This window comes from Corvus kubaryi, unplaced genomic scaffold (genome assembly GCF_017639235.1).
Source record: "Corvus kubaryi isolate FWS band 111438036 unplaced genomic scaffold, C.kubaryi_AGA036_p1.0 37385, whole genome shotgun sequence".
Classification (NCBI taxonomy): domain Eukaryota; kingdom Metazoa; phylum Chordata; class Aves; order Passeriformes; family Corvidae; genus Corvus; species Corvus kubaryi.
Genome location: NW_024581127.1, coordinates 35,645,254 through 35,716,040, shown reverse-complemented (window position 1 = coordinate 35,716,040; position 70,787 = coordinate 35,645,254). Strand labels below are relative to the sequence as shown.

At 46.6% G+C, this 70,787-nt stretch overlaps 2 protein-coding genes across 2 annotated transcripts; both read right to left on the bottom strand.

Annotated features, from left to right (window-relative positions):
- Positions 1-9,788: 9,788 nt before the first annotated feature.
- Positions 9,789-15,932, bottom strand: LOC121668502 (ly6/PLAUR domain-containing protein 2-like). The gene is made up of 3 exons (XM_042036395.1): positions 15,766-15,932; positions 12,780-12,899; positions 9,789-11,744 (listed from the first exon to the last, which is right to left on the bottom strand). Exons 1-3 carry the CDS (start codon positions 15,815-15,817, stop codon positions 11,533-11,535), a joined length of 384 nt encoding a protein of 127 aa, XP_041892329.1. The 5' UTR covers positions 15,818-15,932; the 3' UTR covers positions 9,789-11,532.
- Positions 15,933-34,532: 18,600 nt separating this feature from the next.
- On the bottom strand, positions 34,533-38,894 carry LOC121668555 (prostate stem cell antigen-like). Its single transcript, XM_042036429.1, has 3 exons — positions 38,466-38,894; positions 36,121-36,225; positions 34,533-34,962 (listed from the first exon to the last, which is right to left on the bottom strand). The coding sequence occupies exons 1-3, from the start codon at positions 38,515-38,517 to the stop codon at positions 34,751-34,753; spliced, it is 369 nt and encodes a 122-aa protein (XP_041892363.1). The 5' UTR covers positions 38,518-38,894; the 3' UTR covers positions 34,533-34,750.
- Between the last annotated feature and the right edge of the window lie 31,893 nt (positions 38,895-70,787).

Here is a 70,787-nt window from a genome sequence, read left to right as displayed (position 1 = left end):
GGTTTGTTGCTTCAGCTCCCAGTCTGGGAGCCTTTCCCATGGGCCTGGAGCTGTCTAAACAGATTCCCTTGGGAGCAGTAGGAATCAGGCAGGACTCTGGATAAACACAACCTCCCTGTGAACAGAGCTAAGCTCCCTACAATATTTCTCTGAATATATTTTGTTTTCTCCCTGTCTCCAGAGGCAAAGACAGGTGAATTCCCTCTTGAAATCCCTCCAGGTAAAATCCAGCTTGGTGACTGCAGGATATAGCACAGGAATCTGGGAATCAGCAAACAGCCCTGCCAGAACGTTTCCCTGATGCTTCTGAAAAATAGGGATCTGTGTCGTGCTTCCAATCCTTGCAGAGTACAATCAGTCCATTGTGTTTGCTAATTCTTCCTTGGAGGAAGTGTTCCAAGAGGCCAAGGCAGTTGTGATTTCCTGCTGGGATTGGCACCGAGGTTTTCTTTTATGTCCCTGCATAAAAAAGCCCTTTGCTGATGCTGATGATGAAAATGTGAAGTCTGAATTTCACCAGCGCTTGCGTTGTTTCCTCTGGAAGTGCATCCCTCTAATTCCCTGGGGCTGGGACATCTTCCACTAGACCAAGTTGTTCCTGCCCTGTCCAACCTGGCCTTGGACACTTCCAGGGATGGAGCAGCCACAGCTTCTCTGGGAAACCTGTGCCACCCACACAGGGAAGAAATCCTTCCCAATATCCCATCTCAACCTTCCCTCTGGCAGTGGGAAGCCATTCCCTGTGTCTTGGCACTCCATCCTTTGTCCAAAATCCCTCTCCAGCTCTCTTGAAGCCTTAGGCACTGGAAGGAGCTCTAAGCTCTCCCTGGAGCCTTCTAGGTGAACACCTCCAGCTCTCCCAGCCTGTCCATGCAGTGCCACCTTACTTTCCTGGAAAAAAACCAAACCCTGGATAGTTGTACCCAGAGTGAGCATCCCAGTTTGCAAGCAGAGCTGTGCATGTGCCTAGACCAGGAAGCAGAAACGTGCACTCATAAAACCCAGGAAGTTCTTTTAGTTCTTTTCAAAACTGTTTTTAAAAACCAATCTGGATGACTTCCTTCACTCCAAGGAGAATTCCCATGGTTATATAAGGAGATTATCTTTGACTTCAAGGCTGTGTCAATGTGACAGGCCCTCAAGGGCAGGGCTGTGTCACCAGGCCGTGGTAATGGATTTACAAATCCCTGCTCCCTGTGGCAACCCCACCATCCCCTTTGCAAACAAACTGGGAAGGACTTGGACCCAGCACAGGTGTCCAAGAGAGAATGGAAACTCTGGCTCATGTTTGGAAAGATCTCTAGCTGGATGTGACAGCAACTGAGGCCTAATGAGAGGTGTTTTGGGTAAAGCAGAAATAAAAGGAGTGGCCTCCCACTATGGATCCAGATCGGGAATTACACATGAGATTGGAAGGCAGCTCTGGAGTCTGTGGTCCAACCCCGTGGGCTGGTTTGGGAGACGATTCAGCTGTTCTTCCCAATGTGTGGATGGAAGTGCTGTTCCAAAGCCCATTTTTTTGTGAATTATGGAGTTTTATGGACTTTTAATAAGATGGTTTGAGTTGGAAGGGACATGAAAGATCATCCAACTCTCAGCCATGGGCAGGGATTTTTCCACTATCCCAGGTTGCTCCAAGTCCCGTCCAACCTGGCCTTGGACACTTCCGGGGATGGGGCAGCCACAGCTTCTCTGGGCAACCTGTGCCAGGGCTTCCCCACCCTCCCAGGGAAGAATTCCTTCCCAAAATCCAATCTAAATAAATTCTTTCTTTCAAACAGAATTGTTTCTGTTTGCTGGGACATGTTTACAACCTGATTTTTCAGAGTAATTAATCATTTAAATCTCTTCACAAACCACACAGAGATTTTTATTTTATGAACTTTAGCAAAGGGCTTTGGTTCAGTGTCCCACACGACGATTCCCAGGTTTATGGCATGGCTTCCTTGACTCTAAAATGAGAGGAATATTTATCAGCCAGGTTTGATGCTGAAATTTTTGTGTCTAAATTCAGGCTCTGAGCTCCTCAGAGGAAAAGTTGCTGTAGAGCTTCAAAGCCTTGTTCCAATAATTTGTTAACTTGGCAATGAATCCTTCCCAGTGCTCCCATTTGATTGTATCCGGGAATACAGGACACTTTCCAGGTGCAAAGTTTTCCTGAGAGAAGGATCTCACAGAAAGCTTGGCTGGAAATGTTGCATTCTCCACCCCCTAAAATCAAGGTCTGGATGCCCAGTGCATCCTTGTCCCAGTTATCAGCTATTTATAAGGAAAATCTGCATCCGGATCCCAAAAATAGAGCAGGATAAAACGTCATGAAGAACTAAAAAGCCACTGGAAATAACAGTGCTGCATTTCAACAGCTCAGGTGTGTCATGAGCCTGCTTTCCTTAAAAAGCTGTTTACTCCAGTGGTGACTAATTCCATGCATCTTTCCAGGCCTTTAGGATGGCAGGATACAGCCCAGGGATTGAGCATCGAGTTTCCAGGAGAGAAGCAATACTATAAAAAGAGGAACATGAATGCTTCAGCCTCATTTCTACTCCTGTGACCAGGAAAAAGATTATCCCACTCTGGTCTGGATCTGCCAGGGCTGCAGAGAGGAACCTGCCACCACCCATCCCCATGGGATGCTCATTCCCTTGGGATTGGGTGCACCCAGGACATGGCAGGGACTTTTCCTGGGTTATTTCTACCTGAGTGCTGAGAGGAGGTGACTTTGTCACTCCTTGTCACCCAAAACAAAGCATGAGGATCTTGGAGACCATCCAGCTGCAAACATCTGGGGGTTTGTAGTCAGCTCCTACAAACCCCTAACAGCCTCATTAAGCTCAGGTGCACCTAATCCTTAATGAACCAATAATGCTAGCACATGTTGTCCCGGAGTTTGGATGATTACAGGATTCCATAAAACCCATTAACTCTTCCTTGGCCTGCAGGGCTGGCAAGAGGCTGCCAAAATAAACGAGGTTATTGAGCAACGAGGGAGAAACAAGAACACAGCTCCATCCACCCATCCACCCATCCACCCATCCATCCATCCACCCATCCATCCACCCATCCACCCACCCATCCACCCATCCATCCACCCATCCATCCACCCATCCATCCACCCATCCACCCATCCACCCACCCATCCACCCATCCACCCATCTGCCCATCCACCCATCCATCCATCCACCCATCCATCCATCCACCCATCCATCCACCCACCCATCCGTCCATCCACCCATCCGTCCATCCATCCATCCATCCATCCGTCCATCCACCCATCCGTCCATCCACCCATTCATCCACCCACCCATCCGTCCATTCACCCATCCATCCACCCACCCATCCGTCAATCCATCCACCCACCCATCCACCCATCCGTCCATCCATCCATCCATCCATCCACCCATCCGTCCATCCATCCATCCATCCACCCATCCATCCGTCCATCCATCCACCCTTCCATCCATCCACGTGCACATGCTCCTGCTGTCCTGGCCTTCCCCCCCAAAAAAAAAATCAGCCACTCCTCAGGGCTCCTAATCCAAACACTGCTGGCACCACAGTTCAGAGGTTGGGACATGAATCAGGATGGATTCCATCACTCTGGCTGAGGTCCCTGGGAATTCTCAGCTTGAACAGAGCTTCCCTGAGCAGCTCAGGGTGGGGTGGAGGATGGTTGAGCTCTAAAGCTTGGAAAAATCCATGGAATCATGGAAAGTGGAGAAATGACACTGAATAAAAGACTTGGATGGATTAAAAAAGGGGAGCTGAACACCTCATCTTAGACTAGAAATTAGGAGGGATTTCTTCACAGAAAAGGGGGATCAAACAGTGGCACAGGCTTCCCAGAGAGGTGGTTGGTGCCCCAAACTTTTCAGTCTTCTCTTCTCTTCTCTTCTCTTCTCTTCTCTTCTCTTCTCTTCTCTTCTCTTCTCTTCTCTTCTCTTCTCTTCTCTTCTCTTCTCTTCTCTTCTCTTCTCTTCTCTTCTCTTCTCTTCTCTTCTCTTCTCTTCTCTTCTCTTCTCTTCTCTTCTCTTCTCTTCTCTTCTCTTCTCTTCTCTTCTCTTCTCTTCTCTTCTCTTCTCTTCTCTTCTCTTCTCTTCTCTTCTCTTCTCTTCTCTTCTCTTCTCTTCTCTTCTCTTCTCTTCTCTCTCTCCCTCAAAGACATGTCCAGATAAAAAGGAAATTCCATGCATGAAGATCCATTTTTACTTTGCTGCCATTTTTCACGTGACACAGAATTTTCTGTAGGTTTTAGATGCACTTGTGTGACCAAATGATTGTCCCCTGAGCACAAAGTGAGTGCTTGACTCTACACACCTGATAGTTCTTTCCCAGTGATCTCATGGCTTTTCAAAGCAGCCTCCAGCCAGGAACTGCATTTTATTCCAAAAAAAAGAGGACACCAATGGGACTCTCAGCCGTGGTTTTCTGTGGAAAAAGAATTCATGAATTACCTTTTTAAAGGGGTAATATTAGAGATTATCCAAATAAAACATCTCATCTCCTTTATCCAACCCAGGAGACGGAAAACAACAGATCCTCCAAGGACCCTTTTGTGATTTTCTTCTAACTGGTGACATCTTGCACAGAACTTGGATTTCTCAAGGTGACGGTCACAAATAATGATAATTATTGTGCTTGGAGTGCTGATCTTCCAAGAGCAGATCAGAACAGGCTGGAGCCCATGGAAATATCATCCAAGAGCAGGGAGAAGAAGGGCAGGAATTTATTATCCCTGTGGTTTTTGACCATCACAGCAGTGAAGGTCTGGAATATGAGCCACAAAGATGCACAGATTTCAGATGAGTTTTCTTCTTCAAAGAAATGATAGAAGAAGTAAGGGTGGGAGTTGACTTTTAAAAGCTCAGGAGACCCTTGGCACATGGTCCTTGAGTAGAAAAGCCCCTTGAGATATCAAGACTGGCTCTCTGTGCTTGAGGAACCCCAACCAGGCTGTGACATCTTTGCACAGAGCTGGCACAGCAGAAATAAGATTTCAGAGACCCCTTTTGTGATCCAAGGGCATCAGCAGGCAAAAAACCCTTCCTAGCTGCATTCCCCAAAGTTCTCAAGCTGTCCATGCATGGTGGATGATGGCATTTTATTTAAAACCCCTCATTTTGTGGGGAAAAACCCAGGTATTTTCCTACTCCCCTCTCCCCTCCTTTCCAGGATGACTTTCCTGCTCTGCTGTGAGTGTGTCAAAGTCTGTCACCATCTCCTGGGTATTTGTTTCTCTTTCAGATTTGGGTGGCATCTCCCAGTACGGTGACAGCTGTCTTGATGCTAAAAACACCTGTTCACCTGTGGCTTCTCTCCCTGGAGATTGGCAGCAGCCAGGAAAGATTAGGAACAAAGTCTGGCTTGTTTTCAGCTCGGTTTTGTAAGGACATTGCTCATCTGATCTGGGCTTTGTGCATGAGCAGGTAACAACAGAGAGCTGCTTCTTTGGATTTGCTGCATGGCAGGAGTTTGTGAAGTCCCTGTGTATTTCACTAAAGAGATTTTTGGGTGGAAAAGGTTCTATGGAAGTTTCCAGTGGGAATGAAGACACTTTTTTAAGGATTCAGAAGGTCCGTGATGAAGAACTACATCAAAGCAAGTTGATAATCAGCTCATGGTGAGCCTGTTCCCAGGAATCCCACTTTGGATTGATGTTCCTCACTGGGAGCACTGGCACATCCCTCTGCAAGAATCTCCTGTCCCTGCTGGCTCCCAGCCACCCTCTGGAATCCTGCCACTGCCCAGGGCACAGTTTCGACTGGCAGAATTCCACCCACCCCCGGGATTTCACAGAGGCAAAGCCTTGAGCCCCAGCCCATGTTTGTGCCTCATCTGGGGAACCCAGGGAGCAGCCAAGGAATGTGTGGAGCAGCAGCGCTCAAAGAAGGGGCAGAGCTTCCCCCAAGCATCCCAAGCTCCTCACTCTGCTCGTCTGGTGGGATTTTTGGAGGTGTCCTGTGCAAGGCCAGGAGCTGGATGTGATGATCCTTGTGGGTCCCTTCCAACTCAGGATATTCTGTGATTCCATAATTTTAAATCGAAAGGTACTGCAGGAGCAAATGCACTGACACTGGAGCTCCTTGGCATCACTCAACCTGCTTTTCAAGGAAATCTTTTAAATCTCCTTCCCTGACTATTGAGTGAAAGCAATTTCTATTTCAGGGATGTGAAGGGATGGATGTCCCAGTCCCAACAAGACAGGAATAACGCTACTGCTCCTGCATGAGGAGTCCAGGGCAAGGCTTGCATCAAAACAAGATTGGAACTGTGCCTCAGTACAGGGGTGTCACTGCTGGTGTGACTGAGGACACATCAAACTGTCCTTGGAATGGGCAGGAAAGACCTGAAGACATGGAAAACATATTCACCCCTTGTATTACACAGGCCTGGATTGCCAGGACACTGGGAATGGCTTCCCACTGACAGAGGGCAGGGGTAAATGGGATACTGGGGAGAAATTCTTGGCTGGGAAGGCGGGGAGGCCCTGGCACAGGTTGCCCACAGAAGTTGTGGCTGCCCCATCCTTGGAAGTGTTCAAGGGAGCGTTGGACAGGTCTTGGAGCAAACTGGGATAGTGGGAGGTGTCCCATGGCAGAGAGGTTGGAATTTGATGATTTTTACGGACTCATCCAACCCAAACCATTCCATGATTCCACTGAGAGACCTGCTGGCCAAAGGCAGCCTGTGGTATTTCTGTTCAGATTCTGGATCAGGTTTTTGGGATTCTGATCCATGGATTTCATATATTTTGGCTTTCAGTTCCCTGTAATATGTTGGATCTCATGGATTTCAGCAATTTGCCCAACCAGGGACCGGTGAAAAATTGTTTCCCCTCAAGGCACAGCGTCCTCACCGACATTTACTAAGGATATTCAGAAATTTAAAACTCTGTCCTAAAGATGTGTGGTTGGACCATGCCTGGAGCTACCAACGTGTGACAATTCCCATCTGTCCAATGGGGGCTGAGGGGGGAAAGGGGATCAGGACCCAGACCAGAAGGATTAAAGGAGAAGGATTAAAACACAGAAGGATTAAAGCACATCCTGTGCATTTTCAAACCTGATGGGAATGTGCAGAGTACGGTCCCAGGTCTGTGCCAGAGGTGGAGCCCACCCAGACCATCTACCCCAGCCTTTTTCAACACTCTGAGCATCTCTCTCCTATCCAAGTGACCCACAATGACTTTTCTAAATTAAGATCCCAACCACTATGCTGTGCTCGACTTTCTTCCCCCTCAACACATCTGCTGCTGACAACGAAAGGCTGTTTTCACCTCATTTTTAGGCTTTGTTTTCAGGCCTGGGGCTGTACAGAATAAAGAGGGAAAGAGGCTTCTGTGTTCCTCTGGAATTAGGGATGCAAGAGTCACGCAGGAGAAAAATGAAGATATCCAAGAGAGGATGTGCTGCCGTGTCAGAGGCAGATGCTCCAAGCCCTCCAAACCCTAATATGGAAAAATAGCTCTATTTTAAGACCGGAAAAAAGTGCACATGATAGGTTTGAGATGAGAAATAATTTGGGAGTGATATTGAAAATGATATCACTGCTGCTGCACTTCAGTGCTGCCAGGCGCATTCCATAATTAATAACTCCTTCAGATGGAGTGACTTTCCTTTGAGGGTGCGGAATTAAACATTTAAATCCCTCTCTGTAAATACAAGGCTGTGGCAGAGCTCTCCAGAAGCCTCGCAGCTACACTCTAATGTATATTTATATTCTAGATAAGTATTTTTAGTAAGAACTACAAGTCCTCTCTGTATTTGATGACATCAGAGCTCTGTTTTACATGCAATGTCCGGACTGCAAAAAATATCCCCTTCTTTTTCCTGCTCTTGGAATGTTGCAATAATTTCTGCCCTTGTCTCATCTCTCCTTCTTTCACGTTTAATGTGTGTTCCAAGAGGGCTGTGTGGGGTTTTTTTTCACTCTCTCACTCCCAAAGATGATAAAATATATAAAAATTTTAAAGAATGAAGCAGCCAAACAGCTCCTGGTGTTTCCCACCTCTGCAATCAGGGCATGCTGGGATAACAACCATCACTCATGGTCTGACCAGTGTCCTGCTGTGGAAAGCAACTGGAAATGATCCCTGCTGGAAAACCCAGTCCTTTAAATGTTAATCCTGCTGTTCCTGTGATGCTTCTGTGGGAATTCTGCCCAGGGCAAACCATGACTGAACCTGGCTCCTCCTTCAGTTCAAATCCAAGGTGAGTGTTGCGTGTCTCCAACGAGGAATTATTTTTTGGAATGCCCACCCCACCTCCGAGAGTCGTGGAGCCCACAAGGAAAGTCTACTCAAGGCAGACACAAATTCCTGATGGAGGTGGGACTCAACAGGGTATCCCAGCTGGAATATCCACACAGATAAGCCTCTGTTGTTCTTTACTCTCGAATTTCTGGGTGGACAAAAGCACTTCAGGTTTGTAACTGGAAGCAGGAGGTGCAGATCAGGAAAAAATTCCTCCCTGTGAAGGTGGGGAGGCCCTGGCAGAGGTTGCCCAGAGAATTTGTGGCTGCCCCATCCCTGGAAGTGTTCAAGGCCAGGCTGGATGGGGCTTGGAGCAACCTGGGATAGTGGAAAGTGTCCCTGCCTGTGGCAGGGGGTTGGAATTCGATGATCTTGAAGGTCCTTTCCAACCCAAACCATTCCAGGATTGTGCACATCTCTAGGGCTGCCCCACATTTGCAGGAGGGCTGGAAGACGATGGAAAATGCAGGTTTTTTTGGCCAGATGAAGCATAAGGCACCAAGGAATACCCTCAAATCCAGTGATAAAATCTCTGGATGTGCTGGGAAGCAGAAACCCTCAGACAGACAAGAAAAATCCTTCAGCAGAGCAACATCAGCGCTGGATTCCGCCTACTGCGAAGCCTCACCTGGCAGGGCCAAGAGGTTGCAGGTCTTTTTCCAGCCCTTTGGAGACACATTTTCCTCTGTTCTATTTTCTCCAGCCTATATTTAAACTTCTCCCTCCCTGTGTCCACTCGACCCAGTGACGCAAAAGTCCGGCCAGGCCTTTGAATCTCCTGCATTTCCTGGGGCAGTGGCACTCGCTGGGTTTAACTCCTACGGAGCAAAGGGAGGGATAAATAACAGCAATAACCAAAGAAACAGCAAATTCGATTGTTTTAAGTGCTCCCAGTGAGGCCTGTTCAGCCTTGTGGCTGCCGCAGTGTGAACAGGTGACTTGTAACGCAAAAAAGGCCATTTTGTACCGCTGTGTGAAGGGTTTGTCACCTCTCCTAATCAAGAAATGTATTAGAGGTGTTTTGAAGATAAAAATCTGCTTTTGATTCTGTTTTAGCTCCCATAGAAACTCGTGGCCACGTTGGCAGGTAAGTCCTGGGTGACAGGAGGCCGGGAGGGGCCGGGAGCTCACAGCCAGCTCTGGTGATACAAGGGCACAGTCCCCACTTGGAGCATCTTTGCAGCACAGAATTGTCACTCCCAGCCTCCTGTTGGCCGCAATGCTGAGCTCAGGCCCTTTCTCTTTTGCTCCTTGAAATCCCCCAGTTCTCCCAGTGCATATCCCAAAAGAGCCTCCTGTCACACTGGACTGTATTTTACCCTTCTCTGCCTCCTTTTCCTGCAGGGATAGCCTTAAATATGGCTCTTTCAAGGAGGATTCTTCCACTTCTTTGCTTGTCCTTGTGTGTAGTTTTCCCCCTGTCTGGCACAGGACAGTTTGGGAGCTGAAAAACCAGACAGAAACCCCCTCCCTGCACCTTGTGCTGCCCCACACTCCTTTCCCATGGGAATATCAAGCACAAAAGAAAGATGCTGCAGGCTGAAAACCAGAGAATCCAACTTTATTTATGAAATTCTCACCCAGAAGGGAACCCTCACCCTCCCAGTCCCTCTATATCCAGACCCTGCCCCATGCACACGTGGAAAGCAGAGCCCAGGATGCTGCAGAAAACATGGAAAGGCCACTGGAGATAGAGCTGGAAGCCAGGATAAAAAAAGGAATGAGCTCTGAGGATGGCAGGGATGGAGTTTTGCTTCTGGCCTGACACATCCGACTGGTTTTTGGAGCAGGGAAAAACAGAACAGACGAGTGGGAAGCAGGGGCTGGAGCTCAGTGTCTGCAAGGGTGGGTGGAATACCGGGATTGGAGTAACTTCCAATTATTATCCTCTCCATGGCATTTTTGCCCTGTAGATCTCAGCATTGCCAGGGGGTCTCAGGGAAGTTGTCAGTGTTTTAGTGGAGTTCTGAGGGTTTCACCTCCAGGAAAAAGGGCTCATCATCCTCCTGAGCTCACAGGGACCTCTGCCAAGGAATGCAAAATTGCCAAGCATTTTCTTCTAAATGGTACTGAGACAGACCTTGAGAAACAATTCCCTCAGTGCAAGGAGGAAAAAGAGCCCCCCTGATTTTGTTTCTTAGGGAAACAGAGTGGAAAAAGGAAAAAAAAAAAAGGAGGAAAAATAGACTGCTACAGAGGAGGTTGCAGGGGTGCCATGAAGACACAAGGATGGTGCATGGGGTGTAAGCATGCTCCATTCTGCTTTTGCTTCCTGATCCTCTGGATGGTCCCTGGCAATAGGAACAGAGGGAATGGCAAATTCCCTGGATCTCTGTGAGCTGGGCGCACCTGGCTCATCCATATCTGCTTCCACTCCAGATGCTTTTACATTAGAATCATTCCTACAGCTACTCCAAGCAAATCCCAGCTGGGATCCCAGCACTTTTAACAGATTTTTTCCAGAGCTGAGGGTCTGGGATAACCATTACTTTTCCTATCCTGCAGTTTTTGCTCAGGAGGGATGGCAGAGCAACAGAAGAATTTGCTTGGAATAGTCTTTAAAATACCTGAAAAGGGAAATCTGGGAGCTCCGACTCCAACCTGAGCTCAGGCAGAGGCTGAGGGTGGGGTAGTATTTGTCTGGCCAAATTTGGATATTTGGGTTTGCAGGTCTGACCTACCCTGGCATGTCAGTCCAGGGAGTGTTCTGAGCTTTCCAGAAATCCATCCCATTCCCACAGGGAAGTTGAGCCCTTCTGAACTCATTTCTTAGCTTATCCTTGGAATCAAGTGCCAGCTATCTGCAGTTGCTACCCACACCCTGATGGGCAGGAAGTAACTGGGCCCAGATCCATCTGCTCCTCTCGCTCAGGACGTGACACAGGTTGCCCAGAGAAGCTGAAGCTGTGGCTGCCCCCCGTGGAATTGTTCCAGGCTGGGTTGGAGGGGCTTGGAGCAACCTGGGATAGTGGAAGGTGTCCCTGCCCATGGCAGGGGGTTGGAACTGGATGATCCTGAAGGTTCCTTCCAACCCAACCCATTCTCTGTGGGTCCTGAGGACCAGAAGCAGCTGAAGGTGAGGAACATCTGCTTTAACAGCTGGAAACTGGAGATTTGAGGGGTTTAAGTCCAGGTGTCCAAACTCTTTGCTTGAATCCAGCGTTGGAGATGGGGTGAAGCCACATGTCAGCGAAGAAGGACATTCCCAAAGCATCTAAGAGTCCATGAGGCAGCTTGGCAGGGAGAGTGGTGGGCTTCTGCCTGGAGCTGGGAGACTTGTGACCTCACAGGGAGCCCTGGAGGACTGCTCCGGCCACCATGGCCACCAGGCTCAGCGCTGCCGAGCTGCTCCTCAGCCCACTGCTGCTCCTGGCGTCATCCGTGCACAGGTCAGTGAAGCAGCAGGTCTTGGGCCTCGTTGCCCCTATCCCGTCGTAGGAGAGGCATTCCTCCTCACAGTCCCTGGTCACGGTAATGTTGCCAAAAAAGGGATAACCTGGGAGAGGCGGATTGGAGAGGGGAAGAAATGGCAAAAGGAAATGGGATTGAGAAACACTGACAGAGGAGGTGTTGGACATCTCTAATCCGTGGGGGCCTCTAGTCCAGCCTATTTTTTGTGGGAACAGGTCTGCCAGTTCTCACTGCTGACTCTCGCTCACCCTCCTGCTCCTTCCAAAATCATTCCAGCATGGACAAGGAACACAAGTCCCTGTAGATGTTTGCACCATCTATAAATTCAGGGTCCATAAAGGTATTGGGGTAGGAAAGACAACACAGAGGGAGTAAGTGCAGTGGGTCCTGATACTTCACTATGAGGCTCCAAATCCGTTGGATTTCTCTCCTTCCCTCTTTAAACTGGGATAATTTCACCTGGATTTTTATAGACACGCTAAAGGATAATCCAAGCTGGGACTGGGATGGGGAGAGGGAAGCGTGGCCAGGAGGTTGAGGGAGGTGATTCTCCCCCTCTACTCTGCTCAGGTGAGATCCCACTTGCAGAGCTGCCTCCAGCTCTGAGGTCCTGAGTGGAAGAAAGTCATGGACCTGTTGGAACAGGTCCAGAGAAGGCCATGGAGATGCTCCAAGGGCTAGAGCCTCTCTGCTCTGGAGCCAGGCTGGGAGAGCTGGGAATGTCCAGCCTGGAGAAGGGAAGGCTCCAAGGAGACCTCAGAGCCCCTTCCAGTGCCTAAAGGGGCTCCAGGAGAGCTGGAGAGGGACTGGGGACAAGGGATGGAGGGACAGGACACAGGGAATGGTTTTAACTGGAATAGGGTAAAGTTAGGTGGGATATTGGGGAGGAATTCTTGGCTGGGAGGGTGGGGAGGCCCTGGCAGTTTGCCCAGAGAAGCTGTGGCTGCCCCTGGATCCCTGGAAGTGTCCAAGGCCAGGCTGGATGGGGTTTGGAGCAACCTGGGATAGTGGAATGTGGGAGTTTGGAATTCAATGATCTTGAAGGTCCCTTCCAACCCAACCCATCATGGAATTCTTGGATTTCTCCCTGGGATCCCTCAGGGAGGGCGTTGGGACTCACCTGTCTCCACGGAGTGCAGCGTCGTGGTGCACACGGTGGCTTTTGGGGGACACACAGTGGCTTTCATGCACCGGGAAATGTCTGTGGGCTCCTTGCACGTGTAACATCGCAGGGACTGGGCTGCAGAGGGGACAGGAGGGCTCTGAGGTGACAAAATAGGGAAAACAGACCCAAATCTGCAGCTTCCTGACTGAAATGCAGCAGTGTCCAAAATTAGGCACATCCAGAGGCACTGGCAAAGCTTGGATATGCCAGAGGGGAAAGACCAAATCCCAGCACTGGAGGACAAGGGTGGTGTTACAGCAGCTGGGCCTGAACACGACTTTGGAGGCTCAGCAGCCCAGAAAAGAGCAGGGATTTAGAGGGATCTGTTCCTTGAGGAGTTTTGGTAGGTCTGAGCATCCTCTGTAAGAATTCAGCCTGGAGAAGAGGAGGCTGTGGGGAGACTTTTTGGGATCTACAACTTCCTTCTGAGGGGAAGTGGAGGGGCAGCACCAATCTCTCTGTGACCAGTGACGGGATCCAAGGGAATGGCCTGAAACTGTGTCAGGCCAGGTTGAGACTGGATATCAGGAAAAGGTTCTTCGCCCAGAGGGTGGTCAGGCACTGGAATGAGCTTGGCATCAAGAGTTCAGGACAATGCTCTCAGGCACAGGGTGGGATTGTTGGGATGGCCTGTGTGGGGCCAGGAGTTGGACTTTGATGATCCTTGTGGGTCCCTTCCAAATCAGGATATTCCATGATTGTAAAAACCAGCTCCTTCTGCTGACAGCAACATTCCCAAGCCATGACAGTGGCAGTTCCCCCATCCCTTCCCTCACAGCAACAGCTCCCTCCTGTTTGTTTGAGGGAAATTCTGCAGGAATCAGTAACTGAGAGCAGGATTTCAATTTCAGAGCTGTACCAGAGATCCTGAGGGCTGAGTGTGGCCTCACAACCACTCTCATGAGGGGCTACTGCTGCTTTTTAAAGAGGTGCTGTACAGACCCTCGCTGGCTCCCACCTGAGGGAGGGACATCTCTAAATATGCAAATCTTGGTCACAGCAGCTCTCAAAAATCTCAGTGTGAGCCTTGTCCATCCACAGCCAGCAGATACTGAGAGTGTGGATTTTCCAAATTCCTGCTGGTGTGGCTTGGTGACAAAATCCAGCCCGGTTTGAGATTTTCTAGCCTACCCTCCTGCCAGCTGCTGAAAAGCATCCTGAAAGCGTCCAGTGCCATCTATTGGTAAAAATTCACACCGATGCTGTGTTTTTGTTCCCGTTCTGCTGTCGCAGAGGAACCTCTGGGGCTTTGTGATAAGGATAAATATTTTTGAAGGCATTTGTTTGAACACCTGACTTCAGAAGGAATTTTTAAGGCATCTACTCCTCGTAGCAGCTCCCTTGGAAAATTCAGCTGTGGGGTAGAGCCTACAGGGCGCAAAACTTTTCTTTGTCTCTTTGCAGAAGTAAAAAGGATTTCTTCCTGGGAATATTTCAATGTTCTTGTGGCCATACTCCCTGTAAACAGGGTAGTGGAGCCATCCCTGTTTATCCCAGCTCAGGACCTCACTAGATCCCTTCCCAATGATCCACGAGAGGCTGTTTACATTTTAACAGAGGTAACACATTATCAACAATCATTTGGATGTCTGTGGGTGTGTAGGATGGGTGGATGGATGGAGCAGTTCTGGCTTAAGGCACTTGAGAAACTGCTCTGAAACCCTTGGGGTGAGGTGGTTTCCATTTCCAAACCTCAGAATTTTCATGGATGAGCAGGGAAGTGCATTGGGGGAATTAATCCCAGTTAAAAGCAGGTTTAAGGAAGGAAAACCTCAACCCCCTCATCTTCCACTGACTCTGGGTGGGGCATTTAGAGGACACGGGTTTTGTGGGAAGGTTGCATGGAAGAGGAAAGCCCAAATCTGTAAGAACCAGGACAGAAGAACCGAACAGGGACAGCTCTGTGTCCTGATCTGAGCCAATAATTCCCTGTTCCTCACTGTCCAACAGGACCTTCCATCTCTTCATATCCAACCTCGGGAGTATAAATGGTCACAGACACATCCCTCAGCTGCAAGAGGGGTGCCTAGACCAGCTGCTTCCCTCTGGATCACCCCAAAAATTTTACTTCTGCCTGATTTCAGCTATAAAGCAAAAAAATAAAATTCTTTGACACCTTGGGTGGTTTCTCAGAAATTCCATTAAATCCAAGACAAAGCTCCAGATGGAGATAAGTTTGATCCCTGCCCAGGCTGCCTTTTCTTTGAGGTCTTTCAGGGTCCCATGGAAGCAGCCTGAGGAGCTCTGGGGCCCATGGGCTGTAGGTTAAACCCCTCTGGGTTGGTGTCACCCCTGGAATGGCTGTTCCAGGCAGGGGTGTAGCTGAAGTTGGTCACATCCAGATGCAGGAAGGACACAGCAATGACCAAACCCTGCTGTCAGCTTGCCCAAGATCCAGACCCATCACAGACCCAGGGGAATTTCCCATTCCCACCTATCTCCTGAAATAAGGGAAAATCCTGGAGCTGGGGGTTTAATAAACCTTTCCAATGTCCTTGAAGTTATTTCTCATACCCTCACCCTTATCTACATTAAAGTTTCACCTTCTGGCTTTCAGCACTTCCAGTAGCCAGCTGGGAGGTTTTAGGGATGGCAGGAGCTCGGGATGAGCATATGCCATCCCATTTCTGAAGGGAGAGGGTGGCAGCTTAGGTAGAGGCTGGCGCTTCAGGCTCTTTCCCAGGCTGGTCCTGCCCTGTGGTTGTCCCCTCCACCCCTGGGTATGGGTGACAGGTATCTGAAGGATGAGCGTCGCTCCCAGCCAGGCATCACAGCTCTTCCCACCAGGAATGCATCTCCCCTTTCCCACTTCACCCTTTGACCTTCTTCAATACAAAAGGCATCATTGCCCCTACCTGGGGGTTAGCAGGTCTTTCCCCTCCCTCCCCTCCCGGGAATTTCCCAGGGGGTCCCTGGAGTGTTGGGAATGAGGAGCTCTTACCCAACTCCACGAATGCCAGGCCCAGCAGGAATCCAACCAGGAGCTTCTTCATGCTGACAGCAGATCCAGGCAGCCAGGACAGATCCAAGAAGCTGCTCCCAAGGAGCTTTATATGTTTTCCCACCCTCCACCACCTGTTGTTGATCCTGTGGGCGGATTCCCTCGGGGTGATCAGGGGAGAGCCCAGCTCCAGTCTGGATTGGGATTTGCAGAGGAACAAGTTCCCTGATGAGGTGACATCACCGCAATGAGCAGACTCCTGCCATACCTCGGCTCTTCCCCAGGTTTATGTCCCGGGGCTGGTCCCATGGAAAAGGAAAAACACGGCTGGCACTGCAAGGTGTGGCCCCGTGCCAGGGCTTGGATGGGGAATGTGACCAAGGTGTGTTTGCTCCTTCCAGCCTGGCTCCATGAGCCCAGAGCTGGCTTGTGTCACACTGGTTGCACTGGCCAACCACGGTCAAGGGGCAAGTGACAGCAGGCTGGGCTTCCACGTGCTTTGGAAAAATGATTCCATGGGCTGGCATGACTGAGGTTGCCCAAAGATGTTTGTTTTCCCAAATCCAGTTCAAAATCAAGCCTGATTTCTGGATCCCTTGGTTATTAATTGAGCTGCTGGGCGTGGGAGTCACTTGGAGGCCAGTGGGATATGGTGCTTCCAAGTCTGGAATTGGGATAAGTCATGTGGTTTCAGGTCCTGGGTCATGCTGGCAAAGCTTTCCTTTGGAAAGCTGTCAATTATTCACCAAATTCTATCCTGAAGCTGGGAAATAAACCCAACATGGAGCAATTTTCCCACTCTGGCACCTTCCTGATAGCAAATTTCACTTCATCCACATCAAGGCAACCCTTTGAAACATCATAATTTATTTTGCATCTTATCCCATATTTGGGGAGCCAGCTTCAAATGCTTGGAGCTGGGGAGAAATGATTTACTTCCCCCTTGGGACTGAGCCACTGGTATTTTATATTTCACAGGAAAAACTGACAGACTTTTTGTTGAGTTTGTTGTGATCCAAATTGGAAAACCCCAGCGTTGTGCAATTTCCCATAAAACAGCTGAATAAGCCAAAGAGGCGAAGTTTGTGAATCACTGGAGCACTTGGAGATTTTAGAGATGGAGATGAGGTGAGTTGAAGGTGTTTTGATGAGGTGAGCTGAAGGTGTTTTAATGAGGTACTTTGCCTGTCACAGACTTGTTATGACAACACACGTGAGAATTGCTGCCATTCCCAGCAGCCTCTCCTTCTTCCCAGTTGGAGGATGGTTCCCAGTAACCTGAGAAACGTTGCTAATGAAAATTTCCACAGCCACGGATGACACAAAGCTGACAGAGCTGTGGGAAAGGGAGAGAAAGACCTACACCCTAATCCTCCTCTACAAGTGTGAAAATTATCCTTTATTTTATCTTCCTGTGCTGTCAGAGACCAGGCACATAAAAAAACCTGAATCAAACATAACTTTCTGGGCACACAGGAAAAAAATCCACTCGGTGAAAGCCACCAGACCTGGTTACATCCAGATCCTTGCTCGGAACTGGGCAGCTCAAGGCACATTTGAGCAATATCCTAATTAACAGCCGTGAAACTGGAAAAGATCCAGCGCTTTCAGCATTCCGGGTGGTTGTGCCTCAATGGGAAAGCACAATGGGGTTGGCACAGTAAAACTGCTTGGTGGGTTGTGGAGTGGAAATGTGCATGGAGACATCCTCTCCTACCTGAAAATCATTCCATATGGAGGGTTTTTTTGGGATAAATCAGTGTGGTTGAAGGAATAGGGATATAAATACTTAACCTCTGTCTTAAAGGCTTGGAAAGGTTGGAGATCTTTCCATAAATCAGAACACTGGGAAAACACCAGGGCAGAGGGGTTGAGTGTGCAGCAGTGCCAGACTTCAGGGAAAGAGAATTTGGGTGTGTTCCAGTAAAACTGTGGAGGAAAGGAAAGACCTTTAAGGTCTGTTACCTTTAAGGTATTCCTTGATTAAAGATAATCAGGAGCCTATGGAGAGATGGAATCCTGGAAACAAACCCAAAACCCAACACAAACAACCATGAGTGGTGTCCAAATGTGTGTTGAGGTGGGAGGGAGGTTGATTTTGGAAGTGGCAACACCCTCCTGGCTTCCCAGGTGGAATTCCACTGCCACTGTCAAGAAAAAAATGGGATCTTGATGGAAAAAACCCAATAGACAGCAATTAATGGGGAGACTGAGACAACAGGATTCACTCCAAAAGATGGCACTGGAAAACACTGGCCCCTTTTAGATCAGCAGAGTTAAGACAAGCCTGATTTAAATGAGACTGGAAGTTGAAGTTGGATCTTAAATGCTAGAAAAATTGGGATTATTTCTGTAAGCAAATGCAGAGAAGAAACCTGACCTGCTTAAAGCCTGATAAATGTGTGAAAACTGTGGTTTGACAGAGCAGTTAGGTAAGGCTTAGACAGCTTTCATGACTCAGGAGGCCCTAAAAATTCCCTTCTGACTCTGTCAGGGGTGGAATAAGCCCTGGGAAAGGTTGTGAGCTCTGACTGACAGGAGCCAGAAGGGACTTCGGTTGAAATGTCACTTCAGGTCTGGAGAGCTGAGAATATCAACGAGGTGTGGTGTGTAGGGAGAAAGGTTTGTGTGCCAAAAGCCTTCAGAAATTCTCAGTGGGATCAATCCAAACCCTCTCCCAGCCTGTCTCTGGGAGACTGTTCTAATTTATAAGGTGATATAGGGAGATATAATCCCTCTCTGCTTATCACAAATACCAGACAAGGCAGATGACAGAAATTCGGTGTTTACAGGCAAGAAGGTGACGTGCTTCACCTGCTCTAACTTCCCTTACAGTTAATTCTTTTTTGAATGATAAAACCCCAATTTTTTATGAGGTGTTCTGCAGGGAGTGAACACCAAGCTTTGCTAAGCTGTTCCAGTTGTTGGTTATCAGCCACATGTGAAATTAGTCCTGTGTAAAATATTTCTGCTCTGATTTATGGGGTCCCTACAGCCAGTGGCTCCCCTTACACCCCTCTACTAAATTTAATTTCTCACTGTTGCAATTTTCCTCTTCTCCATAGAAATGTATTTTGTCTGGGATATCCCTTGGACAGATTTTGGTGGGCTCTTTGGCTCCTTCTCTGGAAAACTGGTTCTCCAAGGCTTTAATCCTTCTGATGGTCCTGCTCTGAACTCCCTCTGTTTCACCACCTGCTCTCCTACATTGTCCAGTTCAGAAATGGACATTTTCTTAGGCCATTCCATAGAATTGCAGAATGGTTTTGGTTGAAAGGGACCTTCAAGATCATCCAATTTCAATCCCCTGCCATGGGCAGGGACACCTTCCACTAACCCAGGTTGATCCAAGCTCCATCCAACCTGGCCTTGGACACTTCCAGGGATGGGGCACCCACAGCTTGTCTGAGCAACCCATGCCAGGGCCTCACTACCCTCCCAGGGAAGAATTTTTTCCCAATATCCCATAAAACCCCATCTCTTTCAGTTTGAAGCCATTCCCCCTTGTCCTGACACTCCATTCCCTTGTCCAAAATCCCTCTCCAGCTCTCTTGGAGCCCCACTTCAGCTACTGAGAGCTCACAATAAGGTCACCCCAGAGCCTTCTCCTCTGCAGTCCCAGGAATAAACAGAACGGATCCATCTGCTGTGATACAAAACCAACCAAGCCTATTTGACACCATGGTCATGTCGTGATAACCACGGCATCAATCTACCTGACATCAATGTCTTTCCTGGGAGCTGATTTGCAGGATGGAGTTTATTTTCCAGGTATCAGATTTCCAAGTATGCTGGTGACAACTGGTTTGCAGGAAAATACAGATACTGTTGATCATTACACTGAGTCACCTTGAATTCAGCTCCTGTGATTCCAGGGGGGTAGAACTTTTGCCAGGGGACTTTTTGGATGGCTCCACCATCTTCATGTGTGACTCAGTAGCAGGGAACCTCTCTGCCTGTGCCCGTGGCTGCAGCGATGTTTGATGATCCAATGGAAGTTCCACCTCTCATAGGTGTGTGTCGACAACAAGACTTTGGGCTTGTTGGGGTGGAGTTGGTCTCCACCCTCCTGATGAAATTCTGCCACTGAGCAGGAAGAAATCAGGTTTCGTTGGGCTGGAGAGGGGTGAAAGTGTGAGCACCCTCCTCCGAGGAGCTCTTTAGGTCTGTCTTCCAGGGGCCGTTTGATATTAAATGTTTCTCCTCCATGGGGAGTATAAAAAAAAAAAAAATCCAGATTCACAGCTCTGATTCAATCTCTAAAGAGCTCTTACCCCTTTTTTTCTGTGTCTGAGCTTCATTTTGCTGCTTTGCACCCCCTGTCTGAAGATATGAGGTGAGAAGTTGAACCTCTCCAAGCAGAGAAGGGAACTGTACTCGCATCTCCCAAATTCTGGCTCAAGCTCACTAATCCCAAGGCTAAAAGGCAGGTGCTCCTAAGGATGGGAGGAAACCTTCCAGACTTGCTGGATTTTTACAAAAAGACATGAGTTGTGTTCAGTGCTCTGAGAGAAAAGCAGGGAGTCCAGGGATGTGATTATCTGGAGGTTGGAATCATTGAATCATGGAATGGTTTGGATTGGAGGAGCCCCTAAATCTCATCTCATCCAATCTCCCAGCCATGGGCAAGGACACCTTCCACTAGACCAGGTTGCTCAGGTTCCTCCTCTTGCAGTTGCAGGATTGAGGACAATTCCTTCAGGCATCACCTATCTAGCTGTGTTTGGTCCACCCCGGGAATGTAGGTCCCTCAAACATTTTCTGAAAACATCAAGAATGTCGAAGATGTGATTCTGGGTTGGACCCCAGAGGGATGAATATCCACAATTCAGGCATTTCAGGCTTCCTTTAAGATTTATCAGTCCTACCATGGACTTGAGAGCTGCCTAGGAAGTGTAACGGGCTGTGTTATGGCCTTAACCCCCTGGATCTGTTCCAGGGAATGTCCAGGCACATGCTGAGGCATAGCAAGGACCAAGGATGTTTCCAGAAAGGTTGCTCTGGTTGGAAGGATGAGAAATTCAGGTGCAAGCTGTGACAGCTGTGATCAGGATCAGAGAATGGATCCTGCTCCCTTTTGAAGACCAGCATGGACACAACCTGGATGTGTGCTCCAATGAAAACCTCTTGTGTCCATCATTCCGGTGTGATTCCCTTTTCCATCCCAGTGATAGCTGCTGCCAGCCCTACATGAAAGCCCATGTGACCCATAAATCCACGCTCCATCATGTAGGGTACCTGTGGCCATGTGATTTTTCCATCTGAAATTTGGATGATTTAGAATAATGGGATTGTTAAAAGTTGGAAAAGACCTCTGAGATCACCAAGTCCAACCACCACTATGTTCACCATTAAACCATGTCCTCAAGTGCCAGACCCATGTGGTTTTTTGAACACTTCCAGGGATGGTGACTCCACCACTTCCCTTTTCCAATGCTTAAACACTAAAAAAGCCAAGGCTGAAGGATGCTGGGAATATTCCTGGGGGCTGCTGTTGGCTGGGAGTGTCCAGTGTCTTTCTCCACACTTTAATCGCTTATCTCTTATCAACATTTTGCAGTACAAGGACAACATGCAGAGACTGGCTGGTTACAGAGATACTTCCTTCCCTTTATCAGGAAGATTTTCCCTCTTTATCAACTTTGGTTGTGCAGAGAAAGGAAACAGAATCTTCCCTGTGAACTTGTCACTTGTCAAACCCAGGGACTGTCACCGAGTCTGTGACTGAGGAGTGCCTGGCATCACTTTGTCAACCTTCAGCATCATTAGCAGTGCCTTTGACTGACACGTTGGCAGCAAAGTCTGTCACCAGATACAGATCTGGATGAGCCAATCTAAGTAAGTAACCCCTGCTAAGTAGTAAAAATAGCCCGTGGTGGATGTTGCCATGGGGATCCAGTGCAGTAATAGGAATAGCACGACAAGGAAGCAATTCCCATCATCAGGGTCTGTACGGTCAAGGCATAAAGTTGTAGGAGCACCAATTAGCAGAAGATGCAGCAGAAATAACCTTTGAAATTTTGCAGTCACAAACAGATTGAAGCAGGACAAAAAATCCAGAGTGGGAATCATCTGACTTCAGTTCAGCCTTTCTTCTCTACCATAGGTGGCTCCTGGTAACTCACTGGAGCTGTTTCTTTTTCCAGTCAGGCAGACAGATCCAAATTTCATCAGACAAAAGCCTCATCAAAAAGTGGATGGCACTGGGGATTACCTGCTTCCCTTCACTGGCTTTAAAAGGAATCTTGCAAGGGTGGAGATGAGGTCACCTGGAGGCCTCTTCATAGTAAATGTGTGTTTTGTCATGGAATCATAGAGTGGCTTGTGTTGGAAGGAGCCTTAAAAACCATCTTGTTCCAACTCGCTGCCATGGGCAGGGACACCTTCTACTATCCCAGGTTGCTCCAAGCCCCATCCAGACTGGCCTGGAACACTTCCAAGGATGAGGCAGCCACAGCTTCTCTGGGTAGCCTGTGTGGCTGAGCATCAACCACCCTCAGAAAGAAGAGTTTCTTCCAATATCTGATCTAAACCTGCCCTCTGTCATTTTAAAGCCATTTGCCCTTGTCCTGTCCCTCCATCCCTTGTCCCAAGTCCCTCTCCAGCTCTCCTGGAGCCCCTTTAGACACTGGAAGGGGCTCTGAGCTCTCCCTGGATCCTTCCCTTCTCCAGGCTGGACATTCCCAGCTCTCTCAGCCTGGCTCCAGAGCAGAGGGGCTCCAGCCTTTGGAACATCTCTGTGGCCTCCTCTGGACTTGCTCCAGCAGCTCCACATTCTTCTGCTGTTGGACCCCAGAGCTGGATGTGGTGCTCCAAGCAGGATCTCAGCAGAGTGGAGCAGGGGGGCAGAATCTCCCCCTCACCTGCAGCTCACATCGTGGGGACACAGCTTAGGACACAGAGGGTCTGTGGGCTGCCGTTCCTTGACAGAACAACTCTCAGGCACACACTGGGGTTCTTGGAGTGTCCTGTTCAGGGCCAGGAGCTGGACTCAATGATCCTTGTGGGTCCCTTCCAACTCTGGACTTTCCTTGAATTTTGCCAATCCTTCCCAGCAGGACCAAGCTCCTTCCTCATCCATCCACGTGTCCAACTTCAATGACCACATCCAATGCTCTTTCCATTTGTTGTCCTACTTCTGGGTATCCTACATAATTCCAGAGCAGTTTGACTCTTCCAATTAATTTTGACTCCAGCTCCTTTTAGCCTCCTACACCACAGACCAATCGTGTCTTTCCGTCCTCCCCCATCTCTCCCCTCCCTGCTGAGATGGTTTTGGGGTGGTGTAGATACAAAAATGTTGCTAGCAAGGATTTTCTTGCTATTTTCTAAGCCTGTGAGAGACTTTTCTCTCTCACAGAAGAGGTAGCAGAGCTATGTAAACAACCAAACACCTGCAGCCTTGAAAAGTCTTTTTTGTAGTGCAGTAGGAAAATATTTTGACAGTGGATGTTTTAGGATTTTGGCCAACCACCCCAAGGGGTGGCTGATCCTTTGTCCAATTAGACTATGAAGAAAAAAGTCTATAAAAGAGTTTGTAAAATAATTAAATAGATCAATCTTGCTGCACAGTTCCTGCCTGCTGGATTTTCTCTCCTCCTCCCTACGGCTGTGGGACACGGTGATACACCCTAAGGTTGCAGTAATAAGGTGGCACACCCAGATTTCTGGGACCAGGAGTCTAACACACTTGGAACAGTATTGTCCCCTCATCCAGCTGAATTTTGGGATGATTCAGTTTCAGCTAAACAGATAAATGTTGATATATGGTTGATATATAGATAAATATGTTGTTATCCAGGCCTATTTGTTGATGTCCAGAAAAAGGAGGAGTGCACTGGGAGTTCAAGGACATGGATGCAAAGTATAAAGCTTGTGGTTCACTGAAATCAAGGATTCAGAAACCTCTTTGCTTTTTTTCCATAAAAAAAGAGGAAAAGTGGCAAAAAAAATTCTAGACAGAGTAACCGTGGCCTGAAATGTGTGAATAATTTCAAATTATTCCAGGAATGAGAGGGAAGTCTAAAAGAATGGTGGAAAAACGAAGCAGCAGACAAAACAATGTGAGGGAGGTTAAGAAATATATAAAGTAAAAATTTGCAATAGTCAAAATTACTTAGATCTTGAGAAAGACATTGAATGCTATTTATTCATTTATTTAAAATGAATTATTTAAAGTTATTTAAATATTATGTAAAATTATTTAGCCTTTAAGTTGAGAGGCAAAATAAAGTAGTGATAGATGAAAACTGAATATTAAATTAACCACTTGTTTATTCAATATATAAAATGCTTTTGATTTTGGGGGTAAAGACAGCATGGAAAAAGGTGTCCAGAAAAAGAAACAACCACAACTGAGGTGGAACAAAAAAATTCAGTGTATTCAAGCTGGGACAAAGCAGGACAGCATGTTTTCCATCCCAGAACTCTTGGAGAACTGAGATACAGAGCAACAGGTCCAGGTCCACTCCCAAACAGTGTTCATAAATTGGTCAAGGCAGAATCATGAGGTCAGAATTTAGCACCTAAATTAAAAAGAGGAGGGGTAACAGCCACTGTCTGACCTTGATAGACTGCCAAGATTAAAAACAGGGTTTGAAGGAATGAAAATAATAAAAAAACAGGAAAAGACTTAAAATCCAATGTTATCTGTGTTGTTTTAATGTTAGTAAAGTCAGATTTTCACAAGTTTGGCAAAGAAATAACACAGGATAATGTAGGAATATTTATTAAGATGGCACAGATGGAAATTAAGTTGGATTAAGATGAGTGAGAATTTTTTAAAGGCTTGGAGTGGAGGAGCTGGAAATATTTAAAGTGTTGGGAGTGGGATATGAGCCTGGGGAAAATCATCAGTGCCATTCCTCACTTTTGGAGTGCTCTTGCTTAATATTTTCTGTTAAGACCTTGAAAGATGCCAAATAGGATGGAATTTACCGGTAGCACAAATTCAGGGAGCCCCAGCAATTCCGGGAAGGATCAGGATATCATTAACAACCAGGTGGCTTGGATGCAAGTCATGGATTAAATAGGATCATCCACCGTAATAAGTCAGTTATACGGTAAAGGAGGAGGTCACCTGGAAATGATGGGGAGATGAAAGACGCGGGAATTCTTGGATGATCCTGGGTGGAATCTCTGCCAGGCGCCTGATGGAGCGTAGAAAAGGTGTTGTGGTTGGGGCTGTGTCAGTAGGGACAGTGCAGGGATGTTGTGCAAGGCACCAACAAGGCCACACTCGCAACACTGGGTGCATTTCCCCACCTTTGCCTGAGGGACCTGAATTCCCCTCCAAAGGATCACAGGAAGATGAGAATGGATGGAATATGAAGCTAAAAGGGAAGATTTAATGAAGAGGGAGGGCGGCTTTTCACACAGGCAGGTGGTGATAGGACAAAAGGGAAATGGTTTTAAACTAAAAGAGGATTTACATTAGAATTTGGGAAGAAATTCTTCTCTGTGGGAGAGATGAAACACTGGAATAGGTTGCCCAGAGAAGTTGCGGCTCTCCCATCCTTGGAAGTGTTCCAGGCTGGGTTGGACGGGGCTTGAAGCAACCTGGGATAGTGGAAGGTGTCCCTGCCCATGGCAGGGGATTGGAACTAAATCTCTAAGGTCCCTTCCAGTCCAAACCTTTCCATGATTCTAAAAGAGATGGGATTTCTTAGCGGAAGGAGAAAGGATTCCCAAATATGGACACGCTCAACAGCAGGGAAGAACAGGCTGAGATAAGAAAAAGGGTGGCAACTAGAGAAAAACAGTCCTTCAATTCTCCATATAAATGTTCCAGGTTTAGTGCCAGGCTGGGAGCTCTCAAGGGTGGAGAACTAATCCATGTCCACGACTGGGAAATTGGGATGGAGACACTGAAGTAAAGGCTGGTTTGAAGTGAATATAAGCAGTGTTTTTGCCAGACACTTGAGTGGAAAGGCTTTATGACCTTCCCAGCAGTAACATTCCAGGAAAACCTTTAATCCCCTCAGCCTCCAGTGCCCATCTATCCATCCTGGATAGCTGTCCTGTCATCCAAGGATGTTGGGTAAGGCCTCATTTGGGATGCCAGGATTGCAAGTACCCCCAACAGCTGAAAATAAGAGTTTATGGACAGTGCTCAGCTCTGGGAACAGATGAATCCAGCTCTTCCACACTCCACTATTTTGCCAGTGCCAGTGCCCTGGCAATCCATGTTTGGATAACTCCAAGATTTGGAGTGGTAGAAGTGGATGATGGAGTAAGAAGTGCCCAGGTAACATTTCCACTGGTCTGGGGGAGAACCAGGCAAGTTTGAAAATTATTCCACTTGTGAGTAATGCAAAAGTAAAATGTACAGGTTATTTCTGCTGAAAGCACTCCCAGGTCTCATGGCAGCTCTGCCTGGATGGGGTTGGAGGGAGGTGACAAGGAAAATAAGGGTGACATAAGTGGAACGTTCACTTGGTTGTGATGTGTGGGATCTGTTTGCCTTAATATCCTATTAAATAAATCAAAAGGCCCAGAGGGTTGGGATTGTAGAGTCTGGAGAAGAGAAGCTTCAGTGTGACCTTAGAAACCCTCCTAGTACCTGAGGAGGCTCCAGAAGAGCTGGAGAGGGACTTGGGACAAGGATCGGGAGTGACTGGACAAGGGGAATGACTTCCCACTGCCAGGGGGCAGGGTTAGATGGGATATTGGGACGAAATTCTTCCCTGGGAGGGTGGGGAGGCCCTAGCAGAGGTTTTCCAGAGAACCTGTGCCTGCCCCATCCCTGGAAGTGTCCAAGGCCAGGCTGGATGGGGCTTGGAGCAACCTGGGATAGTGGAAGGTGTCCCTGCCCATGGCAGGGGGTTGGAACTGGATGGTATTTCAGGTCTGCCCCAATCCAAACCATTCCATGATTCTGAACCTGATATTGATGAAATGGATGAGATCCTCCTCCTCTTGGGCTCCTCTTGGACAGAGAGCCCTGTCATGTGGGGCAGAGCAGAGCAGCCCATTCACCCTTCACCAACCACCTTCACAAAGTGTCTGCATCATCTCCTTGCCTCCTACGTCCCTGGCTGTCCTCAGGATGCTGCCTGCTCCTTATCCCACCGTTCAGCTGGAAAGAGGCAGCCCTGAGTTCTACTTTAGTCTGAAGATTTGGGCTTGTTCGTGTCGACATCTTAATCCCGGAGCCAACAAAAGTTTTCCTGCCATTTCCATGATGCAAAAGTGTCCCCTGGTTTTTATTTCGTGGTGAATCACTGGGGTGGTGGTGGCAGGGCATTTACCTTGGCGTAGCCACATGGGGTTGTGGCTTTGCTTCCTGGTCTGTTTGGGCTCCACCCTTGGTGTTTTGGGGTTCTTTACAGAAAGTGTGGTGAAATCTGGGCAGGGGAAGAGCCAGCTGTCCTAAATAGGCTGGATAAGATTAGGTTAGAATAAATTAGACTAGACTAGAATTTTCAGTTCCTAAAATGCCCATCCAGTCAAAGTCCCTGACCAATTCAGAGCTGACCAGAATTTAAGGCATGTTCTGAAATCCAGATTCTGATAGACCTGAAGCACTGACCACCTCTCCAAGAAGCTGTTCCAGTGTGTGACCACCCTCTTGGTAAAAAAACACTTCCTGATGTCCAGTCTACACCTCCCCCGTCACAACTTTGACCCTTTCCCACATGTCCTGTCCCTAGATCCCAGGGAGAAGAGCTCAGCACATCCCTCTGCCCTTCACCTCCTCAGGAACCTGCAGTGAGGCTCCCTCTCAACCTCCTTTTCTCCACACTGGACAAACCCAGAGCCCTCAAGGACGTTCCTTCCCGCCCTTCTCCAGCTTTGTTGCCCTCACATGGACACCTTCAAGGACATTCCCATCATTCCTAATTTGTGGGGCCCAGAATTGCACAGAATGTTTAGGGGAAGCCACAGCAATGCTGGGCACAGCAGGATAATCTCCCTGGACACAGCCCAGGATGTGGTTTGTCCTCTCGGTTACCAGGACACCCTGATGATCCCTATGGAATTCCTGTCAGATTCCTTTTGCAGGACTGGTTTCCAGTCCCTCCTCTCCCAGTTTATCTTGTGCCTGACATTGCTCCATCTTAGGTACAGAATCCATTATTTGGACTTGTTAAATTTCATCCCATTAATCATTAATTCCATTCTGTTTCACAGCTGGGGAACAAACACCCATCCCAGACTCTATTTCCATTCTTTTCCACCTTGCAAAAAGGTCGCTGGGAATGAGACATTTCTCCAGAACAGCGTCACAAAACTTTGGAGGAAAACAAGCATTTCCAGCTTGGAATAAGAATTCCTGCTGAGCTTGGAGAATACAGATGTGCAGCTCTGATGTGAGGATTTTCCATGGACCAGCAACAGCAAAGACCATTCTGTAGAACTTGACCTGGGTAGAGGCAGTGAATGACTGAAGGCACTTGGAAAAGGGTTTGGACAGATCCAGGCTGGGAAGGAATGGTTCAGTCTGAGAACTCCTGGATCCATTTGGAGGAGGAGTTTCCTTCATCAGGTTACTCAGATTTCTCCTGCCCCAGCAATGCCGCAATTCAGTGTCACATTTTTACACAAAACCCTTCAGTCTCTTCAAACACCTTCGGCCTTTTGCTGCACATCTCAACCGCAAGAGATGTTATTTGTTGGTTAAAACTGATGTTGCAGAGTATCTAAAAAGTTAAAGACCATGGAATCATGGAATGATTTGTTTTGCAAGGGAAGTCCAAGATCCTCTTGTTCCAACCACTTGCCATGGGTAGGGACAGAGATGCTGAGGGCGAGTCTCTGGCACTGAAGCTGACTAAAAAAAATGGTCTGTGATTCTTTTTCCTGCCAAACCCCACTGATTGTATCCAAACTGCCTCTGGGAATGGTCTCTGGGTAGTTTTAACTCCTCTGCCACCCCCAGGAGTTGTTTGGGAGAGCCTTGACCTCAACCCATGCTGGTGACAGTAGGGATGAGGAACCTCCAGTGCCCAGAGGTCTCCACTGGCCTGGAACTGTGATCTTTGGGCCTGAGACTTGCTGGTCCCATTCCTAGAAGGCCAGAAAAGTAGTAAGTTTTTTGTATTTTGGGTTCCATGATTTTTAAGGAAATATTTTTCTCACCCTTTATTCACCCTGAATTTCTGTGGGGGCTGTGGGTGTATCCCACCTCTGGTGCTCGTTAAGCAGGATCCTTCCAGGGAATACAATGTGTTTCAGGATGTCTTGGCCTTGATTTATCCCAAAATGGGACTCAGAATGTGTACAATAATGCTAAAAAAAGCATCACAGGGGGACAATAAATTTTGGGGATAGCCAGATAGTGAATACATTTTAATTTTAATTCTCGATTCTTCTGGATACAGGGGACACTGATGAAAACCCTGCAAGAATTTCTGACAGCAATATGCTGGCAACAAATCCCTGATTCCCATGGACACTGGGAATCAACGGATCTCCATGGCAAAGGCAAGTATTTATTTTGCCCATCAGAAGGGTGAGGAGAAACAGGGCAGAGCTGCGCACTTGAAGAGCACCTGATAACAGAACATTTGCTGCAACAACATCAAAGACGGTAAATTAATTGGTTGGGATTATGAAGGGCAGGGAATCAGCTGTCTTTCATAGTCCATGGGTGTGAGAAGGTTGCTAAATGCTCCGTCATTTTGCCACAAGGCAATTGGAGCTAGTCCAAAGGCCATGACTGCACATGAGCACCTCATTCATGACAAGCAATTACCATTCCCTGCCTCCTCCCTGCAAGAGCAAGAGTGGAGAGGGTTGTTTGCCTAATTGTTTTCTTTTAAATATTCCCATTTTACTTCAGTAGTTGAATTCTGATGACTAGCCTGCCTATATTTTTCTAAATTTCTGTTTTTCATTTCATGTGAGGAGGAATAGAATAGGTCAGGTGCATTCAAATTATCACATCTCAATTAATGATTTGAATATTTGTGTGTGATAGCCACACCTTCCTCTCTTTTTACTTATGACAGCTGAAGAGGTGTCCAAAAAATAGTATTTTAAGCAAGATGATCACCCTCCTCTTCACTGCAGAAATGTTGGATTTACAGACAGAGATTACATAATTTTTTCTTAAATTTGTCTGTGAGAGCAGACGAATCTGTATTTTTGCAAATTCAAAGGCTGCTGCCAAATGTAAATCCAAAAGCACACATCACTACTCATTTGGCACCTGTGTGTGGCACCACCCAGGTTTGTCCCTGCAAATAACTCAGTGTGTGGCGACCCCTGAGGAAAACGAGTCCATCACTCCACTTTCACTCCCCTGCCCTGGGTGAAGTCCTTGTTCCACAGAATTCCCTCAAGGCCAGATTGAATCTGAATGAAAATAAGCAGAGATGAAGGAGCAAAATGTTTTTTTCTTTTCTGACTCAGCCCCATGCCTACCACCTCTGTTTCAGGGGAGGTGGTGACACTACCCCAGCCAGGGAGAGCCACCAGCAGAGCTGGGAAAGGTTCCAGGGCTGGGTCATGGTGTCTTGAAGTGATTCATGTGGGGAACCGCTGGCAGAGGTGAGCAGGTGCCCTTAAATTTCAGTATTCCAGGCATAGAGGTTATTTCAGTGTCGGGGTGAACTCATCTGGTGTAAAAAATTCTGGGAAAGGCACATTACAAGAGCTTTTTTATTGAGTTGATGGCCTTTAAGGTGATGTCCCCATAAAATAAGGATGAGAAATCGGAGAAGCCATAGAAGGAGGAAGTTGGGCTTGCAAGAGAATCTGAGAATCAAGAGCATCATCAGAGGAGTCAAAGCATCACCTGCTTTGCAAAGAGTCCTGAGGAGGAGCTTGGAAAGGCATTAAGAGAGCTCAGGATAAGGTCAGAAACGAGGGATCAAGGGATCTCTGCCACAGAGAGCTGTCAAGTGGCAGAATGGGCATGGGATTAGTCAAGACAATGGGGATGAACTTGGCTTGTCCTGATTGAGAGGCAGCTACAATTCATTGAGGGATGTTCTGCAAAGGGCAGGAATTTGGATTGGTTTTAGTGGCTTAATAAGAGGCAGAGCAGAGCTAATCAGGCTCTCTCTGTTCTATTTGCCCCCAAAAACACCTTCATTACTCAACGTGTGCATGATTCAGAGCAGGAATGTGGCTGTGCAGGGTGGGTTGGGAGCAGGTGAGCCTTCCTCAGCTACCTCTGTGAGACTATTTTTGGCCTCAATCTCTCCCCTGGCCCTTTAAAGTCACTATCTGAGCATCTCTCCATGTGTTGGGCCTGATACCATCTGTACAAAGCAGAGGAAAGGAAATGCTGTGGAACTCGCCCCAGGCCATAAAGGAAATGTAGAGCACAGCAAGGAACTGCTGGTCCCCAAGTCCAGCTCATCCAGCCTCTCTGCCCCACAAACTTTCTCCAGTGGTTTAAATCCAGTTTTTAATCAGCTGTTGCAACTTGGGTTGAGTTCAGAGGAATTTGGTGACGTTTTTCAGGCTGGGGAAAGGCACTGGATATAAATTCTAATGTGCTGTGGGAAATACTGGATGGCCTAATCCTTATCCACAGGGACAATGAATAATGGTTAATTGTACCAGGAGTAAACAGAATCATGAAGCCTTAGAATCATGGAATGGTTTGGGTTGGAAGGGGCCTTCAAGAGCATCTCATGGGCAGGGACACCTTCCGCTAGACCAGGTTGCTCCAAACCCCATCCAACCTGGCCTGAGATACTTGAATTGTTTAAAGACCCTGTCCTCAATTTTAGGCTTTTTGAGAAGTGTGGAGAGGACAGAAGAACTAAAAAATCTGTTTGAGAAGAAACTTCCTCAGGCAAAATAGACCCAGCCTTATTTTTTCAGATGAATGTTGCGCTTTTGTGTCCTGCAGCAGCTCTCAGGATGTTTTATCAGCACCCAAAATGTAAATTGTCGCAGATTTCTTCACCAACAGAGCACGTTGGTGACAGAGGGTGCAGGGGCAGAGCAGAGGGACCTGACCCAGAGTCCTATTGAGCTGTGTAATGGGTTTAAAGCAGGAGGGGGAACCAACCTTTCTGCCAACGTGCAGTCCCAGCCCTTGGGAAAACATCCCGTCCTCTTCTTGGTCCTGCCCTGGCCCAGCCCAGGTTCTGATCGGCAGCTGAGTCATTTATCTGCCCCAGTTCGCCACCTCCTTGCCCTTCCCAGAATTTAGAGGGTTGTTTTTGAGGCTGCTCTGTCGGTGACCTGGATGCAGAGTGAGGTTTGGGGTTATTCCAAGTGCTGTGCCGGGTGCCATTAGTTTCACCACTCGCATGGGGTTCCTGCCCAGTTCTTTACTGTGCCTGTCCCAGTCTTGGCCTCTCCCAGCTGCACCTTCTTTAAACTTTTTCATCACCAAATCCCAGAATCCCAGAATATCTTGGGTTGGAACCCCCCCACCATTGACAGGGACACCTCCCCTATCCCAGGTTGCTCCAAGCCCCATCCAACCTGGCCTTGGACACTTCCAGGGATGGGGCAGCCACAGCTTCTCTGGGAAACCTGTGATAGGGCCTTACAGGAAAGAATTCCTTTCCAATATCCCATCTAACCCTGCCCTCTGGCAGTGGGAAACCATTCCCTGTGTCCTGTTCCTCCAGGCGCTTGAACCAAGTCCCTCTTCAGCTCTCCTGGAGCCCTTTTAGCCACTGAAAGCTCTCCCCAGAGCCTTCTTTTCCCCAGGCTGACCAACCCAAATACTCTCTGCCTTTCCTTATAGGAGAGGTGCTCCATGCCATCCTACCCATGAAAAGTCCAGGTACATCCACAGAAAGGATTTATCTCTAGGTAAATACAGATGAGAATCACTCACTGGTCAACCCTGAATTTATTCAGAGCAGAAGTTGGAAGCAGGAATAATCCTTTGAGCCTCTAAGAGATTAGACATTAGGTCTCAACCTCCAGAGCTTTGGAAAGCCACCTCTTGGCTCTGGGAAGAAACTCCTCAGTTCTGTGCTCGAGGAAGTAGACGGCATTGCCTTGGGACCAACACATTAAAGCAGAGATGAACAGCCCCCATTTATGGTCCTCTATCTTATTTTTGGGGACAAAATCCCCAAATTCCCATCCCTGAAAGTATTCAAGGCCAGGCTGGATGGGGATCTGAGCAACCTGGTCTCGTGGGAGGTGTGCCTGCCCAGAGCAGGGGATAAGAACAAGATGGTCTTCAAGGTCCCTTCCAACCCAAGCCATTCCATGATTTTATGAATGTGTTTGACCTCTCCAGAAGCTGGAAAAGGCTCTGTTTCACCCAACATCCCTGGGGACTCCAATGACTCTGGTGCCACCATCCCTTGGCCACTTAAATGCCCAGTCTCCAGAAACGACCATTGTAGCCAAATTGCTTGTTGGAAATGGCCTCTGGATGTGGACACGCCTGGGAATTGTTTCAGAAAGTGGGCACAGGGCACTGAGATGTCAGGAAAATCCCTGCAGTGCAAGCAGAGGATTCCCTGGAATGGAGAGTTCGTGGAGTTGGTCACCCATGCACAGTGGGAAATACACAGCTGGATGAGCCCCTTTTCATGGATATGACTCAGGAGGTTTGGAAAAGCCAGAATAAATCACTCCACTTGTCCCATATCCTCCCTTCACCTATAACCAGGTTGGATTCCTGCAAACAAGGTGGCTCATTCTTGATTTTCTCCGCGGAAACCCCTTCCCAACTTTCTACAATTAGCAGCTTGTTAATGCCTTGCATCCCAAGGATTTACGCACTTTCATCTTTCACAACAGCAGACGGTGTCATTATCTCCTGACATCCCACTGACTTCATCCCAAATGGGATTTTGACCCTTGTCCCATGGCTATGGATCCTCCAGGCAACTCATCCCCACCAGGGAAATGATTCCTTGTTATTTCAGCCCGTGGAGCCGCACATCCTTGTCAGCTCCAATAATTTTTAAGGTGTAAGAGAGGAATTTGGTGCTCTTGGCCAATCTCCCTCCCCTTTTAATCCTCTACCCACTGCTGGCCTGACTTCACAGCTCCTTAAATCCTGTTGCTCCCACCCAGGGCTCTCCCAGATTCACCCTCCATGTTTCCTTCCTTGTTTTTTACCAGATCTCTTCACGTGGGTGTAGCTTGGAAAACCCACCTGAGAGTTTCTCTCCGGCCTCTGTACGGTGCTTTTTCTTCTGCCTTTGCCAAAGGATCTCCCAATACAAGGTGGTAACATCCAAGTTTAGATCCATAAAATAAATCAGCTGGAGAAGGCACAGAATAACTATGAATCTATAGCTGTAAGGAGGCGCTTTAACTGTATATGAGAGGTGTTATAGAGTTTGCCTTGCACTCAGACACCTCACTGGTGTTGTTGAACCTCAAACCATTGGCCTTGGAACATTGACCCAGATCCCTCTGCAGAGCCTTCCTGGCCTCCAGCAGATCAACATCCCACCCAACTCAGTGTCATTGGTGAACTTCCCGAGGGTGCTCTTGACCCCCTCATCCAGATCATCAATAAATATATTGGACTGACCCCAATACTGATCCCAGGGGGACACCACTGGTGACCAGCCACCAGCTGGAGGTGGCACCTTTCCCCACCCCTCTGTGGAATCAGACAGTTTTTAACCCGGACAAGAGTACACATTCCCAAGCCCTGGACTGCCAACTTTTCCAGGAGAATATCGTGGGAAGCAGAATCAAAGGCTTTCCTGAACTCCAGATAGATACATCCACAGCCTTTCCCTCATCCCCTGAGGGGGCTTCAGGTCACATTGCACAGCAGTGACCTGGGCTAGACATCGGCCGGCTACACAACACCCACAGCTCTGCTGCAGGCAGAAATAGGTGACTGAGTAATAGATACCTGACACACACAGTTGGTGGAGAAATAACTTTATTTGAGGTGTTTTGCAGATAACATGATCACAAATTTCCTTATCTGGTAGCACTCAAGCTTTGCAAGATTAAAGCAGAAGCCATCATATGGCTCCCAGGGTGCTGGGTGCCCAACACACCCCACTGCTCCTGGTTACAATTCCTGTTGTTAGAAGGGTGCTCCAAGACTTGCTGTGGTCATGGGAGGCCTCTTTGCTCCTCACAATTTGTTGTTGAGGACGGTCCAGAGCACTCCGGCCGCTATTCCTCCCGCCAGCCCATAGCTGGACCTCACACTGCCCGCGGCGTTGACATTGCAGAGGTCACTGCTGCAGCAGGAGATGTTCCTGTTGCCCACATTGAAGTCCTGGTAGGATGCATCACATGAGGAATCGCACCCCTTGCTGATGATGCTGAAGAGCCCCACGACCCCTGGGAGGAAAGCAGGACCATTATTACAAGCACTCAGTACAAGCCAAGCCTCATGGAACTGAATAATGGGATGCTGTTCTTATCTGAGCTCGTTCCTTGGGAGAAAAATCGGAATCACAGAATGGCTTGAGGTGGAAGGGACCTTCAAGATCATCTCATGGGCAGGGACACCTTGCACTATCCCAGATTGCTCCACACCCTGTCCAACCTGGCCTTGGACACTTCCAGGGATGGGGCAGCCACAGCTTCTCCGGGCCCCACCACCCTCAAAGCAAGGAATTTCTTCTTAATATCCCATCTAACCCTGCCCTCTCTCACTGTGAAGCCCAAACCCAAACATCTTTGTTGCACGGAGCCTTTCAACACCTGGGAAATTATGGAAACAAGGTTATTCCCATATCAGGAGGCAGAGTTATTGTTTGATTTGTTTCTGAGAGGCACAGCCCATTTTTTTGGTCAGTTTTGGCAGCTGCTGGTTACCAGCAGATTTTGACCTCCGGGAGATCCGATCCATTCTCCTCCAGGAGATCTAAAATCCATTCTGGGCACTAAATCTTTGCCATGTGCAATAAATAAGGAAGAGTTCTACAACATCTTGGCTCTCCTGCATGTGAATGCCATGGATTTGCACATTCCCAACCAGGATAATTCCTACTGGCGGTATCACATCTACTGCCTGACAGAGAGAAGGTTCAATGTGCATTTTGTGCATTTTGTGCTCCAGGTCTAAGAGCAACTCAGCTGTCAGCACAGATATGGACAGGGCAAACCAGATCTAGAATGGGAAGATAAAATCCTAATTTTTCAAGGTTCCCCACAGACACAGAGATGAAATTCTGTCATTTTCATTGATCTCACCTCAAATCTGCGCTTTCACGACCAGGTTGGACCAGGCTCAGCCCCTCCCATTTTAATTCATGTTTGCAAATATTGCAAAAGAAATTAACCATAGCCCTTGCAAGCAAATAATTTTTGGTGTTGTGAAAGAGAAATAAACCTAATTTTGTGCAGGCGAAACACATTTGCACACTGAGGTTTGCTGGCCCAAACCACCTGCTGTATCCAAAAGGGGTGAGCCTGGATGGGACACCTGAGGCTGGGAAGATGTTTGGCTCCAGCATCCCAACTAACTCATTTTCCACCCCCATTTTTCCTTACGGATGACATCTGTCTTGCACATATTCTTCTCGCCACACTCCATCTTCGTCACGCACTTGGAATTGCTGAGCTGGGATGTGCAGCTGTAGCACTGCAAAGATGAACCTGCAAGAAACCAAGAGAGGTTAGGAGAGAAATCAGGGAATTATGGAATGGTTTGGGTTGGAAGGGACTTTAAAATCATCCAGTTCCACCCCTCTGCCATGGGAAGGGACAATTTCCAGTTGACCAGGTTGGTCCAAGCCCCATCCTACCTGGCCTTGGACACTTCCAGGAATGAGGCAGCCACAGCTTCCGTGGGCAGCCTGATCCATTTTTTCACCACTCTCATTGTAAAAAATGTCTTAATTATAGTCAACCTCAATCCACCCTTTTTTATTTTTAAAAAATTACCCTTCATCCTATCCCAACAGGATCTCCTAAAAATTTATCCCCAACTCTCCTGGAGCCTCTTTAGGCACTGAAAGGGGCTGTGAGGTCTCCCCAGGGTTTTCTCTTCTCCAGAGTGAACATCCCCAGCTCTCCCAGCCTGGCTCCGGAGGAGGGAGGCTCCAGCCCTTGAAGCATCTCCATGGTCTCCCCTGGATTTGCTCCAGCTGTTCCATGTCCTTCTGATCTTGTACCCCAGAACTGGACCCAGTCCTGCAGAAGGAGGAACAATTCTATACCTCTCATGTATCTTCAATCTACCCAAAGCTCTCCAGAGAACTCAACCAAGTGTTTGCACTGGGAAACCGGACCATTCCTGGGCATCCTCAAAGGAAGATATCTCCTCTGCTTTGGAAAAAAAATTACTTTTTTCCATTTTTTTATGGATTATAATGCACCTAGTTGAGGTGGGAGTCAGGTTTGGCAGGTGCTGAAGATATTTTGGATGTAGTCAGTGCAGTGAGGGAGCAAAAAGAGAGCAGATGGAGCTGGGCTTGAAGAGAATAATGGAATGGTTTGGGTTGGATGGGATTTAAAGATCATCTCATCAGGGACACATCCCTCTAGACCAGGTTTCTCCAAGCCCCATCCAGCCTGAGGGATGGAGCAGGATTTTTCAAAGTCTCCTCGCATTGTCTCAGTTCTGAACTTGTGACTCTCACTCTCCATCTCCCCCCTCTTCGAAAGCAAAGTTCAAACATGACTTTTACCCCTCTCTGACCACCCTGTTCCCACTCCCTCAAGGAAATGTCTCTCCACAGGGGATGGAAATCAATGCTGGCAACACCTGCTGGGCTGTTCTGTGCATCCAGCAAAGGCAGGATAAACCTGACAGTTCCCAAGTGTCCAGCCCTGGTGACAAATTGTCCCCAGAGGAGTGAGATTGTGGTGTAATTACCTGTTCCTGTCACCTACTTGTGCCGCAGGCTGTCACTGGAGCCTTGCAAGTGTCAGTTAACGTTAATATATATGTATATATTTCCTTTAGATCACCAAACCTGTATCATGAATCCCCCAGTTCAGTTGCATAAAATACTCTTTTAGGATACTGAAAACCCCTATTTAGAAATTAGGGATTGAAGGAATTAATTTGAGGCACTTGGTGTCCCTCTGTCTAAGACACTCCGGTGTAGACGACTGATGCAGTCACAGAGGTGAGCAGCCAACCCCCAATTTGTCTGAGTGCTGCACTCTGTTCTCACATTGTTCTGACTTATAATGCCATAAAAGTCAAATTTTGAGTGCTCTGATGGAAGCTGGCAGAGAGAAAGGTCTGTGGACTGTGCAAGACCCTTCACAGCTTATTCCTTAGGCATCCTCTGCTGATTGAAAAACTGCTCAGATTTGATTCTTCTCTTCACTGGTAATAGGGAAAAGCTGCTTTAAACCCTTTTTTATTTTTTCTCAGTGAAGCTATAAAAACATGAGGGTGTCCAAAGTCCACCCATCCACTCTATAAAATAACACATCATGGCACTGTTGTTTTTACTGTCTTACACAATTCTGGAAATCTGGATGGTGTCAGGGTCTGCTTTTGAAAGGAAAAGTCAGAAGAAAATTTTGGAGGAAAACTTTGCAGAAATATTGCAATTTTGATAGCCTGGGAAGAAGGAAAATACCCCCCCCCGCCCCCCCGCACTTAACCCCTCCCCTACTCCCTTAACTGTGTGGTCTGGCTTAAAAAACTTGGATTTTGATTAATTCAGGATTTCTCTTTCCTGGAAGCTATGAGGATTCCACCATCCCCAGGATGGCACTGTGCATTTTTCCCACTCAACACCCATCCAAAGGGATATATCTTGGGATGACCATGTGCCAACATCTCTTCCCTCCCTGCCAAACCCCACCACAAATCCTTCTCCCAGACTGAAGATCTGCAGGAAGGGCTGGGGGGTGGATCCTTTTCGGGATCTTACCTGAGTCCACGCACAGGAGTGCTCCCAGCAGGAGCACAAGGAAAGCCTTCATCTTGGAATAACCTCTCTGGGGCTGCCTCTGGGTAGTTGTCCCTCCTGGGGCAGGTTATATATCCAGGGAGGCAGGGCATGCCCACAAGGCCATCCCTGAGAAGGCACCTGAGGGAGCTGCTGGCTGGACCAAGGGAGGGGTTGCTTTGTGCGTTGGGATATTTGTGTTTGGTGCCTCTCCTGTTTCCCTGCCACTCTCTGGGCTCCCCTCCACCGCTGCCACCCCCGCCTTCCCTCCTACCCTTGGGCAAAGTGCTCACAGGAGTGGAAAAAGCCCCAAATTCTTCTGAACAAGGCCAGCCTTATGCATTTCTTCAGAGTCACTGAGGCTGCAGTGGCACCCTGTGAACGAGGCTCTCCACCCCCGTGCCACCCTGAGTGGAGCCATTGTGTTTAAATTGGGGACAAAATGTTCTTTGAATCAACAACTTCGGGTATTTATCTGCCTGTGTGAGCGATACTCGTGATAACAAGGTATGTGGTAGGGAGGTATGTGGGCAAATTAAAAGTGCATTGGCCTTTCCAGGTATTGAGGAGTTCATTCGGCCTCATTTGCATTTGTTTTCTGTTGAAAAGCAATGGCCAACTCCTTTTTGATGTTTGAAACCCAAGGGACTTTGTGATGGATTTATTTTGAGATGTTTCATTTGTGACTTGGTTCTCTTTGTGTCCCTCTTGTCTGGCAGAGGCTGGGTACAAGTTTGGACACTTGACTCATAGTAGACTCAATGTCAACAACCCAGGCTTGTCCAAAAAATGCCACTTCTCTGTCACAGACAGGGTGAGTTCAGCCACATTCCAGCCTCAAGTGCGAATGTTTGCTCTCGTGGGTTGAGCAGAATCCTCTCCCATTCCTCACATCCTGTGACCACTTCTCAGGACATGCCAGGGCAAAAGAAAACAGGGTTTTTTTGCTAAATTCAATGTTTAATTAATTTATTTTTTTCCTGGGATCCCAGTGCTGTGCATTTCTTTCCTTTAGGGATTTATTCTCATGCAGGAATTTTTCCAAATTGAAAGGAAGGTGTGCAGGTGGGTCATTGATCAGTGGCTGTGGGGTGAGAGGTAGACAATAAAACTCCTGCCCTGATTTATGCCAGTGGAGAGTCTAGTGGAGGAGATGATTTGAAAATCCTGGTTCCTCCATGGGGATCTTAACCACTTCCACTTGGACTCTTCTGTGTAAAACATGCCTAAAAAAACATCCCAACACCTTCTTTCTGTGTCTATTGGCTTCTGCCTCATCATATTTTTACAGACCAGATCATTTATAGTCAACCTTTATGGATAAAAAAACCTAGTACTTTTTTTCAGGCTCTGGAGTTCCTCATTCAGAGCTCTTCAAGGCTATTTTTCTTTTTTAATCCCTTAGGATTGTCCCTGTAGGGTTTGGCTTTTTGTGGTAGGGAAGAACAGGGCCAAGGGGGAAAAAACCCTCCCTATCAAATCCACCAAGGCCTGGAATTAAATATTTCTTAAAAAAATCCTTGATAAGGAATAAAACTCTTTCCATCTCTCCCAGGGCCATTATTTTTATTCTTTTTCTAACATCGACCAGAAAAACCCAAACCTTGTGGTGCTGTGAGAGAATCTGACAGCTGAGAGCTTCTACATCCCCCAGTCCTGCTTGCCTGAGGCCGTGTGAGATCCCGGGAATTCCTGTATCGTTACATGAATTGTTGATTCTCACTGTTTTTTGGGAAATTGAAGTGCAATTCCTGCTCGACTCCTGAAGATGGCAAACGTGTCCCGTTATAATTCCACGTGCATTAACACACACTTATCCATAGGATTGGGTGTACATGGTGGTGTTTTCTTTTCCTGAGGTCATTAAATTCCCAATTCATCTGCCTTCATGGAAAAGACCATCAATTCCCTCTGGGAATCTCATGATGCTTGAAAATCACTTAGAGTTTGTTTTTTTTAATACTGTTTTTGCTGTCACTGCTGATTCCTGATAGAGCTGGGTCTGGAGCTCTTTGTTTGGGAAAAGAGGAAACAGGAGTTGATTATTTGCTCTATCCTGGTTCTGGATTATTTGTTCCTGCCTGGTTGGGAAAATGGTGATGGATCATGGTACAGACCGTGGTGTCATGGATCACATCGAGGAGTGGCCATGAGCTAGATATTTGAGGAAAAAAAGGTGAATAGGTAAAATCTGGACAGAAAGACATCAAAAGGAAGTTTCTCCAATTTCTTGGACATCTGGAGGGAAGCCTGTAGGATGACAGAGTCTTAGAATCACAGGATCATGGAATGTTTGGGTTGGAGGGGTCTTCCAGATCATCTTATTCCAACCCCTTGCCATGGGGTCCAAGCCCCGTCCAACTTGGCCTTGAACACTTCCAGGGATGGGGCAGCCACAGCTTCTCTGGAAAACCTGTGCCAGGGCCTCCCCACCCTCCCAGGGAAAAACTTCCTCCCAATATTCCATCTAGACCTCCCCTTTTTCATCTTAAATCCATCAGCAGAAGAGAAACAAAAAACCCCAAACAAGCAGAACCCGTCATAAGGAAATGAAGCTGAAGTTCATCATCATCCCAGCTCCTGGATGAACTGCAGCCCTTGGAACAGCTGGATCACCAGGAGATCCTCCGCATTCTCCAGACTCTGAGCTCAGACTTCTTCTTCTTCAGACACCTTCTTGGATGCCTTAATTCCAGCCAGGATTAAGGGCAGGAACAAGAGGAGCTGCTGTCCAAGGCTGCCTGGCCCTGAGGAGGGGTCACTGAGTTGTTTTCTCAGCATGGTCCTGCCTGCCTGTAACTCCTTTCCAGGATATTCTGAAGTCTCTGTGTGCAGTTAAAATGGTATGCAGAGGGAATTTTATTGGCTTTTCCGCTCCTGGATGGTGTTTCACAGGGAGCTGATGCTGCCTGCAAGTCTATTCATGCTGGGGGAATTTGGGATATTAGAGGAAGGGAATTGAGTGACCAATTCAGGCATCCAAGTGGGAATTTTTTATGACTTTTCTTGGGAACACCACCTCAGGAATACTCAGCTGTCCCAAATCAGAATGGGTGGGGAATAAATGAGGTTGAGTCACCAGGTGGGAGTGAGGCAAATCTCATTATGGACTTTTCTGCAAGGAGGGAAGCGTGGATCCCAAATGAGGCATCGGATTGGGTATTCAGGATAACAGATGAATTGATAAGGTGAGAAAAAGATTTCAAAAGGAGGAGGTATAGAGCTGTTTCCAGAGATGGATGGATGGATGGATGGATGGATGGATGGATGGATGAAAGAGTAGGTTTACATTGGATATTGGCAAGAAATTCTTCCCTGTGAGGGTGATGAGGTCCTGGCACAGGTTGCCCAAGAAGTTGTGGATGCCCCATCTCTGGAAGTGTCCAAGGCCAGGTTGGAGCAAGCTGGGATAGTGGAAAGTGTCTCTGCCCATGGCAGAGGGTTGGACAAGATGTTCTTGAAGGTTCCTTTCCACCCAAACAATTCCATGGTTCTATGGAAAGACACAGAATGTTCCTTTTCTCAGCCTAAAATATTTCTCCCCCATCTCCCAGCTGTTTTCCACTCTCCTGTGGCACGTCCTGCAATGGACATGAACGTTGCTGATCCAGCAGCAGGAAAACTGATTCCAGCTGCTGCAGAGGTGCCCTTGGCTGCCAGCAGAGAGAGGCTCCAGCTCCCACATCTGTAGCTATTTAATACTGTTCCATGTCATGGTCCAGCTCCCACTCCAAGGATTTATATCCAGGTTTGCTCTTCAAATGAGCTTCGGAGCACATGGATGCAAGGCTGGGATTCCTGCTGGAATTCCAGAGTCCAGCAGCAGGGACTGGAACTGCCACTAGGAGCAGAGAGGATGCAGAAAGGTGTTTAGGTCTCTGTCACTCAGGGACAGGGCTGCTCAGGGACCTTTGGCTCGAGCCTTCCTTCCTTTGTGCCTCTTTTTCCTCCAACACCAAACAGGGCTTGGAATTCCTGCATCCCAAGCGAAGTTTTTGGGATCTGTGGGTGCCCACAGGTACAATCAGGGAGCAATGCAAAAGTTTAACGAGCAAGGCGCTTGTTTGACCTTGAGTATTTCTCCAAGGGTCTTGGCACAGAGCGAAACATCCAGCGATTCCCATTTGGGATTTCCGATTTGCGGAGCTATCCTGACCAGCCCTGGAGAAAAATTCACCTTCACATCCCACACATTCCTGCTGACAACCATGAAATCAATGCCTGGCTGCAAATAAATCCCACCACGGTGCTGATCTTGTCTGCGGAGTGAGGAGTCGATGGAGAAAATTCCAGGGGCTGCAGGGATTGGAGATTCCCATACGATGGTGCTGTTGCTACATGGCTGGAGCCCAAACCTCTCCCGGCGTGTGGGAGCAGCCCCAGATTGTTTGTTTAAAAATCTCAGCAACTTCAGAGCACCAAAAATGCATTTGACTTTTTTTTGTTGTTATTTTGCTAATTGCTGAGCTCTTCTGCTTTGAAAAGTCTTGGAGTGTGGGATCCCTGCCAGCTCCTGCCGGCGATGCCTGGCGCATCCTGGAGTTGTTTGTGGGGAGAAAGGAGAGCATTTTCCTGCTCCCACGCTTTGGAGTTGGGGTGAAGGGTGGGGAGAGAAGCCTGGGCTGGGACCACAAAGAGGTTCTGTGCTTGTGCTGCTCTCACGAAAAACTTTCTGACCCTTCCCTTACCAGGCATTGCAGCTTCCTGTGTAGAAATGTGGCAAAATATTGGAAATACAGGCAGGAAACATGAATTTCCTGGGATCACACAACAGATCTCAAACCAGGACCCTCAACCACCCTTGCTGCTTCCCAGTCTAAGAGCTTTTCCTTCCATCGGGAAAATTAATTTTCCTGGCCCCACCAGAAACCACAGAATATGGATGGGGAAGACCCTGAGATTTCCGGTCCAGCTGCTGCAGGAGGAAACACAGAAGCACAGAAGGATTTTAGGTGGAAGGCACCTTCAAGATCATCCAGTTCCAATCCCCTGCCATGGGCAGGGACAACTTCCACCAGACCAGGTTGGTCCAAGTCCTGTCCAACCCTGGCTTTGAATCCAGAGCGTAGAAAAGGGTGTATCTGGGGCCAGATATGACCAGCAGGGACCATGGCTCCCTATGTGGCCACAGCTGCACTCAATCCACAGCCTCTTGGTCTCTCCTTTCCCAGAGAATCACGGAGTCCTTCAGGTTGGAGAAACCCTCTGAGATCATGGAGTCCAACCATTCCCCCAGCACTGCCAAGGCCACCACAACCCCATGTCCCAAAGTGCCACAACCACATATTCTTTAAATCCCTCCAGGGATGGGCACTTCATTGCCCTGGGCAGCCTGTTCCAACCCATCCAGTGAAGAAATTTTCCCTAATATCCAATTTAGACCTTCCCTGATAACTTCAGGCTGTTTCCTCTGGTCCTATTCCATGGGAGAAGAGATCAATCCCCACCTCAGCAGGGCTTTGGCCCTTTTAATTTTTCCCTGCATAACTTCATGGCATGCTGAAGTCCTCCTAAGTTGTCTCCACCTCATGCAAATGTCATAAAATCGCCTTTTTTGTCCATCCTGCCCTTAGTCTGTGCTCAGTCCCCATAAGTGGTGGTGCTTTCCCAACATTAACGAGGTTTTGGGAAAAATCTTCTGCGCAGAAGGAGCTCATCTCATGAACTTATACATGGGAAAAATGTTTTCTTGAGGGAACATTTTTGTCCAGGCTTTTCTTGTGGCTTGGTTCAGAATTTGTTGACAAAGTGTTGGGAAACAGGATTTTGTGGGCAAAGAAGAACTCTGCGGAAATAATAAAATTATTTGAAGTCCGGAATGGATTTTGGGATCAAACGCAGTTATGGAGAGCAAGATCCATCTAAACCAGTGAGTTTCCACTTGGGATATGCAATTAAGATACAGGAGATACAGGATCAGTCCTTTAAAGCCAGGTTTCCTTTCCCTGGAGCAGATGCTACTCTTTTTACAGAGGCAGGAATTCTGATAACACTTGTCTTTGTCCCTCTGCTTAGAACTGTTCCACTTTGTGTTAACTAACTACAAACTAATTGGGCCGGAGAGATGCAGTGGCGTGAAGCAATTTGATTTTGATGAATTGGCAATTTCTTACAAAAACTATTTCATTAAAAAAGTGTTGTTGTTTTTTTTTCCCCTTGGCTGCTTTATGAAGTGCTCTGATGTTTAGGTCAGCAGAAGATGAGTTGCACAAATCAGGAGAGATAACGGGCATTCTGATTAATATCTGTCATTTCCTCCTGATTTAACTGTTAAGCTGGAAAATCGATTGGAAAAATCAACCCTCAGTTGCTTGAAGTCATTAGGAATTTGCTTATTTGACAGTACAAGGGGGAAAGGCTTCAAGGTCCCCTCGATAAAGGGCAGATTTAGATGGAATATTGGGAAGGAATTCTTCCCTGTGAGGGTGGGGAGGCCCTGGCACAATTTGCCCAGAGAAGCTGTGGTTTCCCCATTCCTGGAAATGTCCAAGACCAAGTTGGATGGGGCTTGGATCAACTTGGCACAGTGGAAGATGCCCACGGCAGGGTGTTGGAAGTGGATGATCCCGAAGATCCCTTCCAACCCAAACCATTCCATGATTCTGTGATATGCCCAGGGGAGGCCTGGTCAGAAGAGCTTGGGACATTGTCAAACTTGTCCTAAATCCAAACCTGAATTTGATCAAACAAATTGGATTGCCAACTAATTTTTTGGCTAAATCTTTACTGATTTACAGGAGCTTGGCTACTAAATAGGCACCACCTTGCAGATGGTTGCGTTTTGTCAGATTCTTAACAATAAATGGACACATAAAAGGAAAAACAAAATCTTATTGTGTGATTCAAAGCTGCTCCCAGCAGCTCCACTTTTGATTTTGTTGCTGGAATGAAATCATCCCTCTCAGCTCCCCAGGCAGGAGTCAGGGATCCCTTCCCCTGCCTGACCTTTACAAATTGTACATTCTGCTCAGCCGTGACCTTTTCTGAGGTGCCACAGATCCCGAGCCCAGAGGTTTTGGGATCGATAGCACAGCCAGCACTGAGCACGGAATTAACAGCTGCCTTGTCAGTCTCTCCAGCAAAAAGTGGGATGCCAAAGGATGGACAGGAATATATCTGGGATTAAACAGACCTGATAGGATGGAAATGGAGGAGATGGATTTACAGACTCTGCAGCCTGGGCACAGCCAAAGGGTGCACTTTTCAGAATGGTTTGGGTTGGAAGGGACTTCAAAATCATCTCATTCTATACCCTGCCATAGGCAGGGACACCTTCCACTATCCCAGGTTGCTCCAAACCCCATCCAACTTGGTCTGGAACACTTCCAGGGATGGGGCAGCCACAGCTTCTCTGGAATTTCTGTTCCAACCCCTCCCCACCTTCCCAGGGAAGAATTCCTTCCCAATATCCCATCTAACCCTGCCCTCTGGCAGTGGGAAGCCATTCCCTGTGTCCTGGCAATCCATTGCCTTCTCCAAAGTCCCTCTCCAGCTCTCCTGGCGCTCCTTCAGGCGCTGGGAGAGGCTCTAAGCTCTCCCTGGAGCCTTCCTTTTTCCAGGTGAACATTCCCAGCTCTCCCAGCCTGGCTCCAGAGCAGAGGAGCTCCAGCCCTTGGGACAGCTCTGTGGCCTCCTCTGGACTTGTTCCAGCAGCTCCAAGTCCCTCTGATGTTGGACGCCAGAGCTGGATGCAGTGCTCCAGGTGGGGTCTCATTGGAGCAGAGGGAGAGAATCTTCTCCCTTGACCTGAAATTTTGGGAATGAATGAAGCTGAATTTCCCATGCACGTGTCCCCTCAATCCTCTAAGCTCCCAGTTCTCTGTTTTTTTTCCCTGCCTTTGGGCTCCTTACCAGGATTCCTTCCTCTTTGGTTGTGCAAAAGGCATCACTAGGGGATGGATTTTCCTGTTGTCCACCTGGCTTCTGCTTCTAGGAGTGGTTGAGGAGCTGAGATACTTTTGTGGGACCCCTCATTTTGGGGTTTCTCCGCTTTTTGACTAATTTTCACAAAAAATGAGATTATTTCTAGGGCTTTGAGAGCTTTCTCCTCATTTAATTTGCTTGAACCTGGGCAGGGTGATGTTCAGTCAGACCCATGGGCAGTCAAGTGGATGGATGGAGGGATGAACAGGGATGGAGCTGCATTAACCGTATTTCCATAGACCAGATTTAACTGTAGGAACAGCATCCAGAGGTGAAGAAAAAAAGAAAGAAAATGGAAAAAAAAATCAAAGTAAATGTCAAGGATCCCAACAAAATATCAAGGATGATATAATTGCTGGTCAGGGAATAGTAGGAATGGTAATGGGAGCTCTTCCTCCCTTGTGATCCACAAATCCTGTGTGGATAAAAACAGTCAGGAGATTGGGAACATCCTGTTCTTCCCATTTTGATGGCTCAAACTGGATGGACTTTGGCTAATTTTTCTTCCCTGCACAAAGCAAGGTCGTTTGCTCTCAGGGGCATCGCCGCCTGCCTTGAATTAATTTTCTATTAATTACTGGAATGATTTGAGCGTGGATAAGCTGCAGTTATTTTTAGCAGTCAGACTGCTTAGACTTTGGAGAGAACTACCTGGGGAAGTTGTGGGGTTTCTGCTGATTGGGAAGGAGAGAACAACCATTCCCAGTTGGATCAAAGTGTCCATCTGGGTCACGAGCCTCTTCTGACACTGCTCCTTCGTGGTTTCACAGGGATAGTAAAAGATTTCATCCAATTTCCATTCCAGGAAGTGCTCAAGGCCAGGCAGGATGGGGCTTGGAGCAACCTGGTCTAGTGGTAAGTGGCCCTGCCCATAGCAGAGGTTGGAACAAGGTGATTTTTAAGGTCCCTTCCAACCCAAACCATTCTGGGATTCCATGATCTCACCTGCACCTGGCATCCCTGATGAAATATCCCCTCAAAAAATGGGCAGGGACATCCTCCACACCTCCTGACCCTTTATTGCTGTAATTTTTTCCCACTAATCCAGGCATTTCTTGCTTTCCTTGCTCACCCTGCCCTGTCATAATTTGCTTTTTTTCTCTGTGTAAAGAGAGCTGAGGCACCAGTTTGGCTTTAAAGCCATTTGCTTTTACGCATTTCCCTGTGAATTCTCTTTTATTTCCTCCTCTACCTTTTTTTTCTACATCTTTTTATTTTAATAACACTCAGTGTTCAGGCCCCCAAACTGTCTGGTAATTACCCTGCCTTTGATAAACCTTTCTATTAAGCACAACTTGTAAATACCTTGCCTGCTCTAACTGCATTCAATTCATCATAAAAGCTTGGGAAGCCTTTGCTTTCCCTCTTTTGTGTGGAAAAAATGGAAACGAGGTAAATTCACTGTTATTTTCAGCAAGGAACTAAGAAAGGGACTTGGATTCATAGATTTTTTTTTTAATGAATATGATTCTTTAAACCGCCTTTTCCAGGGTTATAAATCTTAACTCCTGGTTGATATATTCCTTTATTTGTTATATTTTATCCCCAGTGGGGCTTATTTTGATTTGGTTTAGGCTGGTTTTATTTCCATGGAATCAGAGATTGCTTTGGGTGGAAGGGACCTTCAAGATCATCTCATTTCAATGCCCTGCCATGGCCAGGGACACCTTTCACTGGACCAGGTTGCTCAGAGCTCCATCCAAGCCATCCTGGAACACTTCCAGGGATGGGAAGGGGTTTTCTTTTATCCCTCTTCCTTTGGGAGCACGTGGCCTTGCCCAAACTCTCTTCAGGTGAGCGCCAGGTCAGTCTCCATCTCCAGGAGATGTTTAAAAATCCCACCCTGTGCCTGACAATGTTGTCCAAACACTCCTTGAACTCTGTCGGGCTTGGGGCTGTGACCATTCCCTGGGGAGCCCTTTCCAGTGCCCAATCACCCTCTGGGGGAAGAACCTTATCCTAAAAACCAACCTAAACCTCCCCTGACACAACTCAAGGCCATTCCCTCAGATCCTGTCACTGTCACCAGAGAGAAAAGATCAGTGCCTGCCCTTCCCCTCATGCGGAAGCTCCAGATCCCAACGAGGTTCCCCCTCAGAATCTTTTCTGGGCTGAACAAACCAAGGAAGCCCAACCTCTCCTCATCAGGCTTCCCCTCCAGACCCCTCACCACCTTCGTGTCCCTCCTTTGGACACTTTCTGACTGCATCACACAGGGCACCCTATGGATGCTGTGCCAGGACAGCCATGCCGAGGCAGGACAGCCTGAAGGAGCATCTTTGTCCCAAAGGGAATGAGTCCTGGGACCCAGCAGGAGGCCAAGCTCTTTCTGCAAAGGCCCTGCAGGGAAATCCTGTCCCCACATTCTCCCCAGCACTGATTTCACACAAGGAATTGATAGGAATTGCCTGAGTCTTGCAGGAAAAGGCACTTTGCAGTGGCTGATTGCACTCCCACAGATCCCGTTTTCCCTTGGAATCTCCTTGGGGATTGCTGTTCTCAGCACAGGCTTTTCTGAATGCTCACAGTGATTGCTCCCATGGGGGTGGGAGCTTTCTCACCCTCCAACAGGGGAAAAAAACATTGGAAAAGCACTTTCCAGGTTACACAGCCTCTGATTTTATTCTCATCCAGCCCCTGAAGTCAGCAGGAGCAGCAGGGATCTCAGCAGGGAAGAGGTCCATGGAAACACAAGAGGCAGGAGCTGGGTAGGAGCTGGGACACTGAGTTGGACTTGGTGATCTCAGAGGTCTTTTTCCACCTTAATGCTTTTGATTCTATGATTTTGGCACTAAATGTAAGGGAATTCCTACCTTCTCCCTCTCCTTTGGTATGGGTTTAACCTCTTCTCCCTTCCTCTGCATTCCAACTATTGCCAGTATTTGTGATGCACTTGCAGAGGTCAAACAGGAATTGGGTGGTGTCCAAGAGGGGAGGAGAGCTGGCAAGCAAATTAACACCAACACAGTGGAATTCATCCCATCCCCATCCCTGTGAATGTTCAAAAAACACGCAGATGCATCACTGAGGACATGGTTAATGGTGAACATCATGCTGGGCCGATGGCTGGACTTGATGATCTCAAAAGTCTTTTCCAACCTTAACTATTCCATGATTTTATGAATAATTGCATTTCCCCTGATGGAATCATCCTGGAAAAAAACCCAGGAGTTCCCCCTGGAGAGAAGAGAGACTGGGCATTGAGTGTAGCCATGTGGAGTGATACTGGAGCCGGTTGGAAAATCCCTGCCTGCTGCTTCTTGTAGGCTGGATAAGCATAACTCATCCTAGGGAGTCTCCAGGGTAAATCCAGGCAATTCACTTGTTGGAGAGTGTTCCCCTATGAGTATTTTAGCAGAGCTGCTCCTGTCAATGCTCCTGAAAATTAAGACATTCAGTAGAAGTGTTCAAAATCAGCTTTAAACTGAGAGAAGGTTTAGATGGGATATTAGGAAGGAATTCTTCCTCGTGAGGGTGGTGAGGTCCTGGAACAGATTCCTCAGGGAAGTTGTAGATGCCCCATCCCTGGAAGTGTCCAAGGCCAGGTTGGAAGGGGCTTGGAGCAACCTGGGATAGTGCAAGGTGTCCCTGCCCATGGCAGGGGGTTGGAACTGGATGAGTTTTAAGGTCCCTCCCAACCCAAACCATTTTGTGATTTTTTTATCAAAAAGTGTAAAAACAGGAATATTTGAAAGTTATCCAGGTGGATTTTTCACCATTATTTGTGCTCTGTCTTTTGCTATTTTATGTTCATTTTTTAACCTCTAAGAATGGACAGGTGGAAAACTCATCCTGCTCAGTATCTGCCTCATGTCAAAGCAAAACAGAGCAAATCTGTGTCATCTTGGGATAAAATGCTTCTGGAATTCCCAAATATACAAAAGGAAAGAATTGGCTGGTGTTGTACAGTAAGATCACATTTCACAGGCCAATTAAAAGTACAATTCGCCTTGAATTTTCCTGGAATTTGAATGAAATACATGGTGGGGATCATCCCAAACCCACTGGGGAAAGATTGAGAGAACAAATAAAAAGTGGAAAATAGGGCCACTGGAGACATATATCCAGGAACCATTCTGGAATACATTTAACAGAGCTAGGATATCCAGTATAGAGAGAAAAGGAGGAAGAATTCTAAAGGGAGAAGTTGTGTGGGTTGGGATCCTCTCACTCTTTGTGACCTCAGCTCCCCAAGTGATCCATCTGAAAAATGTCCTGATAGGAACATTAATTATGGGTCAGCTGCACAGGGTCATGTAATCATAGCTGCTCTGATTTAGAATTCCTCAATAACTTATCCCAAAGCATTTTTGGGATTTTAGCTCACAAGTGGGAAGAATATTGTTTATGGAACCACCAGATGCAGCTGGAAAACACCACTGAGCTCTCAGGCACAGAAACCCCAAATCGGGTGTGAGGAAGAAGGAGGCTTGAACACAAAGACAGCTGAGAGCAAAATTGCTTTGAGTTATCTTTGTGCTGTTAATTCGGGGGATAAATTGAGAGGAAAGACAGATAATTTGAGGGGAAAGACATCTTGCACTTGAGGAGGGAGCAGGTGCGTTGGGAGGGCTGGTAAGTGATAAGGTCATTACCCTGTGGGACAGAGAGATAGAAGAAAAGCAAATTTAGTGTTAATAGTCCCCTTGTATTCCTTGGGAAATTGAGGATCAGAGCAGTAAAAGGTTGCCTAAGGTCACCCCACTGGCAGTGACAAAGCTGAGAATAAAACTGAGGGTCTGGAAGCTCAATCCATGGATTCTGGGGTTTCCCTCAGTAATTGTAGCACCATTGTGTGAGTAAGGGAGGAGAGAAGGAGCTGCTGGCAGGGGCTGTAGGAAAGGACTCCAGGAGCTGCAGCAGGAATGTTGTTCCCTAATTCAGCTCTTTGGATCTGGTGCTTGTGGAGTGGGACACTCACAGTGATGTGGTGTGGTTGGATGCTCCTGAGCTTGGGATGAGGATCTGAACTTGAGGCTCCTTTTTATCTTTGTTGTTCAAATCAAATTTCACTCCTCCACATTCAGGATTCTGCCCTCACCTCCTTGTGTGACCAACACCCCTTAAACAACAGATCCTGCTGTACCTTCCTTCCTGAGTGCATGAGAATATGGAATCATGGACTGGTTTGGGTTGGAAGGGACCTTAAAGATCATCTGTTTCCAACCCCTGCACCCTGTGCAGGGAATGCAGAATCCTGCAGAACCCGACACGAAGGCTGGAGGGCAGATCCAACCATGCTGACAGGTCTGTGAGCAGGAAAACATTAAACATCAGGATATGTTGTTGTCCTGGAGGTGATAATTGCTCCCTCTAACATCTCTGGAGGAGGTAAGAAGCAGAGCTAAACTGGTTCCAGTTCTAGGGTTGCCCTGACTGGCATTGGCTCAGTGCTTCACTGCATGGTTGAAATGTGCCTTTCCAACCCTTCCAAACTTATCTAAAGGATTGTTTTGGGAACAAATTGTCCCTGTTATCCCAGGGCAGTGCCTGCCTTCCTCATCTTCAAGGTACTTCAGGCAGAAAGTCTCCTGGAAACGAATCGGGGAGAATTTCCATGCCAGCACCAGGATTTTGAGACGAAAAAGCAGTAGAGGGAGAAAAAACTTTCTTTTTTTCCTCTCTTCAGGGAGCTTAGGGTGAAGCTGTGGAGATGCTCCCTGGAGACTTGGCTTTGCAGCCATCCTTTTATCCCACTTTTTGTGATCTTCCATGACGAGACAGTCGTGATTTAGCTGTTACAGAGAAATCTGCTGCCAGCTGAAGACTTAATTGCACCAGAGGCCTTCAGCAACGTGGGCACTAATGAGCCAGAGTTCAGATATTCCTGACTTAATAAAAACCAAGGAAGGGTTGGCCATGGGCTCAGGGCAGTTCTGGATTGCATGGAGGAGGAATTTTCTCTTGGATAGGCCATTAATAAAAGGAGGGTATAGGAGAATGGCTCATCACCATCTGTCAGTGGAAGCTGGAGCCCAGCCAGGAGAGCCAGCAGTTAATTAGGAATGAGAGCTGCTTCATTTCACAGACATTTCTATATGTTTATATATAGCCATTGTATTGGCATTAGTGGAAGTATCTCTTTTTTTTTCTAGTTAAATGACCCAGCCAAAATTTTTGTTGGATGGTATTAACTTTGGAGAACTTGCTCAGCCACACGGATATGCCTTTGGTCTTCCTGGGCTCTAGGACTGGCTTAGGAAAACAAAGCCCAAGGGATGATGACACCCAGGAATCTTCTCTTTTGGAATGGGTTTCAAGAGAGTGACATCCTGAGAGGGGAAAGACGTCACCTGAGTTCCAGGATTTATTCCCCTTGCTGGAATCATCAGCAGGTGTTCTCCTCGAAAGCTGGAAAGGGCATGGAGTGACTGGACAAGGGGGAATGGCTGTTAGCTCAAAGGGAGAAGGTTTGGATTGGATATTAGAAAAGAATTCTTCCATGTGAAGGTGGGGAGGCCCTGGCACAGGTTGTGCAAAAAAGCTGTGGCTGCCTCATCACTGGAGGTGTCCAAGGCCAGGCTGGACAAGGCTTGGAGGAACCTGGTCAAGTGGAAGGTCCAGAGAGCTTGGAACCAGGTGACCTTGAATGTCCCCTCCAACTCAAACCATTCCATGATAATTCCATCAGGAAGGTTGGATGTCCCAAGGTTTGTGATCCTCCTTCTAAGTCCTCACTGTTGCTTTTTTCTTTCTCCTCTTTACAGGAACTTCCTTTGTGCATGAAGAACCTTCCAGTGCACCTCTCCCACCTCTCCAGGTGCATCCTTGTCAGGAAAACTCCTTTATTTTTTTGGTGACTCCCTGAAGAAATGTGACATGAAGAAGGGATTATACAGGGAAGGAGGAAGGTGTAGAGGTGGAACTGGTTTGCAGGGACTGTCTGGAAGGTCTCTTTTTGAGCTCTGAAGTCTAAAGGGGCTGTGTTTTTTTCCAGCACTCCCTGACAGATGTTTAACATTCAAACAAATCCAATCTCCATCCCGATACTCCCAGCAGCCACCTCCCAGCAGCCACCGGTGTGTGCACAGAGATAAGAGATGAGCTGAGGTTCACAGCTCACTTGTGGAATGACTCATCCCTTTAATGGCATCCCTTTAATTACAAATTAGCCTCCTTGACCTTTTCTTCCTGCTCTTTCCTGAGTGTCACAGCACAGTCTGATCTCTGCTACCAGCAGCAGAAGGAGGAGATGTCTCTTGGTGGAAGGGTTGTTTGAGCTGTGGCCACATTCTCACCTCCTTTAATTCCAGGAGCTGTGCCAAAAAAAATGTTCCTCTTCTTCTTGAAAAGGTCTTTGTGACTTAGCTGAAAAACACAAAGTCACCACCTAAAACTGCAGAAGGAAAAAAATTCTGACAAATACAGATACTGAAATTTGGGCATAAACCCTCAAAGATTGGGAATAGTGAAGACCTAAAATTGTCATCCCTGGGTTGATTTGCTGTAGGTTTTCTCTCTTTTGAGGTCCTTGAAACTCTGTTGGAATCAGTGATGTTGTTCTGACACAGAATGGAAATAATACAAGGCTTACTCAACAGGAACATTCCAGCAGAAATGCTTCTTGGCAAGAGCAGACATGGAATCCAACCAGGAAACCTCCAGAAAAGAATGGGAAAACCACCTTAAAAAATGGCAATTCCTTGGCAGAAGTGGATTTGGGAAGTGGAGGTTACCTGTGAATTTCCTTTCCGACATCAAAGTCTTTGGGAACAGAAGTTTCTAAAGAGGAGAAAACATTGTTTGAAACTCTTTGCCTTTATTCATGAGTGAATTCTTGAAATGTTCTCCCCTGTGAAAATGTTTGGAATAACACCAGATTCGCCCACTCTATGCTGACATTTAACTCATCCCATTATATGTATTACGCCACCATTCCAGCTTTATCCAGGATATAATGTAAGGAACATATACACAGATTTAGAAAAATACAGAGCCTTATAGATTTATTTATAACTGTTCATATATTTATAATTAACTTCATTGTGAGGAAAGTTCAGCATGAGGCAGGACAACAATGAGCTCCTCAGTTATGTAAAAAGGCCTTGAAAAGCTCTTCCCTCCTCAGAGAAAAGTTTCCTGAACTGCTCAGGGAAAGTTGCATTCTTTAAAAAAATAAGGCTGAAAGTGGAAATGCTTTGTTTATAACGATTTGTTCCAGTCCAAAGTTACTTTATATTTCATTTTAAAAAGTACTTGGGAAGAAGTTGTAGGGTTTTATATAAATGTTGAAACACATGGGACAAGACAGGGATCAAGGTCACTATCAGCAAATTTGTAGATGACACCAAGTTGAGGGTGCAGTGACACACCTGAAAGACCATGCCATCCAGAGGGACTTGGACAAGCTGGAGAAGTGGGAATGTCATGTGGTTTAGCAAGACCGAGTGTTTGTGCTGCACTTGAGTTGGGGTCAAGCCCAGTGTCAATTCAGGCTGGGGATGAGCAGATGGAGCAGCCCTGGCGAGAAGGACTTGGGGGTGCTGCTGGGTGAGAGGCTGGACATGACCCAGCCATGTGTGCTCCAATCCCAGAAATCCAATCATATCCTGGGCTCATCTCACAGCTTGGGCAGGAAAGGGGGGAATTCTGCCCCTCTGCTCTGCTCAGGTGAGACCCCACCTGCAGAGCTGCCTCCAGCTCTGGGATCCCAGCAAAGGAAGGACATGGAGCTGTTGGAGCCAGTCCAGAGGAGGCAGCAAGATGATCCAAAGGATGGAGCAGCTCTGCTATGAGGAAAATTTGGGGGAGCTGGGATTGATCAACCTAGAGAAGAGAAGCTTTGGGGTGACCAAATTGTGTTCTTCCAGTAGCTAAAGGGGATGACAAAAAAGATGGAGAGACCATTAACAAGGGCCTGGAGTGCCAGGACAAGGGGGAATGGCTTCAAACTCAAAGACAATAGGTTTTGATTAGAGAGATGATGAGAAAATTCTTCCCTGTGAGGGCGGGGAGGCCCTGGCACAGGATTACCAGAGAAGCTGTGGCTGCCCCATTCCTGCAAGCATTCAAGGACAGGCTGGATGTAGCTTGGAGCAACCTGGGCTAGTGGAAGGTGTCCCTGCCTGTGGCAGGGGACTAGAACGAGATGATTTTTAAAATCCCATGTGGGGAACAAAACCACAGGGGTGCGTGAGAGAAGCTTTCAAAGGTTCACATGACCTTATCACAGGATCACAGAATCATTGTGGTTGTAGAAGACCTCCAAGATTGCCGCAGTGTCTACCCAAAGGCTAGCTCAACTGGGCCTAAACACTGGGCAGTCTTTGCCTACCACCGTGAAGGAGGATGGAGGCTGACTGATCACGGGAGGATGGGCGAGATCTCTGGCAGGGCTCGCCTCGACCACCGATGGACAAGGTGCGAAGGGAGAAGGAATAAGTGAGGAACTCTTCTTGGGGAAGCAGGAGCTGGTTTATTGACACCAGGGAGAGGGGCCAAGAACAGCCAAGAAAAGTCTCTGACAGGGGGTTTTATACCCCGACAGCCAGGGCGGAGCAAACATCTGAAAACCAATAATAAAATAGTCAAGGGGTGGTACAGAGGCAGAGAACAAGACATAATAACCAATGGAGAAAGAGGTAGGCGGGGAGGGCAAACGTGGGCCCATCAAAAACCTATGACATAGCTGAGGGAGGAGAGTGCGGCGGCCATTGTGGACTTGCAGGGTGTCACGTCTTTCCCGCCAAGGCCAGCGATCTTTCCCGCCAAGCTGCCTGAGGGCTGCCTGAAGGCAGCCATGTTGGGGCCTTTTTATTTATGGTCCCTGGGCCCCTGAGGGGTCAAACCATTGGACCTTTTGCCCAGCGGGATCCAGGACACCATGGCGGGAGCCGTGGCTCACCACAACACAAGATCATCGAGTCCATAACTCAACAGTTCAAAGTTCACCACCAAACCCTGTCTTTAAGCAACACATTCATAGAACACTTCCAGGGATGGTGACTCTGCCTCTGCCCAGGCCTCTGTTCCAACCCTTGATAATCCTTTCAGTGAAGAAATTTTTCCTAATATCCAATCTAAACATCCCATGGCACAACTTGAGGCCATTTCCTCTTGTTCTATCCCTTCATCCCTGGAAGAAGAGACCAAACCCCACCTGGCTACAACCTTCTTCCAGGGAGTTGTAGAGACCTTGTGCTGCCACTTGTCCCCTGATGAGATCCTGAATTTCCTGAAAATGGGATCTCTTTAGCTTCTGCAAATCCCCCTGTTCTGCTCTTTCCAAATCAGAGAGCTTGAGGTGTGGTTGGTGATGCAGCTGAAACCATCCCACACCAAGTGCCAACTAGATGGGAAATACCTCTGTATTTACCAGGGAGCAAGTGGCAAATTCCACCTTGCCTAAGAGGCCTTTTGCTTCCTTGCGACCTACTTTCCTTGGGATTTTCACTGGGAACTACTTGAAGAATTTCATACAAGTGGAAAAGGAAAGAACAGGAGTCTTGCTTGCTTTCTTCCTGCACATTGCATAAAGCTTTAATAGCGAGTAATAGCTGACATGGCTTTGATTTTATTGCATTTAACTGGGTAATTCTCCTGTCCCCAACTGTGCCCAGGAGGACTGAGTGGAACAGAAGTGACTATGCCACAGTACAAATGGGTCTTTGAATTCCTCTCAGATTCCCATGGCCTGGATTGTGTTCAATAAGTCATGCACAGTAAATACAGCCAGGAGACGTGAGGAGACTCATGAATACTTGCAAGACGCTCAGGTGCCACTTTAGTGAATGTGCTGCAGGCAGAATATGGGAAAAAATGCCCTGCTTGTGTCTCTGCCCCTCCCCTCACTCGTTAGTGAAGGATGTTCTCCACCACAGAGATCCTCAGGCAGAGCTAATGAACCAAACCAAGCCATTTCTAATTTTATCCCTGCTTTCTTACGACAAGGAGACACAAGTTCACACCCCAAATCTGACATCCCTACACTGGGTTTGTTGATAGGTTCATAGAATCACAGAATATTCTCAGCTGGAAGGGACCCACAAGGATCATTGAATCCAACTCCTAGCTCTGCACAGGACAACCCAGAGAATCCCACCATGTGCCTGAAATGGTTTTCCAAGCATTTCTTGAGTCCTGGCAGACTTTGTAGCATTTAAATATCTGTTGGTTGCAGGGAAGGGCACAAGGTTTGTTTGCCATGATGGACACACCAAAGAGCACCATGGACAATTTGGGTGGCAACCTGGGGACTGTCCAACTGGACACTGGGCCAGGAGCCATAACGGTGCCAGTTTGGTGGCGGATACAGCCTGGAACTCTAGTGTCCCATCCCTGTTTTCACTCTGTTCCTCCCTTTCTGGATGGTGAGGATTATGGAGACCTCTGAATTGAACATCTCCTACGCTGCCCCCAACTCGCTGCATCATATTTCAATGCCTTGTTAATATTCTTGTGCTCCATCCAAATTCCACCCGTGCTTCTTAATCTGTCCTCCCTGAATCCAAGGCCTTGCACAATCTCCTCCATTTTGTCTCTCCAAAATCTGGCTCTGTGCACCTTCACTGAGGAAACAGCAGCAGTACCCATGTGAAAAATATCCAAATAACTTCCCTCAGATGATCCCAGTTTCTTCTTGTGTGTTAGACAAACCTATGGAAGTTTTCTAGGATGCTCAGAACTGGTCTGAACTGGGGACTTGGCTTGATGGGACGGGGTCTTGACCTTCCCATGGATGATTTATGCAAATCCACTCTAAGGAAGGTGTTCCAGTCACAGAAGATCCTATATTGGACCCTTTGCAGGCTGTTTAGCAAAGCAAAGAAGGAACTGCACTGTCTCCTTTAACGCTTTTAAATAGTTCATGTGGCACTGCTGGCAGCTGAATAAATTGGTAATGAATGTGCAAATCAGCAGCTCTTCTAAGTGGGCTGAGAAGCCTCGTTTTGAGGTGTTTTTGAGGCAGGATGGGCACTTTAATGCTTGCCACACATTTCATGCCAGTGATATCCCCTCTCCTTCATAAACAGAGCTCCTGTTAATCCATGACCTGTTCTACACCGTCTTAGCCCGCATCAGTAAATTTAAAAGTGTCAGAGAATGTTGTTAATTGCTGGAAATTGATTTTTTTTTTTTATCCCATGGGATTTCTAGCATGGAATTATAGGATGGTTTGGGTTGGAAGACATTTTCAAGATCATCCTCTTCTACTCCCTGCCATGGGCAGGAACACCTTCCACTATCCCAGACTGCTCCAAGCCATGTCCAACCTGGCCTTGGACACTTCCAGGGATGGGGCATCCACAACTTCTCTGGGTTCCATGGCCTCACCATGCTCCCAGCCCCACCAGATATTCTTTCCTCTCTTGTCCTTCTGCATTTCCTTTTGTCCCATGTAGAAACCTTTCCATTCTGGGAGGGTACTTCGGGGAGATGAAATTCCTTCATTAATGTCCCTGATTTCCTGGTTTGAAAACAACCAGAAATATTCACTCTTGGAGATTACAAAGCTACTTCTGAGGTTTTAATTTTCAGTTTTCTTCCTGGTTAATGGAAATTTGGACATATCCATCCCTTGAGGACTTCTGAGGTTCTTTCTCCAATATTTTGAATGTCTCAGAAGTCTCTGTGGAGCCTCCAAAATATGCAGGAAATCAATACCATCCCTGAAGCAACAACTGAAGGAGACACAGTGAGGCCAAAATGTATTTATTGTTTTAATTTAAATCTCATCAGACTTTATCCATTTTACCCCTTGTGCACCTCCTTCCATTCTCTACCTCCTCATACCATCCTTTGCAGCATCTCCAGGATTTTGTGATCCACCTGGAGATGTGCCAAGGGTTTACCCCAACACTTCATGTCCATTGCACATCACAGATTCATCACTGCTGCTTTTCCCTCAATATCTTGCCTCTTCTAAAAGATTCTGGTCCAAGAATCCCTAAAGTTCCACTTCCCGGACTGGCGCTTCAGTGGATCTAGAAGATGTTCAGGGAGCTGAGTCACAATTCCGTGACAAGCGGTGGCCTGCTTAGCCTGAAGCTATTTTTGTAGGCAGGGGATTTGTACAAATGAAGGATGAAGTCAGTATTCCCATTTGCCAGCCATTTGTTGCCTGGGATCATTTCAGCACTTGCATTCTTGGTGTGTTCTCTGTGGTTCCCATTTTAGTCTTGGAGGCAGCAGATTCCTTTATTTTATCAGGGGAAGTTATTCAAAAGCCTGGAAACTGTGGATGAAGCAGCAAACTGGGCATTCCTGGAGGGTTGTGATCACAGCCCATTTATTGAAGCAAATTCTAAAACTTTTTTCATTTTACTTAGGTTGTCACTGAAGTACTTTTGTTAAAAACTGGGGTTATTAATGATAATAATTTTTAGTTCAGTCGCATTTTGATTAAAGAAAGAAAAGACAGGTTGGAACTTTTTAAACTACACCTAATTCAGAAATTGAAGTTTCACTGAATATGGAAAATGATCTGGTTTTTGTAGGTCTATCCAGAGGCTCGTGCAGCTGAACATTCCTGAACATTCCTCATGGCTATTCCTGTGTTTTTAGCTCCCAAATCAGCCTGATGGTGCAACGTGCCCCCATTTCATAGGCTGTAAGTGGGAAGAAGAGGCTTGTTGAGGATGAGGAATGTCCTGGTAATGAAGCTGCTGTTTCTGAGATCGTGGAATCATGGAATTATAGAATCATGGAATGGTTTGGGTTGGAAGGGACCAAAAAGACCATCTCATTCCACCGCTGCCATGGGCAGGGACATCTTCCACTATCCCACGTTGCTCGAACCCCATTCAACCTGGTCTTGGACACTTCCAGGCATGGGGCAGCCCCAGCTTCTCTGTGCCAGTGCCTTGCTACCTTCCAGCTAAAGAATTTCTTCCAGTATCCCATCTAAACCTCCCCTCTTGTAGTTTAAAACCATTCCCATCACCAACAAATTGTCCCTTTGAGAGTTTTTCTGGATGCAGATTTTCTCCTTACATACCCCAATTCTATTTTAGAAATGAAAAGTTTGGGTTCCTACAATAACCAGCCTCAACACTGGGTGGTTTTTCCTTCTTCACGTGCACTGATTTTTTCCATCTGGCTTTTTCAACACTCAGCCCTGGCAGCCAAAGACTGAGACTTATTAAAATGGTTTTGTCTGCTTGTTTTGTGCCTCAAGAGCTGTTGAGATTTGACAGGTTCATTTGAGCTCTGGGTCAAGCACAGGCACAACCCAGGAGAGCAGGGAGGAGATGGCAGGGGAGTGGAGAGAACAGCACCTCTCCTCTTTTCCCTGCTGGAATAAGCAGTCATTAGGGCCCCAAAAACATTTTTGCCTAAACGATGCACTGAAAAAAAAGCATTGCAAGATAGTGATGGGCTCTACCCAGAGATAATTAATCTGCAGATGGAAACATCCGTTCACGTGTGTTCTCTTTATCTATCTGTCCATTCATTATTTTTACAAAGGCCATTCAAGTCAAGAAAGGAGTTCTGCTGCTTTCCAGGCACAGATAAAAATTCCCTGTGCCATTCTGGGGTGTCTGGCAAATTGTCCTTGCACAGAGTGCTCAGCTCAGCAGTGACATGGCCAAAATGGAGCAAAAGCCACCTTTTAACACTTTGAAGGTTTCTACTTCCTTCCCATCTATTTGAGGAAGGAAAAAAAGGCTGCTTGAATTTTTCCTTCCAGCTGTCCATGGTTCAGAATCTCCCCAGGTTGCCACAGGAGTAAATTCATTACCTGTTTCTCTATTGATGTCAGATGAATATTTTAATGCAGTTATTTTTAATCACTATTTTTAACTCACAATAAAACCTGCAATTACCCTCAGGGCCAACAACTGCTCAGTTGCAAATCCATCTCTTCAGAAGAAAAGTGTTCCAGGCAAGACACACTGAGGTTTCTGCCTGTTGATGCTGTTGTGCTGTGCATGGAAATGTGGGAATATTCACTGGAGTGAAGATAGGGATGAATCGGCTTCGTAACGTGCTGGGTACTTCTCACACCTGCAAAATCCCATCTCCATCTCCACTTGCTGTAAATAGATTGGAAGAAAAAGGAACAACTTCAGTGATAAGACCAGGAAGAGCTCAACTCCAGTGCAGGCTGGGCACCCTGCCAGCAGTTCAAAGACCTGAAAGAAAATCCAGTGTCTGCTGCAATTCTGAGGCAGAATTTTGAACCACGACAGGGAACTGAACAAACTCAGTCATCACTCTCATTATTTCTTTTCCTGCTTTTTTTGTTGCCTGTTTCAAGCAAGCATCCTCCAGGAAAGTGTTTTCCTTTGGATCAGACAAAATTATGCATTTTCAAATGCACAAACCCCGAAACTTTACTTGACCTGTTGGGTAGAGGGGACAGGAAAAGTTCCTTCAAACATTTTTGGTGATGAACCAAAACTCCTTTCTCAGTAGAGAAGGGGTTTGTTTGAGTGCAAGCTTTGCATCCCAAGGATCAAGGAGTCATGGAATGGTTTGGAAGAGACCTTCAAGATCCTCTAATTCCTTCCACTAGACCAGGTTGCTCCAACCTGGCCTTGAACACTTCCAGGAATGGGGCAGCCAAAACTTCTCTGGGCAACCTGTGCCAGGGCCTCACCACTCTCACAGGGAAGGATTTCTTTGGAAATCCTTGGAAATTCTTTGGAATGCCTTGGAAATTCTTTGGAATTCTTTGAAATTTCTTTGGAAATTCTTTCTCGCTGTTCTCCCGTCTACACAGGACTTGCATGAGGTGACTTGGGACCATAACACACATCAATGAAAAATAAATTATATTTAGCTCTAAAAAGCACAGATGTTCCTGCTTCCAAGGCTCATCATCGTCCCTGCAAATGGGACTGAATCCTTCTGGGATCTGTCACCTGGAAGTGGGTCTGAGTAATCCTCCCACAGCACTGTCAGAGTTTGCATAAAGGAAATAGGCAAAGAAGCAACTTCTCCCCTCCTGTCTGGTGTCTGGATTTTTGGGATAACTTTTCAGGAGGTTTTACTCTCCAGTCAGAGGTGCTGATTCCTTTCATGGTTCGAGAGGCACTGGGCAAAATTTGTACACAGGTACTAATTTCTTTCTGATCCTCTGTGTGTTCTGCTTTCCCTCTCTGACTTCCAGATGTTCTTTCAGGACAGATGGATCACGTGGGGTGATGGAAGTGATGCTGGAGAGAGGGATATGGAACAGCAGCTGCCATCAGCAAAGGGATTAAAGCCAAGGAAGCCTCTAATCCTGAAAAAAGACACAGCCTGGCTGCCTCAGTTTGCTGCCTCTATTTTATAATGCAGTGGAAAATTTGCTCCTTGACTTTTCTAATTTTCACCCTGCTGAGAGCAGGTGAGAAAGAGGAACAAGCAAAACTTTGAGGAATCCTTACCATAGAATGGCTTGGATTGGAAGCGACCTCCAAGATAATTTTATTCCAACCCCCTGCCATGAGCAGGGACACTTTCCACTATCCCAGGTTGCTCTAAAGCTCATCCTGCTTGGCCTGGAAACTTCCAGGGATGGGGCAGCCACAGCTTCTCTGGGCAACCTCTGCTAGGGCCTCCCCGCCCTCACAGGGAAGAATTTCTTCCCAATATCCCATCTAAATCCACTCATCTCTATCCAATATTCCTTGTTCTTCAACAGCAGCTCAGCAGCTTCATAACTCCGTGTCTGCACAGGCAGAGGTAATTTATGTTTATATATTGTCCATATATGTGCAAACAAATCCTCATCTCCTGAAGGAAAGCAAAGGGAATAACAGTGGGTGTCAATCCAAGAGGGTAAAATCAAACGTTCACTGAGGCCACTGAATTCCTGAGTTATCTTCAGTGTAACAACCCTGATTTTTGCTTTTCCTTATGTTCCTTCCTGTGATATAAGGTGAGGGATCCCAATTTTTAAGGGTATCCCAAGGCTGAGATCCATAAATTATCTGTTGGACATTGGGGTGCTGCTAGGAAACAGATAAAACCCCACAATTAACCCTCACTCCTGCAGGGTGCGGGATGGTTTAAATGGGCAATAGGAGGGGGGGATTAACTGGAAAGCTATAAAAGACGGATTGGTGAAAACCTAATTCCCAGGAAAGAGATGGAATCAGTACTTTTCCTCATGGAAAACATGAACACAAGCTCTGAAATCCACTGAAGTTCATAATAATGTTTTTTTTTTTTTTCCCCAGTGACTGCCAGGATCATGGGACCAGACCACACTAAATATTTTATTTTAACAGCTTGCAAGGTGACACAGTGGTCAGAGATTGTGACCCTCACACTTGAAAGACAAAATTTGGAGGGAAAAAAGGAATCCCAGTGTGTTGTTCCACCAGCACATGCAGTATATGGAGAGTGTACACCAGTTTATCCCAGTTTACTTTCTGATCCATGTGTTTCCTTAAAAAGCCACAGTAAAAAGTGGAAATGAACATAAAAAACCCCACAGTTGTTGTAAAGTGGATTTTCAGTGTATTAAAGAGTGAAATCCCACTCTGTTTTTATGGAGAGCTGTAAATAAGTCAACAAGATTTAGGCTACACCTTCGGAACTTGCTCGGTGGTCAGTGGTAATTCAGTGGCTGGCTGAAAAATTCACAGTATTTCCTACAGGATATCACAAACCTTTTCCAGAAAGCCCCTGTTTGGAGCTTCCCCCTTTTCAATTCATTGTTAATCCTGCTGCAAGATTTCATTAAGCTCAGAAAATGCTTTTTTTCAGCCTTGTTCCCTTCAACTTCCCTTTGGCTGGGAAAGGAGAGCCGAAGAAACACCCACGAGCTTTTTGTCAGTCAGGAGTGGAGTTATTTTATAAATTGAACCTGAACTGATGAGTTTGGGGCACGAGGGAAATTATTTCTCCTTTGAATATTGTTCCAGCCATTCTTATTTTTTTTTTTTTTTGCCCAGCTGATCTATGTGTTGTAAAGGTTGAGATCTCCTCTTCAAGCTGAACCTTGTGGGAGATAAAATAATAGCCAAAGACATGATGCTGAGCTATTCCAACTCCAGGGTATTTCAGGCAGGAAAATCTTTCCCCAGTCTGACTGGCTCAGCTGATTAAAAACTCCAAGTTCAGAGTATTCACACACGCAGAGAACATCAGAAAATCAATGCTGGATTTATTGACTTTCCCTTTGGTTATTGCCATTGTTTGCTAATTACGTGGCAATTTTCCTGTCTTCCTTTATCAGATTCTCTCCCCTTCTCATCCTTTTCCCCGAGGGGCTGCTTCCTTATTGCTTCTTTGGAGCTGTCTGGGCATCTCATTTCATCCCTGGCCTCTGGAAAGCAGAAGGTCGGAGGAGAATCCCCCAGAAAGCAAAGTGTGTTTTGAGATTAAGCTCTAGGTCTGATATTAAATCCCATTCCTTGCTTTTAGCTTTTAAAAATGCTCTATTTTCCTTATTTTCCTTAAATGTGCATAATACATTTTTTTTTTTTACCTTTCCCTCCTCATAATTACTTTAACCAACATTTTCAGTTCCAAGTACAGAGTGTGTACATTTGATTTCCTTTCCCAGAAACAAATATATCAAATAAATAAATCCAACCAAATCACCATTCCAATTTTCTTTGCTTTTTTTCTTTTTTTCCCAAGGAAGATGATTTTTCCTGGGGAAGAAGATAAGAAAGCAAAGCACTAAAGGAGATTTTGTCCATGTTTTTAATGCAAAGGAGGATTTTGGAGCACTAAATACAATGGTTCCTAATGTGTTTTAATATCTGTATTTGCAAAGATAAACTCAGGCAACTTAGAGCAATGCATCCTCCTGGGATATAGCATGGGATATGTTACTATTCCCACTTTTCAGTGGGAAACAAGGACCCACATGGGAAGCTGCAATAAAGACAGGACTCGAGTCACGTTGCCTGAACAATACCAGAGTGGTATTTTTAGCTTTTATTCTTTCTAATCAGTGACTAATCCTGTTTTCTTTTTTTTTTTTTTGGGAGCAAAATTCCAGTCATTGGACAAATCAATGTCTGATCATCCTTAATCTGCAAAATTAAAAACTTAATGATTAAATAATGCCACTTCTTCTGAAGACTGCACACCCACCACTTCACTTTGGTGGTCTCTCTCAGACCCTGTGAGCATCAACCCAGCTAAGCCCAAGGTTCTATCACAGATAATCCCTTAAGGAGATTTCTGCATTGTTCTATTTAATTAACAAGGATGTCTAATATATTTTCATTGTATTTCCTGAATTTTATAAAGAATTAGGATTTTCTAAGACAAGGACAATCAGTGGCAGGAAGAAATACAGATCCTCAAAGCCTCTCAAAGCACATTTCCTTGGGTTATTGTAGCTCTAAACAGTTTTTTTTTTAATTGGTCCAATCTCTTTCCACCTTTTTTCACAACTCGGATCCAACAGCTCTACAACCCCCTGGAAAACAGGACATCCACAACTTTTCTGGGAAACCCATACCGGGCCCTCACCATCCTCATGATAGATAATTCCTTCCCCATGTCCCATCTAAACGTGTTCCCTTTTGGTTTGAAGCCATTCCCTTCATCCTGTCATTAATAATGACTGGATTTAGGGTTTCATTTAATGACTGATATTTCTGTTTTCCCTGTGTGCTGTTTTGGGAAAATTTGGAAATATATCCTCTGAGAGAAGGCAGGTTACAACCATCCCTCCCCCCACCAGGTTCGGGGAAAAAAAAGAATTTTCCTCGAAGGAAAGTGAAAGAGATAAAAACTATTATTTAACAAATATACAGGAAAAGGATAATAATGCTAAATAATGAAACCTCTCTCTGTAGAGAGAAAACCTGGGAAAATTTCAGAGTCCTTCCGTAGTCTCTCTCTCCCCCTCCTTGGAGTTTCAACGGGGTGGTGGGCCCACCTCCAGGGCCAAGGCCTTGGTGGAAAGTCCTCCCAATGTATTCTGATGTTGAAGCAGTCCAGCAGAGAGAAAAGGGAAAAAACGAAGTCCCAGGAAAACAAAAGTTCAACTCTCCGTCTCTCTCTGGAGAAAGAAAAAGGAGCTGAAAAACTGGCCAAAAGCGAGCAGGGTGCTTTCCCCACTCTCGCTCCACTGCTGCAGCTGAACACAGAGAGCCCTTGCTATCTCTGTGTGACCTTGAACAAGCTGCAAAGTGCTTTGAAGAAGTTTTGCTCAGTTTTTCCTTCCCCCTCTCAGGCTCAGTTTAAAGGCATAGAAAGGCACAAAATTAATTTCTGGGCATAGGGCAGTGATATGGGATACACATCATAAAGTCACCCCAAGACACTCTGGAAAATCAGGATGAATTCATGTCCGTTCACCACCTCAGGGATGGTAGGAAGATCCGATGAAGAAGGAACCAGCAGCCAAACAGGAATCACAATTGTGGGCAGTTTTCCTGAAGTCATCTGCGGTGCTGATCTAACCTTTCTTCTCAAAAATTCTGATTCCCACTGACAAACTGAGTTTCAGAATTCCCACAGAAATCTGGCCAGAAGGTGTTCCCTTGCCAAGGGCTCTTCTTTGACCCCAAATCCAAGACCCTGTTGTTTATATGATTGCTGGGACAGTAACACGGAATGAAAGGGTATTTTTACACTTTTCCTCTTCCAACTATGTTATGACAATGTTATGACATTTCTCCTGGGCCAGGAGAAATCATGGAATGTGCTTTATGGCTTTGTCTTGTGCTCCTTCCAGTCCAGCATGAAGTCAAACAGCCCAGGAAACACCAAAATCCCTGAATGCCAAGAGGAACCATTGCCAGGGATGTGAGAAAAGTTATCCAGAGATTTTCTTCCCTCTATTAGCACATGAATAAACCAGACAATATCTCTGAGCACTGAAATGATGTTTTCCATGCAGCTCAATTGCAAAAATGTTGATGATTTTTGTCTGTATCCATCTATTTTCCCATATTTCAGGCTCATGCTCTTCCAAAGTCAGTTCAAATCCTTAAATATCTTTGGCACTGATTTCTTTACCTGATAAAAGAAATGATTTCATGAACAATTAGAGTCCTGCCTATTGGACAATATAATTTGAAGATTAAAGGCACGTTAAATTCTTACAAACATTAAAAAGAAAATAAATGGAAATATTAAAATAAAGGATTTTAAACCCAAATAACTTCATAACCTTGAACTTGTGTATTTACATGTGGAAAGATCCGGGCCCAGAAGGGTTTGCTATTTGTTTCCTTGCTCCTAGAGGAGCAAGACATCCTCAAATGGGTCCAGAAGGAAAGGAGGAAAAGGAAAAAAAAGGTGATTTTATGAATTTTTCATACTGGAAACACCTCAGATGTCAGTGTCTCAAAATTTGGCAAAGGAAGGGATTGATGTGATGAACAAGCAGAGCAAGACAAGGACATAAAGCCAGGAAAAACTCTTGAGATTTTAAGGCAAACCAGCCCTGCTTGAAGACTGACAGAGAACATCTGCACATCCTGCTTTTCCTTCAATCTCTCTGTGTTCCAGGTTGTAGAAATGTGAGTAATTTTGTACTTTCTGAGGCTTGGCTTTCCCAGCAGCTTCCTCAGCATTTTCTGGTTGAGGGGAGTTGTTTTCCTGAGCTGGCAGGTGCTGATGGATCCCTCTGCGTCCCCACAACCTTTTCCTCTAACATTTATTTGATTATCTGTTTACCTGAAACTTATCTTCTCCAGAAGCATCACTCCTGAGATCTCATTAATCACCACTGGATAGTGCAGCAGGCAGGAATTCATCTGGCAATATCCTAAACTGAGGGAAATCTTCCTTCCTTGTGCATGTTCCTGGAAATATCTTCCTTTTGGATGAATTAGACCTGCAAAGTGAAAAGGAACTGAAACAAAACCATTCATGTGAAATTTCCTAAATCATCCTTGGGAGGCAAGTAACTCTGTGTCAATGACATGACCAGAGATGGTTTTCCTAAGGAAATATTTTGGTAGTGTGTTCCTGTGAACCTGGGAGGTTTTCTGTTTGTTCCTAGAATCCCAGAATCATGCGATGGTTTGGGTTGGAAGGGACATTAAACATCATCTTGTTCCCATAGGCAGGGGCACTTTCCACTAGACCAGATTGCTCCAAGCCTCATCCAACCTGGCCTTGGCTATCTCCTGGATATACTGAATGACTGAGATACATCAAGATGGGTAAAACCTGATTTTCCTTTAAAGTCAGCCCTGACTGGAGAAGGAGATTGGACCAGAGAACTCCTACCCACCCTATTCCTACCTGGAATGGAGATACCATGTGCCTTCAGTTTCTGTTTGAATAAATTTTGGCTTTGCATTCATTCTCAGTTTCCAATACTTCTTGTGTCCTCCCTGAATAATCCTCACAAGCACTGGGAGTTGATTCCATATTTATAAAAAATCATAGAATCATTAAGGTTGGAAAAGACCTCCAAGATCATCAAGTCCAACCTTCAACCCAATCCCACCACTGCAAGTAAACCATATCACAAAGTGTCACCTATACTTTTTTGAACACTTCCAGGGATGGTGACTCCAACTCTTCCCTGGCCAGCCTTTTCCAATGCTTAACCACTCTTTCACTGAAGAAATTTTTCCTATTATCCAACCTGAACCTCCCCTGGTGCATCTTGAGGCCCTTTCCCCTTTTCCAGCTGCCTGGGAGAAGAGTTCTTCAGCTCTTGCACATATGATGTCCCTTCCCCTTCCCCTTCCCCTTCCCCTTCCCCTTCCCCTTCCCCTTCCCTCCCCCCCTTCCCCTTCCCCTTCCCCTTCCCCTTCCCCTTCCCCTTCCCCTCCCCCCCTTCCCCTTCCCCTTCCCCTTCCCCTTCCCCCTCCCCCTCCGCTTCCCCTTCCCCTTTTCCTGCTGTTCTCAACTAAAGAACATTTGGGAAGAGCTGGAGTGGGAACTTCAACCTCTGTTTCTTTGCTACAACACTTTTTGAGACAAAATTCACCTGAAGAAAAATTCTGTGCTTTGTCCATTTGTCATGGTTTAATCCCAGTCACCAACTCAGTTCCACACATTGCGCAGCCCTGGTGGGATCAGGAGAAAGATGGAAAGGTAAAAGCAGGAAAGTTTGATGGGTTTATAACTAAACTCATGGACAACAACTAAAATATCCACGTTTATTGGCACTGCTTCCAGCACAACTCCAAAGCTTAGTCATGATGAAGAACATTATCACAGTCAAAAGCAGCAACTGTTTCCAAATGCTCTGTCCACCAGTAATTCCTCCCTTGATTTTTTTCCTTCTGCTTCTATGGATGAGGGAATTTCAAATTCCCTTTTTTTTTTTGTTTTCCTCCTATTTTGTCGTGACTCATCCTTTGTAGGTGTGAAAAGGAGCGTTATGCACTGCTGGGAGATATAATTTGTGACTCATAGAATGGTGGGCTCTCTGCTTTTGGAGTGATAATTAAAAGGAGGGGGTTGGAGCTGCCTGGGGTTAGAGAAGTATGAGGCTGGAATAAAGAGCCTTATCCTTCCATTTAGCAACAGACTGATGGAGCAAAACAAGGCTGGATGCATGAGAAACCTGGTGGAATTAAAGGTAAACTTTGAACTTTTCCTGCTTCTCCTTGGGTTTGCTGCATTCTCCCAGATTGCCCAATTACACTCAGTAATTAACTCAGCAAGTCCAGAAAGTGCCAGAAAGAGAAGCTGAAGTAGGAGAAATGCACTGGGTTACCAGAAATACTCTTTCAGTCACTCTCCATATTGGAAATCCAGCCAAGGGCTGACTGGAAGGGGGACTCCCATTCCCAGCAAAAATATCCCAAACTGGTGCAGTGAATATCAGTTGGTTTGTTCCAGAAACTGTTCTCAAGCTCCTTCCAGAAACAGAGTCCCAAAAAGTGATTGGATCATCTTGGCAACACAGGGAGGATTTTCTCTTTTTCTGGTGCTTTTCTCTGCTTGGCAGAATCCCGATCTCTGGGAAGAACAGAAAAAAGTTCACAGAAACGGAGACTCAGATCACACAGAGGTGCAGAAATGCCTCCAAGCCTCATTGGCTCCCACTAATTGTTCTTTCCTTGAAAGGAAAACAGGAATGAAGGATGCATCTCAATCTCCTGCAGCTGAGTTCAGGCTGCCCTTCACATTATCCCTATTTTTTTTTGTTAGGTTTGCTTTTTGGTGCTGTGTTCTGGGGATTTTCCCTGGTTACTCACCAGGAAATGACCTTTACTTTCCTTACTGAAGCAAAGGAAGCACAGCCCAGTGGTTTGGATAATTGCCTGGGATCCAGGAAATACAGGACCTCTTCCTTGCTCTGGTACAAAAATCACCAGTAGTTCCAAACCCTTCTAAAGGAGAGTCACAGCACCGAATTTGAGGATCAGTTGGGATCATGTCAGCAGTTGAGGAATCCCAGCTTTTTTCGAGGCTTTCTTTGTAGAGACATCATGGAAAGGCTTGGGCAGTTCTAGGATGTGATTCCTTTGGAATGAAATATAATCACATTAAACATAATACAGTGAAAACTCTGCCAGGGACAGTGACAAATGTCCATCGGCATATTCCAGCATAACATTCCAT

What these genes read in the sequence shown, in the direction of transcription:
- LOC121668502 (XM_042036395.1), bottom strand. Translation starts at nt 15,817, where the DNA reads ATGAAGAAGCTCCTGGTTGGATTCCTGCTGGGCCTGGCATTCGTGGAG. An exon ending in CCTGGCATTCGTGGAGTTGG is followed by an intron (nt 12,900 to 15,765) that starts GTAAGAGCTCCT and finishes TCCCCTCTGCAG; the next exon opens with CCCAGTCCCTGCGATGTTAC. An exon ending in GCTGCACTCCGTGGAGACAG is followed by an intron (nt 11,745 to 12,779) that starts GTGAGTCCCAAC and finishes CGCCTCTCCCAG; the next exon opens with GTTATCCCTTTTTTGGCAAC.
- LOC121668555 (XM_042036429.1), bottom strand. Translation starts at nt 38,517, where the DNA reads ATGAAGGCTTTCCTTGTGCTCCTGCTGGGAGCACTCCTGTGCGTGGAC. An exon ending in ACTCCTGTGCGTGGACTCAG is followed by an intron (nt 36,226 to 38,465) that starts GTAAGATCCCGA and finishes GGTTTCTTGCAG; the next exon opens with GTTCATCTTTGCAGTGCTAC. An exon ending in GTGCAAGACAGATGTCATCC is followed by an intron (nt 34,963 to 36,120) that starts GTAAGGAAAAAT and finishes CTTTCCTCCCAG; the next exon opens with GGGTCGTGGGGCTCTTCAGC.